This window comes from Lepidochelys olivacea (assembly GCF_965140295.1).
Source record: "Lepidochelys olivacea isolate rLepOli2 genome assembly, chromosome: 2".
Taxonomy (NCBI): domain Eukaryota; kingdom Metazoa; phylum Chordata; order Testudines; family Cheloniidae; genus Lepidochelys; species Lepidochelys olivacea.
Genome location: NC_140412.1, coordinates 244,768,055 through 244,840,143, shown reverse-complemented (window position 1 = coordinate 244,840,143; position 72,089 = coordinate 244,768,055).

The following is a 72,089-nucleotide window of genomic DNA, read 5'->3' as shown; positions in this document are numbered from 1 at the left end:
TTCTTATTTGTTTTTGCTATTTGGTATGCAAAACCATTTTGTGGTAACCTTATCCATGCTCTGCCTTTCCTATTCATGCAAATCTTTGCAGACATCCTGGGTTCTGATGCCATCTGCATCTGCTTACATTCCTTGCCTTAAACAAAGAATCAGGAGTTAGATAGACAGATGGTGAAGCAAAACTATTATTGGAGATTATCAGAAAAATATGCTATTTTAAAGATTTAAAAAAACAATCATCCTTATTCAGAATGCCCTTAATACAGTAGCATATTGTGCTAGCAGTGTTACAGTTCAATCAGTTCAATGTATATAGATTTACAGCAACGGAGCGAGAGGGGGTTAGACAGTGATACACTTTATCAAAAGCAGACCAGTGGCACTGTATTATAGCAGTGCCCTTGTTGGGCTGAAATCGTTCTCATTTTGCTGAATGTATCTCTCCTGAGACTTGAAAAATGTGCTGGGCCAGTTCCTCAGCTGATGGACTGCAGTCAATGGAGTTTATGCCCTTTAACATCAGCGGAGGGTAACTCCATGGCCTATAGTTTCTACTACAGCCATGACCAATGTTCCCCTCCCAGCAGATATGCGGAAGTACAGTGGTCACCCTTGAAAATGTTCTCAGCAACATTTAGTTAAATACATAAAGTTTCTTCTCTAGGCAGGCAAGTTCAGCCTGCCTGAGTGGTTGCAAATCACACAAAACAAACCCTGGAAAGCAAGCCCTATGCAGTTTCACTACAGGAAGGGTTGAAGGTGGGGGAATCTGATCAGGTGTGCATTCTGTTTGTATTTAAGAGGAAGTTTAAGGGTTTGCTGGGAAAGGGATGAGGGCTGGATTGGTCCATCTACCATTGCACAGATTTTCAGGTGGCCTCGGAGATCCTGCCCCTCTTCTCCCTCACTCCCAAATGCATTTGCCTAGTTTTTGACTTGGTTACTTGGGCCAGCCACTGAGCTGTGGATTTGCCACTATTTGCAGAATTCCCTTGTAGTTTCCTGTACTTACTATAACAATTACCTTGAATACTGCAAATAATGGGTCATACTTATTTATTTGCTGTGGCTTCATTTTTAATACAGAAGTCCACTCTGATTTCAATGGAGAGTTCTGCTGAAAAGACAATGGAATATCATGCCCCACTGAGGTAAAATTGTTTTGTTGTGTGAGGCAATTGACACTCTTTTAAGGGTGAAAGCTGTATTTGAAATTTCACAGTAAGAACAGCTCTCCTGACATTTCCAGCACCCTTTAAGAACAAAAAAAAAGGCAGTTTTAGGATTTTTCTCCAAATGGAACTTTCAGAATGCTAACTGCTCTCACCTCTTTATTCGCAAGGCAAAAACCAAGCTGAGTCAGGTTATAAAATACCAAGAGGACCTGACTGCAAACATTTCATCTGAGCTCAATTACATTTCCCCTACCTTGATATAGGAACTGGCAGGAGAAAGTAGAGCAACTGGCAATTGTACTGGAATTGATGGAAGACAAGTGAGGTGGTCCCAGAGCCAAACTGGAAAAGAACAGAAAGAGTATCTAATTTTAAGAAAATATGGCTCTATGAGACCCAAACAATTACAGGCAAGTGGGCCAGACCCTCAGCTGGTATACATCAGTATATCTTTACTGAAGTCAATGAAATTATGCTAATTTACACCAGATGAGAATTTAGCCCAGTTAAGTTTATTTCCAGTACTGTTTTCATAGTCTTCTTCCTAACTCTCCAAATCACATTTCTTCATTTTTTTCCTGTTAAGGACAGATGGTGGGGGCGGATTTCCATATCTCCTGCCATTTTAGAGTTATTCTTAATTTTATTCTCCTCATGTATTACTGGACTTGCTTTCTCTCTAGTACTTCTTTTCCCTTGATATGTTTCAAAAGCTCTTCTCATTCCCTTTAGCACCTTTGGCTAGCATTAACACATCATGCTTCTTTCCTGTTCTTATCCTTTCCCCTTCAAGTCGTATCTTTTTGCTTGGTTTCCTCCCCCCATTCCTTTTCTTGGTTCTTTATCTTCTGTTGCAGAATAACTCCATCTTCTGTATGTTGGAAGTACATCCCAGATTATCTGAGTTAAGTGAAAACATCCCCTCTCCCTTTTCTTACTTAGTTTAAAGAAAAACTAACAAGTTGTGCATCTTTTGAATCCAGGGAGTTGTTTCTACATCTACCTAAATGGAGACCCTCTAATCTAAACACTAGTTTTCATCTCAGGGCTTGTCTATACCAGAAGAGTTGCAGTAGTTCAACTAAATCAATCTAGTTAAACTGGTGCAAACCCCTAATGTAGATGCAAATAAACCAGTTTAAGTTTTGCTTAAATCAGTTTATCTTAATCTGATAAATCAGCAATAGAAGATAAACTAATTTAAGCAAGTTAAATGGGTTTAGGGTTTAACGTCTACATTAAGGGTTTGTAGGGATTAAACTAGATCAATTTAAAATCAGCTTAATTAAATCAGTGCAACTTTTCTAGTTTAGTTAAGGCCACTTAGGGCATTACACCACTCTATGATTCACAAGACCTCCTCTTTGCATAACGGATGTGATAATTTGTTGATTTCCAGTAATTAATTTTCTCCCTTCTTTGCTTTTACTTAATACCAGAAGAATCTCCAAGAACTTCCAAATTCTCTAAAGTTATCCATTATTTTATCAAATTATCATTCACACATGAATTTCCACAATTAGTGGAAAATCTACCTTATTCTTAAATATAGCCTGTAACATTTATTGTCACATATGTTATCCCTGTACCTGGAAGGCAACCTTATCTGTTTTCTTTTTCTGGGACCCACATCTTTTGAGCCATAGCTCTCACTATGCCATCAGCAATCTGGATCTCTTGCCCCTTCTTTATTTCTCATCACTCCCATGCATGGTTCTTGGTCACTGGAAGGTACTGAATGTCTTTTGCCTGTTCTCGTGTTGTTTCTAAATATGGGGTTGGCAGAACACTCATAATGTTCTTCAAAATTAATTTGGCTTTGGTACGGTGGTATTAATGTGTCCCAAATTAAAATCACTGCTCTTGTTATTTATTTTAATTACAATCTTTAAAATTTCTGTAATTGCTGTTCCATTGTGTTCATCATTCAAATGGTACCTGTAGTTAATGAAAACCCAAGCACTAATTGAGTGCTCTTGGGTTATATGTGATTTAAAATCATATAGCGCAGGAAAACACAATGATTCAAGCTTATATAACTGTACATATATATGTATATATACAGTATATATATATATATAAATATATATATATATAGTCTGTTTAAAATTTCTGAGTCAGAAAATTAATTATAAAAACATAGAGGTGAGAACTGGAAAGTCCTATTAAAACATATTACTTCTTTCTGTCAGTGCAGGATTATTTTCTATAGTATATTTTCTTCTATTCTACCCAGTCTAACTTTAAATCTCTTAAAACTTCCTCCTCAGTTTTCCTTGGGAAACTATTTCTGTCAAACTCCTTAGGAAATTTCCCCTGATGTTCAGCCTATATTTATATTAAGTACAATGACACATAGACGGTACATTTGGTAAGCAAGTTCCACATGTTCCTTTCTTATTTTTTTTCCAATTACTTCTGGATAAAATTGGTTGAATTATGGAAAAATGTCTTCATGAGCATGTTTGCAAACTCTGATTTGTGACTAGATTTGACCATATCTGTGTTCCTCTGTGTTTGGGTTTCCATTAACATTTGGATGATGTTGTGTGCTTGGAAGCGAAAGTGTAAGCTGATAGAACACAGGGAGCTTGCAAATCAGTGATCTAAACTCTAGCAAAAATGATTGTCAGTCACTGTCTAGATAGTGGCATCGAGGAAGGGGTAGGGAAATAGGAGAGGGGGATGAGCTAGTGGGAGGAAGATCCATGTATGTAGCCAAATATAATTCTCTTTCTTCTGCACAGTGGCCAGGGAAAAGACCTTAAATCAATTAGAGCTGGTCAAAAAATGGGAACATTTTTCATTGATAGTAAAAATGTTGTCTTCTTTTCTGGTCAGAAAATTTCAAAATTAAAAATGTTTTAAGTTTTTTATATCTCTGGCTCCCTGCCCTCCAAGCTCCTGAGTGAAAGTCACAATGGCCTGCCTCCTGTTTACAAAGCTTGTGTGATTTAATCAGAGATCAGGGGGTAAAATATCATGTGACTTAGATAACTAGTCAAACACAAAGCGTGATCATAACACTTTGTCATAGGTGATCCATGGGTGCAAATTGATTGCACAAATGAGCTTATGAACAAATACTTATGAATTCAGGAAAATCATGACGAATTAGTAGATAGTTTATGAATGGACAAAGGGGTGACATTCATTGAATACATTGTTTCCCATGGATAATTTGCCCAGCTCTGCTCCTAGTTATATTAGTGTACATTTCCAAAGTGACACCTGGTCAATGGTAAATGGACAAATCTCAGGAATATAATATATAATGGGATTCACATGCATATAACATCTCCCATGTAGATTGACTTTCATACTGCATGCCATTACTTCAGTTCAATATGACGTGACTGTTACAACCAGGTGTGCTGTGCAGCATGACTGTTAAAGCTGAGGCAGAGCCTTCTACAGAAACCAAGATTTAAAGAAAAAAAGGCTAAACTATGCTTTCAGCTTTGTATTTTATTTTTAGATCTGGTTTAGTTTGAAAGCAAAGCGGACACCTGTTTAGGAAAAGGCCTTGTGTAATTCTAGAGAGGACGAATGGAACAGCTGTGTTGACTGTGTTGAAAAAAAGTAGGCCATGCAAGAAAATTGCACATAACTCCCTACTTCACATTTGATTCATTTTCTGAAATTCAAGTGCAGGTATTTTAAAGTCCACATCACTTTATTTCTAATTAAAGCTGCCATTTAGTGCAGTTATACTAGCTGCTGTAAACATTCAGTAATGATAGAGCCCTTTGCATCTAACAGAAAGTTGAGGAATGCATGGCAATGATGTCAAGACGCTTGTAAACTAGATTAAAGATATTTAATTTCAAGCCAGGGTCAAGGTCTGCAGAGTAGAATTGGCAGATGTAGGATAATAAATCAAGAGGTCACATAGCTTCATGCACAATTGCCCCTGTTGATTTGCCATCAGTAGGCGACGCATAGCTGATATAAACAGAGCAATAAAAAATAACTTTGTGAACAGTGCTTATTCATTAGGATTGGGTAAATTTGTAGTCTTATGTCCAGGTAACTTCCTGTGAATATGATGGAAATGATAGAATAAGGACTTATACAACTGCAAGGAATATATGAATGTTCATGTAGGTGCTTGTGTCTATAATGATATAGCAAAATGAAAGAATTTTGTTTGGATTAGGAGTGAAGTAATTGCCCTCTCTTACATCAAACCTTAACATACTGTGACTAGACTCAAATTACTAACTCTCTCTTGTGTTTTCTTGAATTTGATCATTTGGGATTACAAAGATCCTGAACGTCAGTTCACTCAGCTCTCTGTTCCATTCAAACAATAACAATGTCTAAGGCTGAGAATATGGCCCAGAGCTGGGGGAGGGCAGAGATAGCTCTCCTTATTCTGTGGGAAGTGAGAGACCAGACCAATTCTGAATGTAAACTGGAACAGTCTCCTCACAGACAGGGTTTGCTTGGATGTACAGGGGTGAAGGAACCACTATTAGGTAGGAGGAATACTCAAGAACTTGGTTAAGCTGGCTATAGGGCTACTTTGCAAAGGAGTCATGAATAATTCAAGTTCCGGATTCATATCAGCATCAAGAACACTATTGTCACTTAAGGATATATCATGACAGGACTGGTGGTATGGCGTCTTGAAAGAGTAAGAGCCTCCACACACAAACATTCCTCTGTGTGGCCTATCCACAACTCCAGTTGCCGTGGAGGGAGCAGGGTCTACATGCCCAGTACATTTCCCCTCGACAGGTAAGCAGAGTGAAGCAGGAAATGGGCAGAACTTTGGGTCCAGCCCCTCAATGCAGCCGCCAGAACAGCAGGACCCAGTCAGGGATGGTAGCTGGCTCTTTTTTTCAAGAGTAAGAGACTAGGAAAGGAATTATGGCTCTCTGAGGCAGAGTTGTTTCCATGTGCTCCTTTTGAGGTAGCATTGCTGTGTGTGCCCCATATTCATGGTTTCATGGAAAGGGACAATCTAGCTCTGGGTATGTAACTGTTGTGATAGAAATAATACCAGAGGGTGGTGTTAATGTGTATTGTCAGACAATCATCTCGTTGGAAGCACATTACCCATGTAAGTGATTATCATGAAAATTTTAACAGACGATAGTTTCCACACATATGTCCAAAACGTGTGAGCCCAATTTCATTCTCAGTTACATCAGTATAAATGAGAACAGAATAGTCCCCTCTGCATTTCTTCTTGTAGGATCAGTGTTTGTCCTTTCAGAACAGATGGTTCTCTTTTCCCCTCATATCACTCTTTGAATGTTCTTTATCATCTCATTTATAAAAGAAACATCTCATTGTATAGGATGGAGGGTGATGGGTTAGTTTGGCAAATACCACAAGATGACAGAACAATTCTATACTGTGCTTAAATCTTGTCAGATTAGCAGCTTGCTCATTCTCCAACTTTATATCTAAAAATGAATAATGACACAAAGCAGCAAATGAATCATCTGTTGAAGAAAAACCATAGCTGTGCTCTTATAGTATTTTCTACTGCTTCTGAACTCCACCAAGCAGCAGCATGTCTTCTGTTTTTGTGCCCTATCTTTCATAATCCCCCTTAGATCAAGTTTTTAAAGGATATTGTGTATTTAGAAGGAAGGCTTCTAAAATTTAATAAATGTCGCTGGGCTTTTGTGACTCCAGTATTATCCGTTCTCTCTGCTTCAAAGGGCCGAAAAGCTGCTATTAGCAGCTGGAATCCCTGACATTTTCAAACCAAAAAGTAACATTCCTTATATAGGTCAGGGAAACTGCATACTGTTATCACTTTGCCAGAAAACATCAGAGTCAAAAGTGAAGAGACACCAAGTGAATGAGTTCTCATTTTTTCTAACATTTTCATTTGCTACAATTCAGACAATGCCAGCATTCCCTCTGTTAAATCCAACTGTGAATTCAGTTAAATCCAACTGTTTTTACCATCTTCTTTATTGTTTACATCACTGGTCAGTGTTTTTTATGACACATGTGCTCCACTGAGGCTGCCATAGAAAGGCAAACATACCAAATGACAGAGCAGTGCTTGAAATAGCAACCTCATGTCCATGTTCTCTTGGCCTCCTGGGTTGGCCCTTGGCACATATAATAGAATCTAGAGATGAAGAGATCTATTGGGTAACCTGGGAATGGATCCAAACTCTACTGAAGTCAATGGATAGATTCCTATTGATCCCAATGAGGTTTGGATCAGGCCCCATTTGCATCTCCCTGCAAGTTCAGGATTGTTCTCTCTATGGAGCGTATATGGCCCCCATCAGCATAGAATCACCATAGTATCCTCATTTTACAGATGGAGAACTAAGGACAAGAGAGACTTACCTAGCATTACATGGGAAGTCTGTGGCAAAGCAGGGAATTGCATCTGAACCTCCAGCAATTCAATCTAGTACCCAGTCCACTGGACCATTCTTCCTTTCTGTCCCTTTTGTCCATTTTCTAGTTTATTTAAGAGTGATTTGCACAGTTTGAGTTTAAATTGAGGGATCCTATCCATTCCCTTGAGAGACTGTTCTATTATCCAGCAGCTGTCATTGTCAGGAAATGTTTCCTGCTATTCAGCCAATTTCATCCTTTTATTCCATTATTCTTCATTTAGAACCCCTTTTACTATGATAAGAAGTTGTTTTCCCTTACGCCACAGGAATCCCCAGCAGGGGACTTTACATACAGCTTTTGCTCCCTTTTCTTTGCTCGAGCTGAGTAAAGGAAAATCACAGGGCAGAGAATCTGCCTCAAAATATTGTTTCCCCTTGACATTTTTGAATTAATGTATTTGGCCCTCTGGCTGAAAAGTTTGGAAGTCGCTGAGATAGATGCTTTTTAGAGAGTTTATATCCCACTGCTGACCTGGAATAACCTTGGTTAGCTTATGAATTGACAGGATTGCAACACATGGTTGTATGGTTATTCTTAATGATTTTGCCATTGCGTTCCAAGATCTTTAGAGAGGGAAAGAGAGATAGAGATTTTAGTCCGTATTCATTTTCTAATATCTGTCCCTTGGCTGCAGTCCTGTAGTTAATGCTCACTAATAGTGTGTTCTTTGTCTGCCTAGTTACCAGGGTCATCCTTTTTCAAAGGAGTTCTACAGAATGGAGAAATGATTCTCCAGTAACTGTTTTTCTTTTTAACAGAGACCTTTTCTATGTCCCTTTTTCCTTTTCAGCCTACAGCTGAGATGTTTTGCTCTGCCAATTTTTTTTCTGCACAATCCAATTTCTCAGTCATCAGAGACTGAACTTTGCATTTGAGTGTTTTATTGGAGAAAGTCAAAGAGGTGAAAATACCATAAGCTTTCTGTTCTTATATTGTGTGAAGAGCCACCAAAATGCTTCTTTTAAGCCCCTTCAAAATAGCTGTACCAGTGCATGGAAATAGATGTAGTTGGAATTTTTTATAATTAAAAATAAATAAATAAATAAATAAATAAATGTATTTGTTGAAAAATGGCCTTTTTTCAAAAATGAAAAATGTGACAAAAATTGTTGAGTTTTTTTACTTTTGTGATTTTTTCACTGTACCGTTTTATTGAAAACATTGTAAAAATGTTTATCTGAAATGAGGTTTTGGTGAACAAAACATTTTGATAAACTTTCATGAATGGTTTCAATAACATAATTTGTAAATAGCTTGATAAAAATGTTTACACCAAAATAGGAACAAAACTAAAATTTGTGTCAGTTTGGAACCCTGCAAGATGGAAAGAATTTGAAATTTTGAAGAAGAAAAAAAAAGAGAGAGAGAAGAAAGGGGAAAACAAACTGTTTTTCCCCACTTTTCTTCTCCTTTCTGATTTTTTCTCTCTCTTTTCCACTTAAAAAAAGGGGGGGAAGCAAATCCAAAACTTTTTTTTTTAATCAAAATGTAATGAAAAATTCAATACGAAGTTAAATAAAAGTATTTATTTTGCTTTGCTTCAAAATGTTCTGCCAAAAATCATAATTTTCCATGAAAAACTGAATTAAATTTGAAATTTTCCACAAAATAATATTGCATTTTTCTCCCAGCTGTAATAGCAGCAATTGGAGTAGCAAAACTGAAAATCGAGAGGAAGTGTTGACTACGTAGTGCCTTAAAGCTGAGGACGAGGAACTAGAACTCAGTGTGGTAAAAGACAGAAGGCTAATGGAGGGCTTTAAAGAGGTGGATAAAGCAGCATGAAAGGAAGGTGACTTTACCAGGAGTACTTAAGCCAGACTGTATGTCTATCCAGGTACTTATATGGCCTCCATCACTACAGAGTATGATCATTACAGTTTCTGAGACTGGAGCAAAAGAGAAAAAATGTAAGAAGTTGAGAGAGGAGAAGGATACAGTAGTTAAGATGAAAGATTATTAGGATGGCATGGTTTCAAGTGTTTTTGAAGTGTAGAATGCTTGTGAATAAGAATAAGAATAAGGAATGATGTCTCCAGTCTTCTTAAACAGCAACATTCCTTTTTTAAAAAAAAATTGATGGAGAAAGAGGCTGTGAAAAGTGATTTTTTTTTTTAATTATAGAATTTAGTGGGTGAAGTATGCAAAATCATGATATCAAGTCCTCAGCCGTATGTCATTATGAAGTTCTGTTGACTGGCAGCCTAACAGAGCTTGCATCTTCAGACGCTTAGAAAGCAGAAAAGATTTGGTGCTAGCTAAGTAGACGAGAGTTCAGAACAATCAGTTCATAAAGAAGAGGCATTTTCAAATGGCAGGGAACTTCAGTCCTTCACACATGGATTTTTGGCTGAGGTGCATTCAAAGATCTTCAAAGTGCTCCATGAACTTTGTATTTCAACTAACCTACATATTTGCATTATTTCACACTGTCCTTGATCCTTTAAAATCTTTCAAACACCCTTTTTACCCCTTTAGATGTTCCTTTCAAGCCTACATGACTTAAAATCTGCCCCAGGAGTCTGGTAAGTTCAAGGAAATTCAAACCTACACAGGAAATAATTTAAGTCATTTTCTGTAAATAAATGGAAGAAGCCTGAGATAAACAAACATGAAATTAATCATGCTCAGTAGAATAGCTTGAGGTATTTAGGTAGTTGGCAAGCTGGTAAAAGAATGTAAAGAATTAATACTGGTGCATCACTGACATGTTCTACAGTCAATTCTTTTAAATAAATGGCGGGTGGGGAAAGAAAGAAAGAGCAGCTAATCAGCTGTCCATATCTTGATCATCTGTTATTTCAAGTTCAATATGATTTATCTACTTTTCTAAAAGTACTAATGAGGCCTATTTCTCCACATTCTGCATTTTTAGGACAGTTTAGTGTTTATACATGCTGACCTCAGTTGGGTATAATATATCTGTGTGTCAGAATTTGGACCAGGCAGTAGACATTATGGATGAATTGCTAGGAAATTATCCCAGTTGTGCTGACTTCCCAAATTCCTTCAAATGACTTAACAGGCTTGACATGGTTGCTCAGTGTTCTACTTGCTTAGGGGACTTTATGAGGATCAGGGCTTGCAATCCATTATTAAGGTTTCGGGTTTTCATATTTACATAGCAATAGGAAGCTCATGGAACTTACAACTGGAAAATAAAAGAGCTGAACTCATTATTATTATCAATGTCAAAGTTAATTCCATTTATATAGTTCAGATTAAAATATCTAAGAAAAAATAGCCAGGGAGACTATATTATTATTACTATACAGCTGATGATAGTCTCATCTTTGAACTAAAAGAGTTTCTATTCAAGTCAGCACTAGCAATAGGAAACACACTCACTCCTAATGAAACAGTGTTTAAGGGTGACAGAGTGTATGAAAAATGGCATCATGAGATGATGTTTTGAACAAATGACTAAGTTGCCTCTCATTGGAGGGTGTAGATCTATAACCCATGAAAGTTAAAAATGGAAACCTTAACATTCCTTTCATCAGCTGTGCCAGGGAGTGAATGTCAGTTTTCCATAGTTACATCAAGTTAAGTAAATTTGTCTGTGTATCATCATTCTGCTGAAGTTTGGGAATTCCCTTCTCCTTTGTGGACTGGAATATGAAATCCTACCTCTCCCTATATATAAGATGTTAGGCTCAGACCCAAAAAGGTACTTAGGTGACTAAGTCCCAATTTCATGTTCCACTAAGATTCACAATCTCACTGGGCCTCCCTCAATCTCTCCTGTTGAAGCTGTTCCACTATGTATCAATACTTGAAATGATAGGGACATAGAGAGAGTGGATGGCTCTGTTGTCCAGTCATTAGGGCACCCACCTAGGAGTTGGGAGACCAATGGTCCAGTCCTCCTGCTCTAATGATTCTTTCATTATTTATCCACAGTGAAACAGCTCCAGCTGAGGGAGCCCCTCATTAGAATATCCTGTAGCTCAGTGATTAGAGCATTCTTCTGAGAGGTGGGAGGACACCCCAAACACCCATTCAAAACCTTTCTCCCCTTCAGGCAAAGGAGGAAATTTAACCTGCTTCTCCCATGTCCCAGGTGAGCGCTCTAAACACTGAGCTAAAATGTATAAGGTGAGCTCCTCCTCCTCCAACTGTTTTGTGTGGTGTGACGCAGGAACCTAACTCATTCTCATAAGAAATGACTTTGGAGCCTAAGCCACCTGACTCCCGGAGAGAGGTTCCCAGTTGTGGATCACTAACAGAGATAGGCACCTCCCTGTAGCCCATACTTAGGCACCTATCGCCAAGCAAGGGGAGGGGCTTGGGACACACCCCTGTCATCAGCATCTCCCACTGGCTAGCTTAGGCCATTGCCTGCCTAGAGTGCTGTCTTTTGTGTATTATATTCTTAGGTGCTTATCTCATCCCATTAACTAACTAGCCTGGTATATCATAGAGTTGTTCCTGTGACTTCCTATGCATCTAAAATATAGACTTTGCAATGCTCGGCCTTGCAATGCTTAAGTCTCTTTGTGGATCCAAGCCTTAGCATTCAGACCCAGAGTGCAAGAGAAAAATGGTTCCCAAATAAATTTTTCTAATTTGGCACTATTCAAATCTAAGGTGAATCAAGCTATATGCTAGTGTAATAACAAGAATATTATTCATATGCCTGGCATGTTTCCAGGCAAATAAGAGTACAAGAAAGATGGTTGAGTTGAGGATTCCTGAAAAGTTGTACCAAGTTAGGTAGGATACTTAAGATGCAGAGATGGTAATTAGTTTGACTACATCTGTGTCCTCCTTTTACTATGATATAATTATAGAGCAATTAGGTTATTCTTGTAAATGGTACAGTAAATACAGCTATAACAAGGCATCACTGCCATCTTCTGGTAAGCCCATTTGGCTTGCTAGTGTGTTGATTTTTATTTATTTGTTTGTTTGTTGTTAGAAAGCTACATAGCAATCAGTTTTTGTTTGCAAGGCCTCTGTTAATGTAAACATATGTTTGATCATTCAGAATTTGTTTTGATCAATAATTCTACTCCATGCCAGGACTTTTGAAATATTGTTCTAATTCCACTGTCACAATGCACATTCTTGAGACTGATTTTTGGCTCGTATTATGAGTGCTATATATGTGAAATGAGAACCTATAGCTGGGGTCTCAAATTGTTCTTCCATTCCAGAACGCTGGCTGTGCTTCAGCTGTAGATATGGAAACCAAAGGTGGGTCTTAAGTCTTACAAAATAAAATCAAGCTGGATATTGCCTATTTGCCACTTTGAGAGAAACAAGTCGATATTCAGGCCAGATTCTCAACTTGTGTAAATTGGCACGGGTCCATTGAAGCCAATACTGCTATTTTGGCTTAAACCAGCTGAGGATCTAGCCCTCTGTCTTTAACAAGATGTTTCTGTGCTAACTTTTTTGAGTAAATTACTGCTTTTCATGCTTTAGCAGAAACAACCCAATTCCCAGCAGGGCTGCCCCTAGAACACTTGCCTTTGTGGGATCAGACTCATTTAAATAAAAAAAAAATCAACACTAACAATGAAACATTTAGAAACAAAATCAGGGGCACTCAGTCCATCCCTCTTTGGTATGGGTTGATTTTCGTGAAAACTCCTGGTAAGGCTAGTAGGACCCATTGCATGACCTTTACCAGTCTCTCCAGGTCTAACTGCCAGCGCTGCTAGTGCCTGCATATTACAGCTTCACTGGCACAGATTATACAGAGCACCACATCCCATGGTGATGATCAGTAGAAAATTACTTTTCCTTTTAGTAAAAAGAGACATTATAGAACGTATTAAAGACTTGTAGAGGCTATGGAAATCACATTAGCCGTTTTCCAAAATAGTTACTTGGAAATTTACTTAGAAATCAATTTAAAAAACCCATTCTTTCCGACTCAAGAAATTAAGGTGTATTTTGACTTAAAAGACTTAAAATATATAATAACAATGACCTCTTTAGTTGAGGGCATATGTGTTGGATAAGTAACTACTGACCAGACTTTGTATATGTGAATTTAAAACACCTGTGCACATAAGTAATGGAATCTGTCAGATGATGTACATAACGTGGACTAAATTGTGGCAGAGAGCTACAGTACATAAGAACGTAAAAACGGCCATATGGGGTGAGACCAAAGGTCCATCTAGCCCAGTATCCTGTCTTCCAACAGTGGCCAATGCCAGGTGCCCCAGAGTGAATGAACAGAGCAGGTAATCATCAAGTGATCCATCCTCTGTCACCCATTCCCAGCTTCTGGCAAACAGAGGCTAGGGACACCAGCCCTGCCCATCCTGGCTAAAGTTCTTGAGCCCCAGAGAGAGCTCCTCAGAAGACACTGGAGTTCCTAGCTGTACTTTCAATCTTTCAAAATCATGCACTCCCCTCTGGAACTGCCAGCTTGCTAACACAGGGCCCAATCCAACACCCAGTCACGTCAATGGGAGACTTTCGATTCATTTCAATAGGTGCTCGATCAGAACCCTGGTTTGTGTTTGGGGGTGGGAGGTAGTTGTATTACTGTAGAGGCTAGTAGAGTCCTTGCTGTCCCTGAGTGCAAGGAGTCTGGTTGTCTGCCTCTTTGTGGTCGTGCATGTAAGAAGAGTAGGGGAGGAGTGACACTTTGTGTTGTCTCCTTCCACCACGCTGTCATTCTGCGGTTTGGCCCAACTTGGCCCACAGGCAGCCGTGTGGGTACATAAAGTTATGCATGTGTCTTTGGAGGCTGAGATCTCAGCCCCATGAAAATCAGGCACTAAGTTCCAGATTCTGCCACCCATATTCCCACGGACTAGTGCCTTTCTCATCAATGCGAAAGTAGTCAGACTCGTCACTCTGAGCAAGGGTGGAACATTCTGGCCCCATATGTCGAGGTGAGTGTGTACCTGGTCTGCCTTTCTTTTCCACTGCCTGTGATTTGAGTTCCAGCATTTCTTCCTGGCTGGCTTGTCAGAGGGAAAAATTATTCCTACCATACATTTTCTGTTCTGTGAGCCTGGCCTCAATTTGTGGCCCAAATTATTTAAAGATAAATCCTGCCTTTTAGCCTTTACAGCCACTGTGATGTTCATATCATTCTTTGAGACATTTCCCTTTTGAAAGCAGTGAGTCTGTCACCACACGGAGAGATTTGGGGTCATAAATCCTTCAGAGACATTTCTTACCAAGGTAGAGCAGTTCTCCATAAATACAGAGCCAGCCTTTTTAAACCCCAAAGCTGGATAGTACATTTTCACTGTCCATTCATGCCAGTGACAGATGCCTGGCAATCATGAGCTACTTGTCAGCTTTCAGATGGGTGGCACAGAATGCACATTGCTGTTGAGAAGAGCAGAAAGACGGCTCTTTAAAAAAAGGCTTTTAAAATGAGGTTGGAATACATGCATTTTTAAACAACCTCACTTAAAACCTTTTACACAGAAGCACTTCCACAGCTGTGAGCCAGCTGGCAATTATGAGGGAGGAAGAACTGATCTTCAAAATGGTTTTATAGTTAAGTGATTTCGCAAAACATACCATGGCATCTCTAAAAAAAGGCTTCTTGAAAAACATATCCTTTTCCCTTGCTTGTCCTTTTCTTCAATATTATCAACCTACTGCTTATTTAGCATCATGTGACTTTTCAGTATATGGCAGCTTCTCATAAACAAACTAGAAAAATACAGCCTAGATGGAGCTACTATAAGGTGGGAGCATAACTGGTTGGACACCCATCCCCAGACAGTAGTTTTCAGTGGTTTATACTCAAGCTGGAAGCGCATATCAAGCGCTGTCCTGCAAGGATCAGTTCTGGGTCCAGTTCTGTTCAATATCATCATCAATGATTTAGATAATGGCATAGAGAGTATACTTATAAAGCTTGCGGACCGCACCAAGTTGATAGGGGTTGCAAGTCCTTTGGAGGATAGGATTAAAACTCGAAATGATCTGGACAAACTGGTGAAATGGTCTGAAGAAAATAGGATGAAAGTCAATAAGGACAAATGCAAAATACTCCACTTAGGAAGGAACAATCAGTTGCACACATACAAAATGGGAAATGACTGCCTAGGAAGGAGTACTGCAGAAAGGGATCTGGGTGTCATAGTGGATCACAAGCTAAATATGAGTCAACAGTGTAACACTGCTGCAAAAAAACAAAAAAAAAAAAAAAACCCACCACATCATTCTGAGATGTATTAGCAGGAGTGTTGTAAGCAAGACACAATAAGTAATTTTTCTAATCTACTTCACGCTAATTAGGTCTCAAGTGGAGTATTGTGTCCAGTTCTTGGTGCCACATTTCCATAAAGATGTGGACAAATTGGAGAAAATCCAGAGAAGAGCAACAAACCTGATTAAAGGTCTAGAAAACATGACCTATGAGGGAAGATTGAAAAAATTGGGATTGTTTAGTCTGGAGAAGAGAAGACTTGAGGGGGGACATGATAACAGTTTTCAAGTACATAAAAGGCTGTTACAAGGAGGAGGGATAAAAATTATTCTCCTTAACCCCTGAGGATAGGACAAGAAGCAATGGGCTTAAATTAAAAAAAGGGAGGTTTAGATTGGACATTAGGAAAAGCTTCCTAACTGTCAGGATGGTTAAGCACTGGAATAAATTGCGTGGGGAGGTTGTGGAATCTCCATCATTGGAGATTTTTAAGAGCAGGTTAGACAAACATCTGTCAGGAATGGTCTAGATAAAACTCAGAACTGCCATGAGTGCAGGCGACTAGACTAGATGACCTCTCAAGGTCCTTTCCAGTCCTGCGATTAACTTTCCTGATGCTGATCAAAAAATGTGTGCTGAACAGATAAATCCAATGAATGGATTAGATTGCAGACTTCTTTTTGTTGTGGAATCAACCAAGCTAGTTGTACGTGTATTAATTAATTTGTTCAGAGAAAAGCTTTCCATGGCTTCCAGGCAATTGTGCTGAAAACCTGAAAAGTGATTTTACAACTTAAGCAGGAAGGGTATGTTTTTCAAAAGCACTGAGCTTTGACCTAACTATGCTCCCACTGAAGTAAATGTTAAAATTCTCATTTACTTCAAAGGGAACACTGTAGTTAGGTCAGTGCTGAATGCTTTTGAAAATCCTTCCCTAAATCCTTAATTAAAACAAACCTAAAAGCTAATTTTAGACTTAAATCTAGTGCTAAAGCTTTAGAGAAATAATCCCTCCCTTACAAAATGGAGCAGAATACTATCAGTGGCAGATTTATAGGGGGATAAGCTCATAGTAGAGAAAATATATGTGGGAATAATCAGTGGCTGGGGAACGCCCCTTCTACTCAGACTTTCTTTCACCTCCAGATACAAACCAATAAAACTAAAAGGAGAATTATATGATTCTTCTACACAGGGGGTCTCAACTTTTTTCCTTCTGGACACCCCTCCCCACAACATGGTATAAAAACTCCACGGCCCACCTGTGCCACAACAACTGGTTTTTATACATATAAAACCCTGGGCCAGCATTAGGGGGTAGCAAGCAGGGCAATTGCTCAGTGCCCCACACCACAGGGGGCCCTGTGAAGCTAAATTGCTCAGGCTTTGGCTTCAGCCTCGGGTGGCGGGATTTGGAACCCCGGGCTTTCTGCCCTGGGCTCCAATAGGTCTAATGCCAGCCCTGCTTGGCGGACCACCTGAAGCGTGCTCACAGCTCCCCTCTCCCGCCCAGTGGGCCCCGGACCCCTGGTTGAGAACCACTGCTCTAGAACACACAAGGAACCATTACGTTTATTATATACTGTCCTCCCACCTTCCAAGTTCCCCTTCATGGTGAAGGGTAGGTCTCCTAGGTTGCCATCTACGAGACATAGAAAAACTGGCCAACCTCCTCCCACACCTAAGCCCTCAAGGGAACCCTTCCTACTGTTGTCTCCCAGGAGCCCTGTCTCTTCCAACTCGTTTCTTGCCCCTCCCTGCTGACAAGTCTTGGGTCCATTCCACTTCCCGGTCCCTGGTGCAGAGACCAGCCACCATCATTTCAGCAGGTTATGGGGAAGGTTGAAGTTTTCGGCTCACAGAGCAGGACCCAGGTGTCGGCTGTGCCCCCACCCGTATAATGTTCAGTAGTTACACAATCGGTGCCTGACCATGCACACATGCAGCTTACAGGGAGTATCAGTCCCCCATGAAAAATAAACCTGGTACATTAAATCTTTTCACCATCAAACAGGCAAGACAGTATCAAAAACAGCCAGGCTGCTTAACAACCGGCAAGATGACAACCCTAGGCTCAGTGATGTCCTGCTTCAGTTTCCCCTTCTGTTCAGGGCCCCTTAAAAAGTCTACCCAAGTTCAGATGTTCAGAACATTCCCCTTCTGTGGTCCAATTTACTTAATGCTGCACAAAGTCTTTCAAAATTGAATTCAAACCTACAAAGTCTTCACCCCAGTTTCAGTTCTGCCCAGTTCCTCCTCCCTGAGGGTCTGTCCTTTCTTTAACATTCCTTTCTTTTACGCTAGTCCCAAACTGGGCAAGTCTGTGCTCTTTTTGCTTGGCGTTTGGCCTTCTCTGCTTTCTTCACAGGCCTCCTTTCCTACTGGTGTCTTTCCCGCTGCAGACTCAGGGCCCTCCAGAAGTCTTCTTATTTCCTGCAATGTCTTTCAGGCATCTGTCAACATCCACCTCTACATTTTCTCTCTCCTTGTCTCTACCTTATATACCAAAGGCCCGACTGGGTCACTTTACTCTAGTGGTCACATGACTTTCATTCTCCCCACCTGGAGAGGAAAGTTGGCTAGGTCACAGGTAGGGCTGGGCCCATCTCCCCTTAAAGGGGCCAGTGACACTGTGACATATACCTAACCCATGTAACCTCATGATCTTATTGTCATTAACTTTGCCCTTCCCCCATACTTCCATCTTATTCTGTATTGCACTCATTTCTGTAAGTTTTCAAATTAGAAATTATAACTGTTTGTGATATCTTCCTTGTGTTTAGACAGCACCCAGCACAATGGGGCCTGAAACCTGGCTGAACCCTGGAAATACTATCACATTACAAATAATATTTTATTAATTATTACTGTTGTCATTACTATTATTAGCTTTTATGTGTTTATTCGCCCAGGTCATTATGCAATTTTTTACTCTTTTATTAACAGATTTCTCATTAGCAACATGAGCTCCTCTGGTGGTGGTAGTTTTATTTGCAATTGACTCTCAGTCAAAAATGCACAGGACAACTGACATTTATCTTTTCTCAAATCTTTCTTCTGCAAAAGCTGTCCCTGTGCCAAGACAGTTATGAAATCTTAAGGCCATCAGAGGTTTAGTCTGAAGTCTTTTGCTGGCAGAAGATAGATGTTCTGACTTACACAGATGGGTAGTAGTTAAATTAATGTGGTTCTGTAGATGCCAGTGGTCAAAGTTTATTCATAAGCTATTTGTTTAGTGTATGAGTTTTATTTCAAAAAACAGACAAGAATTGCTGTTTTGCATCCTGTTTCATACACATGCTCTGAATGCAGTCTTTGATTTTCTATGTTTTTATCCATAATTTTCAGGAGAATTTTTTATCTGTCAATGTTGGCACAATAATTAACCCATTTGAACACCTACATATTAGTCTTTCACATTAAAATACCAGGAATCATAGAATCATAGAATATCAGGGTTGGAAGGGACCTCAGGAAGTCATCTAGTCCAACCCCCTGCTCAAAGCAGGACCAATCCCCAATTAAATCATCCCAGCCAGGGCTTTGTCAAGCCTGACCTTAAAAACCTCTAAGGAAGGAGATTCTACCACCTCCCTAGGTAACGCATTCCAGTGTTTCACCACCCTCCTAGTGAAAAAGGTTTTCCTAATATCCAACCTAAACCTCCCCCACTGCAACTTGAGACCATTACTCCTTGTCCTGTCCTCTTCTACCACTGAGAATAGTCTAGAACCATCCTCTTTGGAACCACCTCTCAGGTAGTTGAAAGCAGCTATCAAATCCCCCCTCATTCTTCTCTTCTGCAGACTAAACAATCCCAGTTCCCTCAGCCTCTCCTCAGAAGTCATGTGTTCCAGACCCCTAATCATTTTTGTTGAGACAATGATTAGTGAATTTCAGAAGGTTTTGATGAATATTCCAACTAACTGTATCTTCTGGGCCTGATTTTACACTGACATAACCAAAGAATAACTCTTTAAATCATAAATGACTATGGACTTTCTTTCTGAGGCTGATCCTCTGCTCATGTGAATCATCCTAGCTCCATTGTGGAGCTACTTGGATTTACCGCAGCTGAGGATCTAGCCTTCTTTCTTTTTTGTTAGTCATTACACTAATCTGACCATTGCCCTGATACAAGAGCCCAGATTTTGTGACCTTCAGGAGTAGTGGTTTCCCTGAGCTCTGATCCTGAAAAGCACTTAAGCAAATGCTTGACTTTCAGTACATGAGTCGTTCTACTGACATCAGTAAAACTACTCAGATGCTTAAAGTTAAAACATATGCTTAAGTGCTGAAGTAGGGAACCGACGCTTTCTGACCCAGTGGAAAGGAATGTACTGAAGATGAGGGCCTTTCTATGATGGTAGCCATTCTCTTCACCTGTGCTTATACGATTTGTTGGCGACATTCTGTATTCTGAAAAAGTTTGTGGGTTAGCTTTTCTTCAGCAACTGAGATGTGCTGAATAAGGAGAGTGCAAAGGGAATTTTCAGGGAACTGATTGTGGTTTCTTGATTCTCTGGATGAGCCTATACCAGCATTGGCCTGAACTAGAGAAGTCTAATATTAAATATCCCCAGTGGTAGGGCTTCCGCTCCTTCCCATGAAAGACATTTCCAACAATCATTAGATTTTTTTTTTGCCCCCTCAAGGCCATTTTAGCACTTTTCTACATTCCATGTAAAAGAGGCTTCTGTTATATTTGAAATATATGCTGCTGTACATGCATGTCTGTAAGAGAAATTATGTCAGCATTAGCAATACCTTCCACCCACATTATCTTCTTGTTACACTTTGCTTCCAAAGACTTTAAGAGTTCTGCATATGCTGCCAAATCTCCCATCTGTAAAGACAATGATCATTCATATTTCTTGGCTGGCCAGAAATCCTCACCACCACCACCACCACCCTAACTGTCAAACCAATTATGTGCTGGTGCTGTTCAACCTGCCAAGAAATTATGAATAGTGTAAAAGTCAAAGATACTGTTCAAATCTATTTTAAGTCTGTCTGATTCTTTCACCTGTGTAAATCAGGAGGAACTCCACTGAAGCTAATATAGTCACACCACTCTGACAATGCCACCTATTGATTAAATGGATGGGGAAAATTGATTGGGTCTGCAACTTGCCAGATGATTTTAGTAAAAAATGGGGAGTGTATACAGGGTTAGGCCCCTCAACTCCCTGAGTGCTCTGCTCCCCATTGGCCAGCTAGGGAGATGTGAGCTAGAATGGCTTTTGCTTCACACAATCACTTATTTAAACCCTGCTTTGAGGTAGGCATGCAATATCAAGCAGTGTGTGTGTGTGTGTATCTGCCTCCAATGGGCTCACCTAAAATGCCTGGTATGAGGAGATATTGCCTGTCTCCAATATACAGTTTTTTAATAAAGTTGTGTCCTTCCATTTAAAAGCCATCCCTGTTTCTGTCCTCATTCACTTTCATGTCCTGATCCATGGTGTTAGAGGAGATTCAAACCCGTGGAATACAGGTAGCTGGAGAAGTGTTTCCCATATTATTTCTAGAACAGACCACAAAATTATTTGGTTTTAGAACATCTTCGAAATTCAAGGTCAGAAAAGTTACTTTCCCAATAGAATATTTAGGTGCATCTGTCTCATAGTTATAAGCCTTCTGAACTTTGTCCAAATAAAGCATCTGTTTTTTTGTTACTGGTCTTTTCTCTTACAATGTATGTCAACAATTCTGACATTTACTTAAAGGACACAAAGATTTCAAACCCCACAGAAACCAAGAGTATGCACGTTTGCATTGTTTTTAAACCTCTTCTACAAACATTGAGCAGAGTTAGGAAGTGGGAAGTCACTATTGTTTGTTATGAACTGCATGCGTAACTCTCCCTTAAACTGACTTTTAGTTGATATGAGTAGATGACTAATGGACTTGAATTATTGAACTGTTGCTTCCAGTTCATAAATAACATACTTATCTTTAAAGCTACCCATATTTTGTCCTGCTAGCATAGCTACTGCATCAAAATGATGTCTGGACTAAGCCAGTTTTTCAGCTACTGCCAAAAAAGAGGTGTAGTATATTAAAATCAAGTAGCACTTCTGTGTCCCAAAGCATGATAATTTATTATAAAGCATCCCTGTTACAGGTTTATCATAAAAATATGGATGTTACTGGCATTTGCCAAGGCTTTTTAGAATCTGTTGCACAAACTGGATGGATTAGGCAAACAGTTTGCTTCCAAATATCGTATGTTGATAAGTCCAAAAATGAATGTTTAAAGTGTGTGCTCCATTTAGTATAACACTATTTCTCGGGAATTTCAAGGCATTGTGTAAATACTAATTACACTTCACAACACTCTTTTAAGTTGGGTAAGGTATAGGGATCTTTTGGCCCACAACTGAAATGCAACTACCTCCAAACTGTAGACAGTATTTGTTTTGCAGCATGCAACAAAAAGAAATATATTTGTAATACATTTCTATTGTGTTCAATAATTCTGGTAATGCACACATATCCATTGTTAATTAAAAACAAATGTCAGCACAAGAATTGTAACAACATGAAGTTTAATATTTGTAAAATAGTTAGAAGAAAGAGGAATCATTTGCATTTTCAGATTTGCGTAATTCTTTTACCTTTTAAAAGGCCTAGTACAACTCTCTGGTGTAGAAGATGACAATAGCAAATTGTCTTCCTGACACACATTTGGTTCCAAAGCCATTCTCTGAGTTTAAGGAAACCTCAGTTCTTCATACCCCATAAAAGCAATTATTCTGCATTTAGCCAAGAGCAGCTGAGGGAGCAGTATTTGGACTCCAATAAAGTTTGTTATAAAACTGGGGAACATTTTCACAAAAAAGCATTGACAGTTTTTTCTGTTTAGTTTTGAATTTCAAAATTTCTTCCAAAATTTTAAAAGTGACCAACAGCTGTACCATGTAATTTGTCTGAATGCAGTAAACAAAGTTGTGCACAAAATATGATGGGCTCCCAAATGTATTCTCTTAATGAGCAGTTTTCAGGGTGCAACCTTCCAAGGAACAATTGTGTCCGTCTCAAATCAACAACAAAACATTTACAGATGCCTATCCTGCAATCAGATCTATGCAGACAATATAGAGCCCCAGTGATCTGAATCTACATAGAGCCCCAGTGATTCTTAAAGAAGATATACACTTGGCGCACCTTCTATGTCTGTAGCACCTCACTGGACCTCACATATACACAGACATCTGTCCGCAACTGATTAATTTCCATTTATCATTAACCCTATTTGAAAACACCCCTACAATACAAGAGGTTTCCATTCATGTGATCCTGTTCACATCCAGTCTATTTGAATTACATTTTCAAACAAGATTTTGTGAGGCACTGTATGAAATGCTTTAATAATAACACATAGCTCTAATGTAGTGCTTTTCATCAGTAGCTCTCACAGAGGTCAAAGGAGGTCAGTATTACTTTCCCCAATTTACAGATGGGGAGAATTTACTAAAGTCCATTCACATCTGCTGCATGCTCTGCATCCATTACATTGTGTCGTATAAAGCAGTCAGGTTTGTGTGGCACGACTAGTCCTTTACGAACTGATATCATTTATTGCTCATAGTTCTATTAGCCTCCAAAGCTTGCATTCATTTCTCTTAATAAATAACAAAATGCTTCCCATTTGATTCAAAAACCCTTGGATGCTAATGAGCAGAGATTAGTAACTGTATTTTGAGGCTTGGTTTCAATGTGTTTCTAAAACAAATGTTACTACTGTAATATCTCCTTAGTGTTTTGTCTTAACTAAAGCACTTTTATGCCATCTGCTGGTGGATCTGATGCCAGCTAACCAGCGTGTGAAATATTCCACATCACAAGTGTTTTGATATATACAGAGCCATTGTAGAGTAAAATTCAAGCCTCTGTAGAGGGTCAGTTCAAAGCCTATGTACCACTTGAGCACTATTTGATCACTTAAATGGTAAGTGGGTATTGAACTGGCCCCTCCGCACAATACTGAAATTCAATCTATATTTTTACTCAGTACCACAGAAGATTTTCTGAAAAAATTATGACCTCACTACAGGCACTACATAATGCTGGTCAGTAAACTTCAAGGGAACTATTTTTCAAAATACAATGAGTTCTGTAAAAACCCAGACACTGCAATTGTGTTGATTTCATCAAAATTTTGTTTCAAAGGAAAAAAGGGAAAAATATTCTTACAACATCGAAACATGCCATCTTGACATTTTGGATTGAAACATTTTTATTTTTTCCTTTTGAAATGACTTTTAATTTAGAAACGTGTTTTCTCTTCTCTTTTCTTATAAAAATGTCAGAATGGAAATGAAACATTTTGATTGCCAAAACAAAATAGGGAGAGGGGGAATCTTTCACAAAGAATTTTGAAATGTTGGGGTTTTATTCTGAATCAGAACAAAAAAAATTTGAAAATTTCAAAATCTTACATAAAACAGAATTTCCATTCTCTGTCTAGCTCTATAGCTAGAAAATAAATAGATACAAATACTAGGCAGTGTTTAAATTTGAAATAAAAATGCCTCCATACTGTAACAACTAGACTGTTTCTGATCTCATTTTCAGTGATTTTACATGGGTATAACTCCATTGGCTTGGTTTGTTTCTTTGTTGGTTATTGAAACCTCAGAACATTCTTAAGAAGCTTTCTAGTGTCAACTTTTCATTCAGTTCCCTAAATGGAATATTATTCATATCTAAATAAGAGGGGCCATTTGCAGTTTCCAATTACATTGAGATTAACTCCTTTAATTTCAAGGACATTACTCCAGATTTATACTAGTGAACTGAGAAAATGTAACTTTTTGGTCATCAGTGGAAGTCCTTTCTCCTTTATATCCTAGTCACTTTCCTTGTGTGAGTGAGGCTGGTTGGAATATCATTTAGAAATCCTCACTGCCATTCCCAATTTGGTCAGAGAGGCCACTTTAAATTGAGGCTAGTCTATCTATATTCCAAGGAAGCTAATACTCAACCTTTTCTCCCACATAGATCAAAGTGCTCTGCAAAGTCAAATGAGCATTGTCATCCCCATGTTACAGAAGAGGAAACAGGAGCACAGAGAAGTTAACTGATTTTCCTGATGTCACAGAACAAGTTAATAGCAGAGCCAGGAGCAGAATGCGGGTATCCTGAAGCCCATTCTGGTGCCTTAACATAGGATCATGCTGCCTCCCAGAAAGAAGAAACTGCTTCCCTGCCTACTGCTCCCCAACAATGCTGATATATGGGGCCTGGGAATCAAACCTAGATCTCATATATCACAGGTTGCTAAGCCACGCAGTTGATCACAAAAATGTAAAATACATTGTATGTCGCGTACTATTAATATTGCAATTAAGTTAAATGAGTAAAATAAATGTTTGAGGCCCAAAATGAGTAAAATATATGTTTGAGACCCAATATGGTACATTTTATAATGAAATTAATTCTCTGTATATTTTATTAAGTATAATATAGTGTGGTAAGGCTTCTGATATGAATCAGTCTGCAGTGGTTCAGAAGGATGATGAAAATGTCCAGCAGTCTTTTCATTCCCCCCATATTTATAAAGGAAATGCTATTATTAAATAAAACAGCAAATGCATCAGTGTATCCAGGAAAGATCAAATCAAATGAGTCAGAACAGGCAGGGTACTGCAATTCAGAGCTTAAAGAGGTAACTAACCATAGCCCATATCCTCAGCACAGCACTGAGGCCCAGTGACTCAGCTGGCAGCTAGGAAAATCCAGGGAGATGGCAGAAGAACAAAGATGAAATAAACCTCCTTACGCTGTAAAAAATAAAAGGGGCTATTCTGTGCCCACTGCTCCAGTGGAATGGCAGAAAAGGTGGCCCTTTGCCGTCCCCTCCATGGATGCATGGTGCTAAGGACAGGAGAATCTCTTCATATGGCTCCAAGCCACTTAGCCTCTGCCCAGCCTCCTTATAAGACACAGATAAGAGCACAGGTAGCTTGTGTGTAACTGAGTTCCTTATCTCACAGGGACTCACATGCATTCCCTAGCTGTGTGGAGGAGCAGCGCACATACAATTCCCTTCTTCCCCAGTATGCATCTTCCCTAGGGGTGCCTCAGGGAACTTTCTGCAGGCAGGGCAGGGTGGGAGGTAGGAGGAGGAGGTAAAATACCATGGAAGCTCCTGATTCCTCTCCACTTTGGGTTCCAGAGTTGAGATCTGTGCACAGATGGCTCCTTTCACATGCAAATTCCAAGGACACAAGCTGGCCCTAAGTAAGGATCCCTAAGTAAAGGATTTGTACCTAATCATAGGGACTGGAACTAGGGATGCTGGGGGTGCACCCCCAGCTTAAAATGGTTTCCATCATATGCAGTGTTTATAGTTCGGTTCATTGACTCACAGCACCTCCTCTATACAAATTGTCCCAGCACTCCTGGCTCTAATAGGAATTTTACCTGGAGTAAAGGTAAAAGGTAAAAGGACAGAGTAAATCTGGCTAAGCCCCAGGAGTGGCCTTGTGTTTCATCAGGAGAGTGACAGTGCTTTAAAATGTCCAGCTTGCTTGCCTTGCTAATCTAAAAAATATAATAATTCTCTCCCTTTTTAATAGGCTAAATTCACCTCTCGGGGAGACCGGAGCAGCTCCCTTTGACCCAGGTGTGAGCTTAGACCAGGACAGAGTTTGGTCTTCACCATCTAATTATCCAGAGACAACATGAAAAGACACACAATTTTCCTTTGACACGTCTCCATATTATTTTCTTCCTTTATCCAGTATTTAATCACTGTCCTGATTCTGAAGTGAATAATACAAGAGACTCAGTGGGAAGACAAACAAATTTGTTAGAGCTTTTTCTGTTTCTTTTTGTAAGCTTCCTGTTAGCTTAAGCACATTGTGTTCCTCTGTATCACATCCCTTTAGAGCCATATGTGGAAGTAATAAAGTGTATCCCTGCTTCCAAAGAAATGGAGTATTTGTTTAGCTAACCGACTAAGGAAATATTATGAACTCATTAACAAATATGGTTATATGTGGTCACTTAGTCACACAGAGCAAGAGCTATGGAACCAGAGCACAGAACATATTAGTCAGCATGGGCAATGGAACTATAAATTACAGATCTCAGGGGTTTTTTTCCAAGAGAAGGGAGACAGCAGGTTAGCAGGAAAAGAGTAAATCCACCAGCAGTTTCCATTACAATCAGATTTCCAGCTTTAGAAATGTACGTAGATAATGTGATGATTGCAGACTTAATTCAAAGAATGAGATTTTTTTTTCTTAACCACAAGCTACTGCATATTATACTGTGGCTCATGTACAAATGAATAAAAATTACAGGACCAGACAATGTGTTTTCATAATTATCTTTTCCACCAATTTTGAGATACATAAATATATACATAAAAAGAAAAGGAGGACTTGTGGCACCTTAGGGACTAACAAATTTATTTGAGCATAAGCTTTCATGAGCTACAGCTCACTTCATCGGATGCATTCAGTGGAAAATACAGTGGGGAGATTTATATATACAGAGAACATGAAACAATGGGTGTTACCATACACACTGTAAGGAGAGTGATCAGGTAAGGTGAGCTATTACCAGCAGGAGAGAGGGGGAAGGGGGAACCTTTTGTAGTGATAATCAAGGTGGGCCATTTCCAGCAGTTGACAAGAACGTCTGAGGAACAGCTGGGGGGTGGGGGGAAGCAGCAAATAAACATGGGGAGCTAGTTTTACTTTGTGTAATGACCCATCCACTCCCAGTCTTTATTCAAGCCTAAGTTAATTCCATCCAGTTTGCAAATTAATTCCAATTCAGCAATCTCTCATTGGAGTCTGTTTTGGAAGTTTTTTTGTAGAAGAATTGCCACTTTTAGGTCTGTAATCGAATGACCAAAGAGATTGAAGTGTTCTCCGACTGGTTTTTGAGTGTTATAATTCTTGATGTCTGATTGGTGTCCATTTATTCTTTTACGTAGAGACTGTCCAAATTGTTGAAATCATGGTGGAATTCCTCAAGGGCTTCTTTTCCGTGGGTCCAGATGATGAAGATGTCATCAATGCCCCTACTCTACTTGCACTATATTGATGACATCTTCATCATCTGGACCCACGGAAAAGAAGCCCTTGAGGAATTCCACCATGATTTCAACAATTTCCATCCCACCATCAACCTCAGCCTGGACCAGTCCACACAAGAGATCCACTTCCTGGACACTACGGTTTCTAATAAGCGATGGTTACATAAACACCACCCTATACTGGAAACCTACTGACCGCTATACTTACCTACATGCCTCCAGCTTTCATCCAGGCCACACCACACGACCCATTGTCTACAGCCAAGCTCTACGATACAACCGCATTTGCTCCAACCCCTCAGACAGAGACAAACACCTACATGATCTCTATCAAGCATTCTTACAGCTACAATACCCACCTGCTGAAGTGAAGAAACAGATTGACAGAGCCAGAAGAGTACCCAGAAGCTACCTACTACAGGACAGGCCCAACAAAGAACATAACAGAACGCCGCTAGCCGTCACCTTCAGCCCCCAACTAAAACCTCTCCAACGCATCATCAAGGATCTACAACCTATCCTGAAGGACGACCCATCACTCTCACAGATCTTGGGAGACAGGCCAGTTCTTGCTTACAGACAGCCCCCCAACCTGAAGCAAATACTCACCAGAACCACATACCACACAACAAAACCATTAACATAGGAACCTATCCTTGCAACAAAGCCCTATGCCAACTGTGTCCACATATCTATTCAGGGGACAACATCATAGGGCCTAATCACATCAGCCACACTATCAGAGGCTCGTTCACCTGCACATCTACCAATGTGATATATGCCCCTCTGCCATGTACATTGGCCAAACTGGACAGTCTCTACGTAAAAGAATAAATGGACACAAATCAAACTTCAAGAATTAACTTAGGCTTGAATAAAGACTGGGAGTGGATGGGTCATTTCACAAAGTAAAACTATTTCCCCATGTTTATTTCACCCCCCACCCCCCGCTGTTCCTCAGACATTCTAGTCACCTGTCATTAACAGGTGGAAATGGTCCACCTTGATTATCACTACAAAAGGTTCCCCCCTCCCCCTCTCTTCTGCTGGTAATAGCTCACCTTACCTGATCACTCTCCTTACAGTGTGTATGGTAACACCCATTGTTTCATGTTCTCTGTGTATATAAATCTCCCCACTGTATTTTCTACTGAATGCATCCGATAAAGTGAGCTGGAGCTCATGAAAGCTTATGCTCAAATAAATTTGTTAGTCTCTACGGTGCCACAAGTCCTCCTTTTCTTTTTACAGATACAGACTAACACGGCTGCTACTCTGAACCCTATAAATATATACAGTACTTTAAGGGTTTAGCTCCATCTAAAGGAAGAAGGAAATAATAATAATACTAAATAATTAATAATAAATAAATCCTGTTTCCCTTTTGCATTGTTTCATTATATGTCAGTCAAGATAAAAATGTTAACGTTTTCTGTTTAGGGTGAGATTGAACCATGAAGGAAGAGACTTGTTTATTGCAGGAGATGCAAGGTGCACATGCCTTGAAACATTTCACAATTGAAACATTAGATGTCTCAATATCTTTCCTCTTCTTGATAGAAAACAAAGAAGGGATTTATTTTTTTCTGCATAAATAAAGTCTGAGAATGAACCGGGCATCAGACAAACAGGTTTGTCTATCTACTGGATAGAGACAAGGTTTAAGAAGGAAGTAGGGTAAAACATTGTTCAATTAATGTTACTGAAGAAAAAAAAATAAAGGAAAAACTACAGAGTAGGCCCACATACGAATCACACTAGCAACACTTGAGTCTGACTTTTTAAAAACAAATTGTAGCATTTTTTGTATTAAATTATAAAGAATCTCATATATTACCCTGAATTTTATAAAGCCTTCTATTTATGGAAATTAAAGTGAATTATATCACACTGCTGAAACTTGGATGGCGGCTTGCAAATATTTATGACTACAGTAGAACTTTGGAGTTACGAACACCGAGGTTGTTCATAACTCTGAAATGTTTGTAACTCTGAACAAAATGTTATGGTTGTTCTTTCAAAAGTTTACAGCTCAACATTAACTTAATACAGCTTTGAAACTTTACTGTGCAGAAGGAAAATGCTGCTCTCAACCATCTTAATTTAAATGAAACAAGCAAAGAAACAGTTTCCTTACCTTGTCAAATCTTTTTTAAAAAACTTACCCTTTTTTTAGTAGTTTACATTTAACGCAGCATTGTACTGTTTGCTTCTTTTTTTTTTTTTTTTTTTTTTTTGTCTCTGCTACTGCCAGATTGTGTACTTCTGGTTCCAAATGGGGTGTGTGGTTGACTACTCAGATTATAACTCTGGTGTTCATAACTCTGAGGTTCTACTATACTGGCTCTGCACTGCAAATTTCACAAATTGGTAGTTTGGCATAGCTGTATTTTTTCCTGAAGCAACATTAAAACTTGCAACAAAACACATGAGAATCTGATTATTTCCAACCCTCCTACTTTAGATAAAGATTGCCAAGATATTGATTAATGCTATTGTCCATGCAACCTTTGTTTGTGTCCCTCCCACACACCAAGCCTATGCATTATGATAATACAGCCTTTATGTGATCAAATACTTTTGTTCCCTCACGGCCTTTGTCTCATTTAGCTCACAGGATCAGTTGTGCTCTAGAAATGAGTGAATGAAGCAGTTGTCTGTAGGACCCCTCCCTCATTTGCTGCAGACCATAGAAGGTGTGTGGTGAATGAGCCAGAGAAATTCAGGAAGACAAAAAAATGATCTTGTGATCAAAGCATTTAAATGACACCCTGGAGAATGGGATTCTCTAACACTGAGTGCCTGTGTGATGCTGGGCAAATCACATAAACCAAACTTCACAGATGGCTACAGTGTGTTCCACTTCAGGGGATGGGTCCATAAATTCACAAGTGATGGGTTGTTCAGTCCCCCACACTATAGGATTATCTGGGGTGACTCTCCAGATAACTCCTCCCTCTGAAGACCCCTCCCCCTCCCCCCAAATTTTCTCTGCCTCCAAAGGAGAAGCAAGCTAAGAGTCAGGTCCTCTATAGACAGTCCACAATCAAATTATTTTTTTCTTCTTTTTTCTAGGTCTTCTTTTCCTCAGCTCTCCACTTTTTAGTGCAGGTTGTTTTTTATAAGGTCCATTAAAATTTACCTCATGAAATTTAGACAATTGTGGGGACTTTTACCAAGCTCTCCCTGTGAATTAGTCCAGGTAATGCCTGAAAAGTGAAAAAGAGAAAGGGCAGGGTCTCTACCCTGTGCTCAGCACACCTGGCTGACTGCATCAAATGGCAAAAGCATTCCTTTTGCTCCCCCAACCTTGCTGCTACTGTGGTCAAAAATCTGGCCATCAGCCTGCCCCAACAGGACGGTGTGCCAGTTGCTGCAGACAAGCAAGAAGCCCAGAAAGGCAAGGACCTAACAGTGGGGTCTAAATCTGTGGCAACTGACACAGAGAAGGCCTTTATTGCCAGGGGTCCTAACCCAGGAGCTGAACAAAGCATTCAGGACATCAGGAGCTCAATCCTTGGCCACTGACATAGACTGGGCACCATTGACTGGTATCCTACCTAGGAGGGTGAACCTTGGATGCCTCAGGAGCTCCAGCTAGCAAATTCAGCTCAGGCGAAACCCCCAGGGTCCCAGTCACCTTCCCCCTTCCCCTGCACCAGTTAAAGCATCACAACAGAGCTACATGTGTTGCCAGGGACTTCTCCTCCCTGCCAGCGAGCAGGACACTCCTTCCATTTCTCAGGGATCCCAAGAACCTCTGGCAGCACAGAGAAACTAATTGCTTGCCAATTCCCCCTTTTGCCTTCATAGCAGGGTCATGGTGGCCATTTGGAATTAGGAGCTCACATGCTACAAGCATCCATTTTAGAACAAGCTCCTGGCCTTCCTTCTCAGCAGTCATCTTAGAATCCTCTCAGTGGAAAAACATAGGTATAAGCTTTCCTCCTTGAATCCTTGGCCCTTTCTCCTGTTAGTTCCCCTCTAAGCAGAGTAGGAGTAACAAACACAGTCGTAAAAAAGTCTATTTCTGAGTAAGTCTGAGTAAGTGCTTGAGTATCTCCCCAAGGGGATGAAGATGAAGAAAAGTTCAAAGAGAGAAAATACCCCCAAATATTTTCCAACAGGCTCTAAACTTGACTCTTTCATACCCATCCTGGCTGTCTTACTTAAGACCACAAACATGGAATGGAAAAAGTCCATAATGTCCACCTCTCAAAGCATTCTTTGTTGTTTTACCCAACATGAACACCATCTTTTCAATCCTCATAGAATCATAGAATCATAGAATATCAGGGTTGGAAGGGACCTCAGGAGGTCATCTAGTCCAACCCCCTGCTCAAAAGCAGGACCCATCCCCAATTAAATCATCCCAGCCAGGGCTTTGTCAAGCCTGACCTTAAAAACTTCTAAGGAAGGAGATTCTACCACCTCCCTAGGCAACACATTCCAGTGTTTCACCACCCTCCTAGTGAAAAAGGTTTTCCTAATATCCAACCTAAACCTCCCCCACTGCAACTTGAGACCATTACTCCTTGTCCTGTCCTCTTCCACCACTGAGAATAGTCTAGAACTATCCTCTCTGGAATCACCTCTCAGGTAGTTGAAAGCAGCTATCAAATCTCTCCTCATTCTTCTCTTCCGCAGACTAAACAATCCCAGTTCACTCAGCCTCTCCTCATAAGTCATGTGTTCCAGACCCCTAATCATTTTTGTTGCCCTTCGCTGGACTCTTTCCAATTTATCCACATCCTTCTTGTAGTGTGGGGCGCAAAACTGGACACAGTACTCCAGATGAGGCCTCTCCAATGTCGAATAGAGGGGGATGATCACGTCCCTCGATCTGCTCGCTATGCCCCTACTTATACATCCCAAAATGCCATTGGCCTTCTTGGCAACAAGGGCACACTGCTGGCTCATATCCAGCTTCTCGTCCACTGTCACTCCTAGGTCCTTTTCCGCAGAACTGCTGCCTAGCCATTCGGTCCCTAGTCTATAGCTGTGCATTGGGTTCTTCCGTCCTAAGTGCAGGACCCTGCACTTATCCTTATTGAACCTCATCAGATTTCTTTTGGCCCAATCCTCCAATTTGTCTAGGTCCCTCTGTATCCTATCCCTGCCCTCCAGCGTATCTACCACTCCTCCCAGTTGAGTATCATCCGCAAATTTGCTGAGAGTGCAATCTACACCATCCTCCAGATCATTTATGAAGATATTGAACAAAACCGGCCCCAGGACCGACCCCTGGGGCACTCCACTTGACACTGGCTGCCAACTAGACATGGAGCCATTGATCACTACCCGTTGAGCCCGACAATCTAGCCAACTTTCTACCCACCTTATAGTGCATTCATCCAGCCTGTACTTCTTTAACTTGCTGACAAGAATACTGTGGGAGACCGTGTCAAAAGCTTTGCTAAAGTCAAGAAACAATACATCCACTGCTTTCCCTTCATCCACAGAACCAGTAATCTCATCATAGAAGGCGATTAGATTAGTCAGGCATGACCTTCCCTTGGTGAATCCATGCTGACTGTTCCTGATCACTTTCCTCTCATGTAAGTGCTTCAGGATTGATTCTTTGAGGACCTGCTCCATGATTTTTCCGGGGACTGAAGTGAGGCTGACTGGCCTGTAGTTCCCAGGATCCTCCTTCTTCCTTTTTTTAAAGATTGGCACTACATTAGCCTTTTTCCAGTCATCCGGGACTTCCCCCATTCACCACGAGTTTTCAAAGATAATGGCCAATGGCTCTGCAATCACAGCCACCAGTTCCTTTAGCACTCTTGGATGCAACTCGTCCGGCCCCATGGACTTGTGCACGTCCAGCTTTTCTAAATAGTCCCTAATCACCTCTTTCTCCACAGAGGGCTGGCCATCTATTCCCCATGTTGTGATGCCCAGCTCAGCAGTCTGGGAGCTGACCTTGTTCGTGACCCCTCATCTAGGACCCTGCCATCACTGCAGAAGGAGATTTCCTCCCCAAAGTTTTCACTGACAGAAGAGTGGAATCAGCTCTCCGCAAAGTATATGAAGTGGACTCAGTTGGCCTTAGAGGCTCAGCATTCTTTTCGGACAGAGCAGAACTTGTTTACACTGAGTCACTGCTCTCAAACATTCCTCAAAAGGTGAAAAGGGCTGAGATCCTCCTTAAAAAGAATTTCCCTATCATCTGCGTAGTTTCAGATGCCTTGCTTGATCCCTTTACATTCTCCACCAGACTGATGGTGTCCAACTCAATGGCAAGAATGCATCTATGGCTACAGGCATGGAAGGCAGATATTGCCACAGTTTTTTTGGTACCAAATCTGTACTTGGAGATAATTTGGGGAGCGGGCGAGGAACCAATAGAAAAAAGCTGCCTCCTAAGCACAGCTCAAAACCAAAAAATCTCTCATCTCTGTTAATGATTAACGCTCAGAAGAGAGATTTTAAGACATTTTTTCTGTTCCAGGCAGCCCTTTCAGGGGTACAGAGCTTCATATGGATATGACAGGAGAGACAACAGAGTCTAAGAATAGATGAGAAAAAATCTGGCCCCATAACCCTAGACATCCCTCATTTCCCAGGAGTGCCCCTAAGTGCAATAAATGACTACTTCCCTCCTTCCAACATTTCCTTGCAATGGGGGTGTCTGTCTCTTTTTGTTCCCATTTTGTTTACCACCACCATGGACAAATGTTTGAGAGACATCAGTTCCAAGGGTTCTGACATAGAATTCAAAAGGACTTCCTGCCTCGTCTCCATCAACCCGTCCAAGAGGAAGTCTATGCTCAGGCATATTGACCATCTTCTCCAAATTAGAGTGATAAAGCCTGTCCTAGACCAGGATTGGATTGGGGCTTATACTTCATACTGTTCCTGGTTCCAGAGAAATCAAGGGAAGACAGGGCTGTCCTGGATATAAAGACAGTAAACAAGTCAATCCACTTTCACAAGTTAAAAATAGATACCACTCATTTTCATCATAATGGCTAACACTTGGGAGGATTTACTACCCCAGGTGGACCTGAAGGTGGAATATCTCCAAATTCCCATCCTTCTAGCCACAGATGATACCTGAGGTTTAGCTTATAAGCACTCTGCACATGCAGTACAAAGCCTTTTTTTTTGGCAATGTCAGTGCCCCCACATTAGTCACAGGTCCTCCCCAGCTCAATCCTTTGTTTTCCAAACGTCTTTCCAGGTGTTGAGTTGTGGGGGGAGTGAGGCCAAGTGATGAATTCACTTCCCCATTTTATATCTTATTTCATGTGGAGGGAACTTCATTGTTCCAAGCAAAGTCCCCAGCACAGTTTGTGGAAAAGTACAGGAACAAGATGGAGTCCAGTACTACACAAACTAGTCACATGCCCTTGCATGCTTCAATGCAGCTATTATTCATATACTGGCTGAAATGTCCACAGGAAAGCCCATCAGGTGAGCATAAGCTTATTCTATGGCCTATTGTGTTTCTTAATGGGCCATTACTTTGAGTGGTTCATCTACAATATGCTGGCTAGACTGGATGCAAACTACCTTGTTGGTGTCACTCCAGGAGCAAACACATTTGAAATACTGGTACAGAGTCACTATTTATAACTTCAGATACAATGACAGCACATACAATCCAACAGGATATTAATGTTTAGCAGATTGAGACTTTTAGAATGATACCTTAAAAGGCATACTTTCCATAAAACACATCATAACTATATCAACGTGGGAAATATGGGGGTGTCAGAGTGTTGCTTTGGGGTACAGAATGTCACACCAGCCCAGGCCTGGGGAATCTCACAGCACCCAGTCTCTTCCTGGAGCTTTCAGACACCTCAGCAGGGGAGGCACGGTATGTGGGCAATGTCCCTACCTCCGGCTGAGCACAGGCCAGGGAACCTGCTCCCAGCATCTTCCCCAGTGACCAGTGATCAGCCCCGTGTCCCCACAATCTCCCTGTCCCATCAGAGTTACCTGAGGGGGGGCTTTGTCCTTCTCCCATCGTGCCTCCCCACAGCATATTCGGCCACTCTCCCTGGCATCCAGGCCTGGGCGGACAGCGGGACGGAGCCACTTTTTACACCAGCTGAAGGTGGCTGCTGCCTCCTTGCACAACAACGTCTGCCTGCGAGAACTCGGCTGGGGAGGTGGCAGCCCATCCCTTCTACTCCCCGCTTGGGGCCAGCAGTTGGGGACAAGGGCCGAGTGAGATGGAAACATGCCATGCAGGAGAGGGGACTCTCGCTCACTCAGCGCCTTTCCCCAGCAGCTGGGCCCAGGCTGGGAACAGAGGAGACGGGCTGCCGCCTCCCCAGACGGGTTCTCTCAGGCAGCCATTGTGCTGCACAGAACAGTGGTCCAGAACTGCCACCCTCAGCCAGCGTGACAAGTGGCTGGTCCTCCCTCTTCAGCTCCCCACCTGGGCCTGGCTGCCAGGGAAAGTGGCCGAATGTGCTGCAGAGGGCAGATGCATTGGGAGAAGGACAGAACCCCTTTTTTTCCTTGCATCCAGCAGGCAGAGCAAAAATCTGGGGAGGGGGCACATGACCTCCCATGCCCCCCCCCCCACGCATCACCTGTCTTTGATTAAGGTCTTTCAACAGTTTTGCACTCATCTTATAATAATTTCATTTAGCCCACATTTCCCTACTTTGCTTATGAGATTGTCATGTGGGAGTGTGTTAAAAGTAGGGCTGTCAAGCGATTAAAAAAATTAATCACGATTAATCGTGCTGTTAAACAATAGAATACCATTTATTTTCAATATTTTTGGATGCTTACTACATTTTCAAATATATTAATTTCAATTACAACACAGAATACAAAGTGTACAGTGATCACTTTATATTTATTTTTATTACAAATATTTGCACTGTAAAAAGCAAAAAAAAATGTATTTTTCTATTGACCTCATACAAGTACTGTAGTGCAATCTCTTTATCATGAAAGTTGAACTTACAAATGTAGAATTATAAAAAAAACTGCATTCAAAAATAAAACAATGTAAAACTTTAGAGCCTACTCATCAACTCAGTCCTACTTCTTGGTCAGCCAATCACTCAGACAAACATAGAATGGTTCATAGAATATCAGAGTTGGAAGGGACCTCAGGAGGTCATCTAGTCCAACTCCCTGCTCAAAGCAGGACCGATCCTCAATTTTTGCCCCAGATCCCTAAATGGCCCCCTCAAGGATTGAACTCACAACCCTGGGTTCAGCAGGCCAATGCTCAAACCACTGTGCTATCCCTCCCCAAAATTGGTTACCATTTGCAAGAGATAATGCTGCCCACGTCTTGTTTACAACGTCACCTGAAAGTGAGAACAGGCATTCATATGGCACTGCTGTAGCTGGCATTGCAAGATATTTACGTGCCAGATGTGCTAAACATTCATATGTCCTTCCATACTTCAACCACCATTCCGGAGGACATGCTTCCATGCTGATGATGGGTTCTGTTGGATAATGATCCAAAGCAGAGCGGACTGACGTATGTTTATTTTCATCATCTGAGTCAGACGCCACCAGAAGCAGATTGATTTTCAGCATTAGAGTGTTGCTCTTTTATGACTTCTGAAAGCATGCTCCACACCCCGTCCCGATCAGATTTTGGATGGAACTTCAGATTCTTAAACCTTGGGTTGAGTGTTTTGGCTATTTTTAGAAATCTCACATCTGTACCTTCTTTGTGTTTTGTCAAATCTGCTGTGAAAGTGTTCTTAAAAAGAACATGTGCTGGGTCACCATCCGAGACTGCTATAACATGAACTATATGCAGAATGCAGGTAAAACAGAGCAGGAGACATACAATTCTCCCCCCAAGGAGTACACTCACAAATTTAATTGACACATTATTTTTTTAATGAACATCATCAGCATGGAATCATGTCCTCTGGAATGGTGGCCGAAGCATGAAGGGGCATACGAATGGTTAGCGTATCTGGCATGTAAATACCTTGCAACGCCGGCTACAAAAGTGCTATGTGAACGTCTGTTCTCACTTTCAGGTGACATTGTAAATAAGAAGCAGGCAGCAGTATCTCCCGTCAATGTAAACAAACTTGTTTGTCTTAGCGATTGGCAGAATAAGAAGTAGGACTGAGTGGACTTGTTGGCGCTAAAGTTTTATACTGTTTTGTGTAACCGAAAAAATTCTGCATTTATAAATTAGACTTTCATGATAAAGAGATTGCACTCCAGTATTTGTGTGAGGCGAATTGAAAAATACTATTTCTCTTGTTTATCATTTTTACAGTGCATATATTTGTAATAAAAATAATAATATAAAGGGAGCACTGTGCACTTTGTATTCTGTGTTGTAATTGAAATCAATATTGAAAATGTAGAAAAACATTCAAAAATATTTAATAAATTTTAATTGGTATTCTATTGTTATAAGTGTGATTAATCACAATTATTTTTTTAAATCACGATTAATTTTTTTGAGTTAATCGCGTGAGTTAACAGCGATTAATTGACAGCCCTAGTTAAAAGCCTTACTAAAATCAAGATATATCACATCTATAGATTTCCCCCTATCCACTAGGCCAATAACCCTGTCAAAGTAGGAAATTAGATCGGTTTGGTGTGATTTGTTCTTGACAAATTCATATTGGCTATTACTTATGTAAACCTTCTCACAGTTGGAGTCAGCAGCAAAAAGGACCAGGTTCAATATCTAGGGGTTCCCTTTCAACAATAAAACACAAAACTTGCTCAATTCTCTGCAGTAACCTGGGACAATTACACACCATCCTGGGCATCTCTAGAGGCAATACTTCCCCTCTTGCAAGCACTGAGTCTGAGTGTGGAAAAGAAATTTGTAATAAAATAGGGGGAAAGTAACACAGCATTACCTTGGGAAAACACCACAAGCAGGATTCATAAGCATAAAACTATGAGCAAAACACTCACCCCAGAGTATGTTGGGCAGTGTCCTTTTGCCTCAGGTGCTTACATCCAGCAACCAAAAGTTTCTTTAACACGCCCCTTCCTTCTCCCTCCACCACACCCCACTCATGGTTGTTGTGCTTGGTCAGTGAAGACACAGAGTTCAGAGGTGCATCTGCAGAGTTCACCTCCCACCCTGCTGGGGGCGGGGGGGAGAGACCCTTTGCTCGTGCTGCTGTCCAAGAGCTCACTCTGGCATCAGGCCACCCAGCCAGCTTCCCTGCTGGCCACTTGCCGTTCCGCTCTGCACCCTCTGGGAAGTCTTGAGTTTCCACCACTTAACATAGCAATCCGTCATTTTAGCTCAATGATTTCAGCTCTTAGTGGGGGAGTCTCACTGCTAGCACAGATTGAGCAGTCTCTTGCAACAGACACACTGTCCCAAAGTAGGTCTAATGCTTAGGCCTGGTTATCAGTGATTTCAGCTCTACTGGTGTGCAACAAGGCTCTCAATTAAGTCTTAATCAGCTCTGTTATTATACAGTGGAGAGAGGAACGGTCAAATGGTGTCTGGCACCCTTAGGCAGGACCCACACAACCAGGTACAAGTATCTGTTCCCACCCTCTCTCAACTCCCCTAGGCTTTGGCAAACATGTCCCCTGCTTAGTAAGTGCAGTTTAGTTGATGGTGGGTCCCTCAGTCAGGGTATGCTAAGAACTATTCTGCTGCCCTTGATTTTCACAACAAGGATAACAACACTTTAGTAACATAACAACATAAGAATGGCCCTACTGGGTCACACCAAAGGTCCATCCAGTCCAGTATCCTGTCTTCCAATAGTGGCCAGTGCCAGGTGCCCCAGAGGGAATGAACAGAACAGGTAATCATCAAGTGATCCATCCCCTGTTGCTCATTCCCAGCTTCTGGCAAACAGAGGATAGGGATACCATTCCTGCCCATCCTGGCTAATAGCCATTGATGGACCTATCCTCCATGAATTTATCTAGTTCTTTTTTGAACCCTGTTATGGTCTTGACCTTCACAACATTCTCTGGCAAGGAGTTCCACAGGTTGACTGCGCTGTGTGAAGAAATATTTCTTTTTATTTGTTTTAAACCTGCTGTCTATTAATTGCATTTGATGACCCCTAGTTCTTGTGTTACGAGAAGGAGTAAACAATACCTCCTTATCTACTTTCTCTACATCAGTCGTGATTTTATAGACCTCAATCATACAAGAGAGGATCCTCAGTGGAGGGGAACCGGTAGCATATAGGGCCCTTGAATGGAGTCCTTACAAAAGTTTAGGAGCCCTTTTCCACACTAACTTCTTTCACTTTAATTCTACTACCCAACCAGTTCTGCGTTTGTGTGCAGTTATGTGTCACTGGAGGAATTCTGGGAAGAAAGCATATGCAAATGAAGCTCTGTCACCAGCATTCTGGATAAACAGCTTATTATGCAAATGAAGCAGCTCTGTGGCCATTCTTCCCCCCTGCTTATCAGCAGATAGGAGCAGAGAGCTCTTGTCCTTTAGAGCTTCAGGTCACTAGGCATATATATTTATCTACATGGGGAAGGGTGTGTGTGTGTATGTTCACACACCCCTACCTATATTTTTATCTACACACACCCTTCCCCATGTAGATAAAAATATAGGTAGGGGTGTGTGAACATACAGCTGTTTCCTCATACCTGATTGTTGTAGCATTGCCAGCTGACTTATGCCAGCCACATAAGCATCACAGACTTTTGGTGTGATAAATATATCATAAATAGGTGGCATTTCTAACATGATAAGAGTTCATAAAACTTACATATTAACCATGTTATTGAGGCTGGCTAGAAAAATCCTGTACTGCAAAGAGCTAGCTATTTGCCACAATTTCATATTGTTGTAATTCTCATTTATTTTAGCAAAAGATTATTATTACTTCTGTGTTATAGATCATTTTAAAGACTATTGCAGTAGATGAGAACTCAGTGCTGCGTACGAACAATGCTGGCATATTCCCTGACATTTCATTTTCCTTTGGTTGCCCTTGTCGGCTCAGCTGATCTGCTACACTGCTTTCATTGAAAGGGACTGCCACAGAATGCCATTAGAAAGCTCACATGCAATATTAGAAGTCTATAACTCTTCTGCAAAGGTGTTAAAAAGTTTCATCCAGGTAGTTATTTTATACTAAAGTCAATTTTTGCAGGTCATTTGTCCATAACGTGAGCCACTCGTTTGAAAAAATGAATTAAAATGTCCAAGTTATTTGAATTAGAAAAATAAATAGAATTGTCTTATTTAATCTTCATAGGTTTTAATTAGAAATGCATATGAATTATTTTGTATGCACTGTATAATTAAAGACTCCATATATGTCATTCTATTGCATTAATGTTATACAGTAAAGCTCTAAGTGAGCTATTGCAACATGTTGTATCTAGGAACAGATGAAGAAGTTCTGAAGAAAATAAGAAGAGGCCCAAACCTCTGCAGTTGTCTCCTATAGAACCTCTTGTCAAGTTTGAAAAGTTCAGGTAACTCCCTTACCGCCTCTTTACCATTAGGAGCCAACAACATTTTTTTTTTTTTCCAATCCACTCTCCCGGCGGACTGTTAATCTACTATGTTCACATTGTATGGGGTTTCCCAGGGGCTAGATGAGGGGCAATGCATTTTGGAGAGTCTCTGTCCAGAGCAAGCCCTGGAGGAACCATATATGAACGGATATCCCTAACTTTGAAACTCCTGAATAGAATTTCTTCAAATGTGGTTTGTTTTGTAGCTCTTAGTGAGACTTACATATCAAACAACATCTGAATACTTTACTAGCTTCAATTACTAGAACTAAATGTTTAAGAAATTCCAGCTCTATTATATTACATATTGTATTAGCTCCTGAATCATAGAATCATAGAATAATAGAATATCAGGGTTGGAAGAGACCTCAGGAAGTCATCTAGTCCAACCCCCTGCTCAAAGCAAGACCAATCCCCAACTAAATCATCCCAGCCAGGGCTTTGGAAAGTCTGACCTTAAAAACTTCTAAGGAAGGAGATTCCACACCTCCCTAGGTAACACATTCCAGTGTTTCACCACCCTCCTAGTGAAAAAGGTTTTCCTAATATCCAACCTAAACATCCCCCACTGCAATTTGAGACTATTACTCCTCGTTCTGTCAGCTGCTACCACTGAGAACAGCCTAGATACATCCTCTTTGGAACCCCCTTTCAGGTAGTTGAAAGCAGCTATCAAATCCCCCCTCATTCTTCTCTTCTGCAGACTAAACAATCCTAGTTCTCTCAGCTTCTCCTCATAAGTTATGTGTTCCAGTCCCCTAATCACTTTTGTTGCCCTCCGCTGGACACTTTCAATTTCTTCACATCCTTCTTGTAGTGTGGGGCCCAAAATTGGACACAGTACTCCAGATGAGGCCTCACCAATGTCGAATAGAGGGGAACGATCATGTTCCTCGATCTGCTGGCAATGCCCCTACTTATACACCCCAAAATGCCATTGGCCTTCTTGGGAACAACAGCACATGAAAGCATCCCTACTGAGGAAGGGTGCTTAAGCACATGCTTTACTGAATAAGAATAGACTTAAGCACACGATTAAATGTTGTCCTGAATTAGGGCCTTAGTGGGGAAATAATCTTTACTGATATGAAAACAGACCATATTTTAAGATACAAGAAGGCAGGGTTAAGGCTGAGCTTTCATCCTTAACTTTACATTTCATGGCTTTAATTTTACAACCTCAGTGTCACCTTAATGCTTTTTTTTTGGGGGGGGGGCATATAATGTCTTGCATATCTTTTTCTAATGTTATGTGCTATATTTAGTTATCTGGGGCCAGATCTTCAGCTGATGTAAATCAGTACAGGTCGTTGAAGTCAATGGAGCTACACCAATTTTTACCAATTGAAGTTCTGACCCATTCTGTTTAGTTATGTCATATCTCCATATCAAGTGAAACATTTTGCTATTTCTCACTCTCCCTTTCCACAGTGTGCAGCACTGACATAAACTAATTAGTCTGGAATGATTATAAGTATTCTACCTCTTTGCTAATGATGGAACATGTGTCCCTTTTGTGTTCAAAGGCTTTTGAAGAGTATTTTAGCTCAGGATGAGGATAGCAACTTCCCTACTTTAAAAAAAAATGAGATATTTTGAAAAGATTTTACAGGGACAATTTATTTGTAAGAAGGTTGATCTTCATTATATTAAGTAATAGCTAAAGTTTTGCAGATTTTTTTTAAACTGGGACCATCTCTTTGAGACTTATTGTATAAATTGGACTGAAACATTAAAACAGAACCAGAAATATTTGTCTTTAAGGTTGCAAAGTCCAATATAGCATTGACTTGAAGAACTAACATAATTATTTGGGGGTTTTGGAAACAAACAAACAAAAAACAACCACCAAAGGATATGCATTCTAACCATGATTTCCAAGACTGAAGACTATGTGTATGTGTGTGTTTTCAGAATTGAACACTTATTAAGATTTTAATTTGCTGTCAAGGACAATTTAACATATCAAGATAAAAATATTTTATGATTAATTTGCCAAGTCTGACTGAGGCAGCTGAGATTAATTTAATCTGTGGTTGTGGGCATTAGTATTCATAAGGAATTGGAAGCACAAATAGAAGCACTCAGTCTTTCTTGTTTCTGAAAGAAATGTTTTCATGTCTTCTGTGTTCTGAAGATCACTCTGAGTTTGTAGTCTTTATGTTAAAACAAAAATACTGAACCGAAAGAATAGCACTTTCAAAGATTGCTGCTGTTCTTTAGAGATAGACTTGAGTAATATATTGTCAGAAATAAATACATGAATAACATTTACACTTCAACAGTTGTGTTTGCCACAAGCAGCCACTGGCATTTGCAATTTGTCCCCAAAATGCTGGCTTTCTCTACATGTTGACCGCATGTACTGTAGATGCAATACAGGGTGGGAAATAGTTAATTTTCATTTTTGAGGTGTCATCTATTGAGTGTAATCCAGGATCGGCATGATTTTATTTTTCACAGCATATTTTAATTGTAGCATTTTAAAAGAGTCAGTTGTTGGGTTATCAGAGTAGCAGCCGTATTAGTCTGTATTCGCAAAAAGAAAAGGAGTACTTGTGGCATCTTAGAGACTAACACATTTATTTGAGCATAAGCTTTTGTGAGCTACAGCTCACTTCATCGGATGCATGCCATGGAAAATACAGTGGGGAGATTTATATACATAGAGAACATGAAACAATGGGTGTTACCATACACACTGTAATGAGAGTGATCACTTAAGGTGAGCTATTACCAGCAGGGGAGCCGGGGGGGTGGGGACTTTTTGTAGTGATAATCAAGGTGGGCCATTTCCAGCAGTTGACAAGAATGTCTGAGGAATGGGGGAGGAAGGGGGAATAAACAAGGGGAAATAGTTTTACTTTGTGTAATGACCCATCCACTCCCAGTCTCTATTCAAGCCTCAGTTAATTGTATCCAGTTTGCAAATTAATTCCAGTTCAGAAGTCTCTCATTGGAGTCCGTTTTTGAAGTTTTTTTGTTGAAGAATTGCAACTTTTAGGTCTGTAATCGAGTGATCAAAAGAGATTGAAGTGTTCTCCGACTGTTTTTTGAGCGTTATAATTCTTGACGTCTCATTTGTGTCCATTTATTCTTTTACTTAGAGACTGTCCAGTTTGGCCAATGTACATGGCAGAGGGACATTGCTGGCACATAATGGCATATATCACATTGGTAGATGTGCAGGTGAACAAGCCTCTCATAGTGTGGCTGATGTGATTAGGCCCTATGATGGTGTCCCCTGAATAGATATGTGGACACAGTTGGCAACAGGCTTTGTTGCAAGGTTATGTGCTTTGTGGCATATGTAATTGGAACAGTAGATGCTTTGACAGCAAGTCAGCATCATTGCACAATAGAAGTAAAATTTGAGTAGAATGTTTTAGAATTAATTGAGTATACTGGATCAGACCATATAGAAACAAATATTCCTATTATTTACATGAGTTTTATACTGGTGTAAATGTGTTGACTTCTGATTTATGCCAGGGTAAGTGAGAGAGGAATCAGTCCTATTTTCTAAAGTAGAGCTGGTTGAAAAAACAGTAACATGTATGGGATTTTTTAAAAAAAAAATTACTACTTTCTCAAAACATAAAAAAATATTAAAATTATAATGAAATTTCTCAATCATCAAAACATTTTTACAGCTATGTAACTAGTTAAAACCCACACATTTGGAGCATGAGAATTATTGTCAAACATATTTTCTGGTGGTGGAATCTCCTTCCTTAGAAGTTTTTAAGGTCAGGCTTGACAAAGCCCTGGCTGGGATGATTTAATTGGGGATTGGTCCTGCTTTTGAGCAGGGGGTTGGACTAGATGACCTCCTGAGGCCCCTTCCAACCCTGATATTCTATGATTCTATGATATTCATATTTTTAGCCCATATATCTGATTTTTGACAAATAATATAATTGAACACTCAGACTTCAGAAGATGTTGATCCATTCTGTTAAAAAATGATGCTCCAATCTCAGCTTCTCAAATTACCTGATATCATTGGGCCAGCAACACTACTTGTCTCAGAAATCAGTAAATCTCAGAAGTTTTGTGGCAATGGAATGGTGTCTGTCAGTCTTTCAACTAGCTGAAGGTCAGCTGAGGACTCTTTTACGTTTTCCAGATGTCCTTTTGACAAACTAAACTCAAAAACACAAGTGCTTATGTCAAGGTTCTTTCCCCACTCTGAACTCTAGGGTACAGATGTGGGGACCTGCATGAAAACCTCCTAAGCTTACTTTTACCAGCTTAGGTTAAAACTTCCCCAAGGTACAAACTATTTTACCTATTGCCCTTGGACTTTTGCTGCCACCACCAAATGTCTAACCAAGTTTATTATTGGGAAAGAGCTATTTGGAAACGTCTTTCCCCCAAAAATCCTCCCCAAAACCTTGCACCCCACTTCCTGTGGAAGGTTGGATAAAAATCCTCACCAATTTGCAAAGGTGACCACAGACGCAAACCCTTGGATCTTAAGAACAATGAAAAAACATTCAGGTTCTTAAAAGAAGAATTTTAATAGTAAAAAGAATCACCTCTGTAAAATCAGGATGGTAAATGCCTTACAGGGTAATTAGATTCAAAACATAGAGAATCCCCCTAGGCAAAACCTTAAGTTACAAAAAGATACAAAGACAGGAATATCCATTGTATTCAGCACAGCTTATTTTCTCAGCCATTTAAACAAACAGAATCTAACCCATATCTAGCTAGATTACTTACTAAATTCTAAGACTCCATTCCTGTTCTGTCCCCGGCAAAAGCATCACACAGACAGAGAGGCTTTGTTTTTCCCTCCCTTCAGCTTTTGAAAGTATCTTGACTCCTCATTGGTCATTTTGGTCAGGTGCCAGAGAGGTTATCCTAGCTTCTTAACCCTTTACAGGTGAAAGGGTTTTTCCTTTGGCCAGGAGGGATTTTAAAGGTGTTTACCCTTTACTCTGGTGTAAATTAAACTGTGATCAAAACTGAGTACAATTCCTTGACAGGTGGTAAACACAAGGGAAAACTAAAGTCCAAAGTGACTTGGGACCTGATTCAAAGCTCTTGATGCCAATGGGAATCTTTCCATTGACTTCAGTATGCTTTGTATTGAACTCCTAGAGAGGATAGAACAATAGAGGGAGAAGCAAGTTTGGAATATGCAGCACCAATAAAATTCACCATCCTACTGAATATGCAGGGAGAAGAAATAACACATACACTAAATGGGGCATGAAACCAGACAAACAGAATGCTTGTTATTGGGAAGAAAACTAAAGTGGGAAGTCTTAATCTCCTGGTATTTGAAATATTTTGTTAGAATTACATCCTGGATGGATGAGGAGAGTGTAGTAAATAGAATATATCTGACTTTAATCAAGCAGTTGAGATTGTCTCCTAAAATCTGACTTGAAAAATTATATGAAGGTGGCTTGAACCTAAATATGTGGATTTCAAATTTCCTGAAAGAAGATAAAGTGGGTAATGTTAAATGGCACTGCACCATGTCAGATGGAATGTCTAACATAGAGGATTCTCCCAAGATTGGTGGTGAATTATTCTTTGTTATGACCTCACGTAAAAAGTGGCGTGTTAACTACACTGTCTGATGACAACCGATTGGGACATGTTACAAACGACATTATGGAAGGAGAAATAATACAAAGTAGGAACCTACAGATGTGGACAGGAAATATATTCAGAGGTACAACATCCCCATCACTTCTTATTTTATCTAAGATTATTTTTCCACCCTAATACCAATTTTGCACTTGAATCTAGACTACACTCAGTAGCTGCATTTATGTTTTAGAGCTCTGGCATACAGAATAACAGATTGCTTTGGAAACAGAGCTTGTAGAGATGACACATATTGTGGGTTGCTGGATAGGTAAAGTGATCTGATTAAGTAAAATACCTGTCCTTTAACATTCACAGACATCTACATATGACAATAATGATAGCATGGAGCCAAAAGATAGTGAAGGAGACAGTGAAGGAGATTCAAGGCTGAAAAGTAAAATAAATGCACTCAATTAAAAGAAATTAAATTAAATGTCAGTGGGTATTAAAGTAACAAACAATATAATTATTCTATTTATACTTCAAGTAAAATAATGCAATGAAAGTTACATAGTAGTGAATAAGCAAATAAATCCCATAAACACAATATTTCATAGTTAAACTTAATGTAACTAGCTTTATCTAAATTACAGTTGTTAATCCTATGATGCTGTGGAAGATCTTCCTTGGTAATTTGTTGGTTCAGATTATGTGGGTACGGTCTCTTTTTCCATCCCCACCCCTAATATAATAAATCCATTAATGGTGCTTCAGTACAGCACTTAAGTGAAAAAGAAACACGAGAATTCAAGAAGTAGGGGGGGGAAACTGTCTTTAAAGTATATGGACCTGGTGTTCTATTGTGTTGCTCCAGTTTGAATGATAGATTCACAGATTATAAAGCCAGAAGGGACCATTGTGATCATTTACTCTGACCTCCACACCGGCTGCAGGATTTCCCTGAATTTATTCCTGTTTGAACTAGAACATAGCTTTTAGAAAACACATCCAATTGTGAATTAAAAATTGCCAGCAATGGAGAATCAACCACAGCCTTTGTAAATTGTTCCAATTTTAATTACTCTTCCTGTTAAAAAATAGTACCTTCTTGACTTTGTCTAGTTACAACATCCAACCGGTGGATCTTGTTATAACTTTGTGTGCTAGACAGAAGAACCCTCTTATTAAATTTCTATTTCCCATGTGGGTATTTATAGACTGTGTTCAAGTCATGCCTTAACCTTCTTTGTTAAGTTAAATAGATTGAGCTCTTTGAGTCTTCCACTGCAATGCATGTTTTCCAACTCTTTAATAATTCTCATGGCTCTTCTCTGAACCCTCTCCAATTTATCAAGATCCTTCTTGAATTGTGAACAACATAACTGCACTCAGTATTCCAGTAATGGTAAGATCAGCACCAAATTTAGTGGTAATATATCCTACCTACTCCTATTCAGTATTCCCCTGTTTGTATATCCAAAAAGTGAGTTAGTCCTTTTGGCCACAGAATCCTGCTGGGAGCTCACATTCAGATGATTATCCACCATGACTCCCAAGTCTTTGCAGAGTCACTGCTTCCCAGGATAGAATCCCCCATCCTGTAAGTATGGCCTACATGCTTTGTTCCTACATGTAAACATTTACATGTGGCCATACTGAAACACACATTGTTTGCTTGTGCCCAGCTTCCCAAGCCATCCATATCACTCTGTATCAGTGATCTGTCCTCTTCATTATTTTCTACTTCACCAGCTCCTTTCACTCAGACACACCACACAAGTTCTCCCAACCCCTTTTTGACCCCCTATGGGGATCTACTGCATGAAAGTCCCCTCAACAATGTCCTCCTTCTCTCCCTCTCCAGCAATGGACTTAGGGTCTCCAACAAGCTGTTGATAGTATTCTCTAACAGGGTATGTTCCTGGGTGTTTCATGTACCCAGGAGGTTCAGTAATAGCGTGAGACGATTCCATGTTTCTCGTAGTTACTGGTTGTGCTCCTCCCTCCATGTTCAAGGCAGATTGCTGCACTTGGGAAGCCAGCATGTATCATTTGGATGAATAAATGCTTCTCACCATTACCTGCCAAGTGATATGAGTGCCTTCCGGGAGACTCTGGCACGTGAGGTGCTAAAGATGTGTTTTGAGTACACATTCGTTGGTGGGCAGGGTGGTGGGTGACAGCCAGTTGATGCAATGATGGCTACAAATCCCTATTGAGCTGTTAATAACGAAGAGGGTCTGAGTTAGTGGGCACCTGTGATGTTACACCCCATATTCTTCATAGAAATATTGTTATGATATGAATATAGCATATCTAAGATATGTTTTTGTTACACCCCATATTCTTCATAGAAATATTGTTATGATATGAATATAGCATATCTAAGATATGTTTTATGCAAGATGGGTCACGTGAGGTATCACTGAAAGGTTATGATCCACTAAATGACTTTATCCAATTTGTACGCATGTATCATTTCTGTATCTGAAACTAGGAATATTGACTATGTAACAATTACAACTGTTTTCAGAGTAGCAGCCGTGTTAGTCTGTATCCGCAAAAATAAAAGGAGGACTTGTGGCACCTTAGAGACTAACAAATGTATTTGAGCATAAGCTTTTGTGAGCTACAGCTCACTTCATCGGATGCATTCAGTGGAAAATACAGTGGGGAGATTTATATACACAGAGAACATGAAACAATGGGTGTTACCATACAAACTGTAGCGAGAGTGATCAGGTAAGGTGAGCTATTACCAGCAGGAGAGCGGGGGCCGGGGGGGGGACCTTTGGTAGTGATAATCAAGTTGGGCCATTTCCAGCAGTTTACAAGAACATCTGAGGAACAGTGGGGGCTGGGGGGATGGGGTGGGGAATAAACATGGGGAGCTAGTTTTACTTTGTGTAATGACCCATCCACTCCCAGTCTTTATTCAAGCCTAAGTTAATTGTATCCAGTTTGCAAATGAATTCCAATTCAGCAGTCTCTTGTTGGAGTCTATTTTTGAAGTTTTTTTGTTGAAGAATTTGCCACTTTTAGGTCTGTAATCGAGTGACCAAAGGAGATTGAAGTGTTCTCCGACTGGTTTTTGAGTGTTACAATTCTTGACGTCTGATTTGTGTCCATTTATTCTTTTAGTTAGAGACTGACCAGTTTGGCCAATGTACATGGCAGAGGGGTATTGCTGGCACATGATGGAATATATCACATTGGTAGATGTGCAGGTGAACGAGCCTCTGACAGGGTGGCTAATGTGATTAGATCCTATGATGGTGTCACTTGAATAAATATGTGGACAGAGTTGGCATAGGGCTTTGTTGCAAGGATAGGTTCCTAGGTTAGTGGTTTTGTTGTGTGCTGTGCGATTGCTGGTGAGTATTTGCTTCAGGTTGGGGGGCTGTCTGTAAGCAAGGACTGGCCTGTCTCCCAAGATCTTTGAGAGTGATGGGTCGTCCTTCAGGATAGGTTGTAGATCCTTGATAATGCATTGGAGAGGTTTTAGTTGGGGGCTGAAGGTGATGGCTAGTGCGTTCTGTTATTTTCTTTGTTGGGCCTGTCCTGTAGTAGGTAACTTCTGGGTACTCTTCTGGCTCTGTCAATCTGTTTCTTCACTTCTGCAGGTGGGTATTGTAGTTGTAAGAATGCTTGATAGAGATCTTGTAGGTGTCTGTCTGAGGGGTTGGAGCAAATGCGGTTGTATCGTAGAGCTTGGCTGTAGACAATGGATCATGTGGTGTGGTCTGGATGAAAGCTGGAGGCATGTAGGTAAGTATAGGGGTCAGTAGATTTCCGGTATAGGGTGATGTTTATGTGACCATCGCTTATTAGCACAGTAGTGTCCAGGAAGTAGATCTCTTGTGTGGACTGGTCCAGGCTGAGGTTGATGGTGGGATGGAAATTGTTGAAATCATGGTGGAATTCCTCAAAGGCTTCTTTTCCATGGGTCCAGATGATGAAGATGCATTCCATCTTTGTGTGGAATGTTCATGTAGAGGGCTTCTGCATCCATAGTGGCCAGGATGGTGTTTTCAGGAAGCTCACCAATGGATTGTAGTTTCCTCAGGAAGTCAGTGGTGTCTCGAAGATAGCTGGGAGTGCCGGTAGCATAGGGCCTGAGGAGGGAGTCTACATAGCCAGACAATCCTGCTGTCAGGGTGCCAATGCCTGAGATGATAGGGCATCCAAGATTTCCAGGTTTATGGATCTTGGGTAGCAGATAGAATACCCCAGGTTGGGGTTCCAGGGGTGTGTCTGTGCGGATTTGTTCTTGTGCTTTTTCAGGGAGTTTCTTGAGCAAATACTATAGTTTCTTTTGGTAACCCTCAGTAGGATCAGAGGGTAATGGCTTGTAGAAAGTGGTGTTGGAGAGCTGCCTAGCAGCCTCTTGTTCATATTCATATTTACAACTGTGTGTGTCCTTGGGGGAACGCCCACCAGAAAGGCAATCAGCCTGAATGAGTCATTTAAGAAGGACAATAGATCTTTGAAGATAGTAATTGCCTACCTTCCTGAGGAGCTTCCTGGGTTGCTGCTTTGACACTCCAGGATCAGGTGATCATGTCACCTGGTACTAGACCCCCATCTTGGGCTTTCAGTGTTTTTCCATTAAGAGGGAGTGAAGGGTCCGACTGGGAAACAAAAGATTCCCGCCTTATGTAAATTCTATTTAAAGTTGGGAAGTAAGGCAATCAGGACTCTTCTCCATTGCCTCCCCTCCAAGAAGGAAGATTGCTAAAAACACCTGAAGGGAAAGGCAGGGGCTGAGTCCAGGCTGAGACAGGGCTTCAGTCTGTAAAGAGAAATAACTGGAACTCTAAGCTACAGAAACTATGCAACCTGCCTAAAACAACATTTAGGGTGAGGAATTACATTTTGTAACCTGTTTCTTCAATGTATTAAGCTTAGTTTGCATATTTTGTTTTATTGGCTCAGTAATCTGCTTTGTTCTGTTTGCTACCCCTTATAATCACTTAAAATTTACCTTTTGTAGTTAATACATTTATTTCTTGTTTATACCCAAACCCAGTTTGTGCAATTCATATGGGGGTTGGGTGGGTGATAAAAAGCTGTGCATATCTCTCTCCACATTGATCAGGAACAGTCAGCATGGATTCACCAAGGGAAGGTCATGCCTGACTAATCTAATCACCTTCTATGATGAGATTACTGGTTCTGTGGATGAAGGGAAAGCAGTGGATCTATTGTATCTTGACTTTAGCAAAGCTTTTGACACGGTCTGCCACAGTATTCTTGTCAGCAAGTTAAGGAAGTATGGGCTGGATGAATGCACCATAAGGTGGGTAGAAAGTTGGCTAGATTGTCGGGCTCAACGGGTAGTGATCAATGGCTCCATGTCTAGTTGGCAGCCGGTGTCAAGTGGAGTGCCCCAGGGGTCGGTCCTGGGGCCGGTTTTGTTCAATATCTTCATAAATGATCTGGAGGATGGTGTGGATTGCACTCTCAGCAAATTTGCGGATGATACTAAACTGGGAGGAGTGGTAGATACGCTGGAGGGCAGGGATAGGATACAGAGGGACCTAGACAAATTGGAGGATTGGGCCAAAAGAAATCTGATGAGGTTCAATAAGGATAAGTGCAGGGTCCTGCACTTAGGACGGAAGAACCCAACGCACAGCTACAGACTAGGGACCGAATGGCTAGGCAGCAGTTCTGCGGAAAAGGACCTAGGGGTGACAGTGGACGAGAAGCTGGATATGAGCCAGCAGTGTGCCCTTGTTGCCAAGAAGGCCAATGGCATTTTGGGATGTATAAGTAGGGGCATAGCGAGCAGATCGAGGGACGTGATCGTCCCCCTCTATTCGACATTGGTGAGGCCTCATCTGGAGTACTGTGTCCAGTTTTGGGCCCCACACTACAAGAAGGATGTGGATAAATTGGAGAGAGTCCAGCGAAGGTCAACAAAAATGATTAGGGGTCTGGAACACATGAGTTATGAGGAGAGGCTGAGTGAACTGGGATTGTTTAGTCTGCAGAAGAGAAGAATGAGGGGGGATTTGATAGCTGCTTTCAACTACCTGAGAGGTGGTTCCAGAGAGGATGGTTCTAGACTATTCTCAGTGGTGGAAGAGGACAGGACAAGGAGTAATGGTCTCAAGTTGCAGTGGGGGAGGTTTAGGTTGGATATTAGGAAAAACTTTTTCACTAGGAGGGTGGTAAAACATTGGAATGCGTTGCCTAGGAAGGTGGTGGAATCTCCTTCCTTAGAAGTTTTTAAGGTAAGGCTTGACAAAGCCCTGGCTGGGATGATTTAATTGGGTATGGGTCCTGCTTTTGAGCAGGGGGTTGGACTAGATGACCTCCTGAGGTCCCTTCCAACCCTGACATTCTATGATTCTATAATTCTATGAGAGGGAAATTTTTATGAGCTTGCGCTGTGCAGATCTTTCTATACAGCACAAGACAATCTTATTTTGCGGTTACACTCCAGATGGTGTGTGCACCGGTGTGCTGGCCCATCCCCTAGCTGATTTTAGTCTGTGTCTGCAGCTGAGTGTGGCCTTGCCTATATGTGTGCTGGAAAGGTGCTTGAGAGCCTGGCCCAGCAAGCTAGTGCAAGGGAAACCCAGGCTGGTCAGACCGGCGACCTCGGTGAGACCCCAGCACATCAGCTGACACCCCAGAAGGGGGAGTCTAACCCGTCATAGCACCATCGCCACATCTTATACATATCCGCCCACCTTCCTCTCCAGTACTACAGCAGCGTACTCTTTCTCAAGGTGGAAGAGGTGAAATGGACTAATCCAAAGTCCTCAAGGATGTCCCAAAAGGAGATATTGCTTGCTCTCTCTGCATCCATGGTGGTATGCCCCTCCTGCTGCAGCATCTGCTGTAGTGTTGCCTCCTGGTGGTGAGGAGGCTGCTGCCTATGTCTTGGAGGGCCACAGGCAAGGACTTCAGCCACCATGTCACTCACTCTTTATTTCAAACATGATATGCCTGACTCAGCCTCCCTGTTCCCTGAGAGGAAGGAAGCGATGGTACTTTTGAATTGGGGATCTTGAATCTGGTGGTATGGCAAAGAGAATATATCCTGCAGCTGTCTAAATGTGCCGTGTGCTGCACAGGACTGGCTGAAGTGGGCATAGATCGTCCCGGCTGTCAAAGGCAGCGCCTGCACCTGGGCATTCCCTTCCAGAAATCCCCTCACAGCCAGACTGAGCCTGTGAGTGATGGCAAGAGACACAATGAAAGAAAACATTGCGTTCTGGGACCCATTGTCCATTGCCACAAACTCAGTAGAGAGGACAAGGGGCCTTAGCCTCTTTGCTGTGTCAGCACACATTGTCTCTTTAAGATGTTTCTGGAGGAGTGCTGTTTTTCAAATCCACACATGGACAGTGTTATATATTGTCAACGGAGGGCATGGCAATTGCATGTTGCCATGCACATTGCACATTGCCACTGCTGCTGCTAGTCTTTGTGCTGCTGTTGTGCGGGCACAGCCTTTTTAGCAAAGCAGGAGCCCCTAAGGATCTGCCACCGAGGAGCAGCTGTAGCCATAAGCCATCTGAAGCACTCACGCCTCCAACAGGGAGAAAGGAAGCATGTCCATGTCCAGCATCCTGGCAAATGCTGTAGTCAGCAACATGGCCCCAGGATGCATGTTATCATATTTTTGTCCCCTTTGAACACACTTTTCTATGTCTGTTGAGTGATGCTGATGGACTTAGTTGATGTCACGGAAAGCACTGTTGGTGTCAGCCTCTGTTCTTCAGTAGACCTAGTGCCTGTCTGGTTTTCTTCTGAGCCACTTTGTTGTAACATGTGCCATGTGTGATTGTGTTCTATGTCTTTCAGCATGCCTAGTGTCCCCAGCTCTTTGGGGTCAGGGCCCAGTCTACATCTGCATAGCTGGCAAATGGTGCTGTTACTATCCCGAAGATCAGTTTTGAAATGTTACCAAACCCAGGAGCCTGGCTGTTTCATCATTTTTTTAAGGAAGGTATTGAGAGATTCAAGCTGGTGACAGCTGAGAAAAATGCAGTGTGGGAGTACTGCCTGCCCCCTCCCCTCAGTGTTCCCACCAAAACAGCATCCAACAGAGAGAAAGACCGTGACCTTTCCCCTCACAAGGGAGCTGTGACTAGAACTGGTAAGAGAAACTTGGACGGTACCATATTCCATTGGAATATACAGTTCCACTGCAATTGAAACACTTTGTGAAATCAGGTCAGTTTTGCCAGAATATACTTTCAGAAGAAAGACAGGGCTAAAAAGTTATAACAATATCACAATGTCCTGTTCTGAACCTTTTGGAGCAAAACAATTTGATTTTTTTGTTTTGAAACAACTTTTTATTTTAACTCTTTTAAAATTTGTGCTATTTTATATATTATAATCCAATACAAAGTCACAAACAAACAGTCTTGATCAGCCCAAAATGAACAAAAATTCAGAATTTTCCTGTGTGGAGAATTTTGAAATTTTCAGTCTTTGCTCTCATTTGGAATGAAGCCTAATTTTGACAGCTCAAAATCCTTCATGAAACAGAACTTTCATTCTCTGCCCAGCTGTAGCTGTGACTAACCACCACCCTTTCAGAACTGAAGTAATGGAGCACAGTCTTGGAGGGAGCTAATGGTCTATGACCATTGGCCTGATAGGGAGCAGCCTCTTCAAGAGAAGGAACTACTTGTGGTTCTGAGCTAAACTCCTCCTTTGCATCATCACCACCTCCTTCATCCTTTGCCCCAGGAAATATTCCTTTCCAGAGGATCTGTATGCCTCAGCCAAAGTGGATTCTGCTAACTCCTCCAGTGCTGCATGGGAATCTGGTTTTGTTTCCTGAGTTCCTGGTGCACAACAGGTTTTGCACTGAATAAGTCCAAGGTGCAAGAACTCGTCTTTCTTTTTCCCATCTTAAAATTTCCTGTGGAAGAGCTGCTTCTGAGTAGATTTATACTGGAATCTGCCAGTTCCACTAACACAGCTCTAAGACGGGGAATCCGTGAGGGACTGTGCCATGTTGTTTATAGTGGGAGCAGCATCAGAAAAAGGCCTTTTGTTTATCTGGGAGTCAGGCAATTGCTGAGTGTGCCTGAACTCTTCCCATTTCCTCTTTCAGAACAGGAGGTCAGGCTTTGTTTCATAGATTCATAGATATTAAGGTCAGAAGGGACCATTATGATAATCTATTCTGACTTCCTGCACAATTCAGGCCACAGAATCTCACCCATCCACTCCTACAATAAACTTCTCACCTATGTCTGAACTACTGAAGTCCTCAAATCATGGTTTAAAGACTTCAAGGAGCAGAGAATCCTCCAGCAAGTGACCCTCCAGCAAGTGACCCAGAGGAAGGTGAAAAACCTCCAGGGCCTCTTCCAGTCTGCCCTGGAGGAAAATTCCTTCCCAACCCCAAATATGGCGATCAGCTGAACCCTGAGCATATGGACAAAATTCACCAGCCACATACCCAGGAAAGAATTCTGTGTAGTAACTCAGATCCCACCCCATCTAACATCCCATCACAGGCCATTGGGCCTATTTACCATGAATAGTTAAAGATCAATTAATTGCCAAAATCATGTTATCCCATCATACCATCTTCTCCATAAATTTATCGAGTTTAATCTTGAAGCTAGATGGGTCTTTTGCGCCCACTGCTTCCCTTGGAAGGCTATTCCAAAACTTCGCTCCTCTGATGGTTAGAAACCTTCATCTAATTTTATGTCTAAACGTCTCGATGGCCAGTTTATACACATTTGTTCTTGTGTCCACACTGGTACTGAGCTTAAATAATTCCTCTCCCTCCCTGGTATTTATCCCTCTGATATATTTATAGAGAGCAATCATATCTCCCCTCAGCCTTCTTTTGGTTAGGCTAAACAAGCCAAGCTCCTTGCGTCTCCTTTCATAAGACAGGTTTTCCATTCCTCAGATCATCCTAGTAGCCTTCTCTGTACATGTTCCAGTTTGAATTCATCCTTCTTAAACATGGGAGACCAGAACTACACACAGTATTCCAGGTGAGGTCTCACCAGTGCCTTGTATAACGGTACTAACACCTCCTTATCTCTACTGGAAATACCTCGTCTGATGCATCCCAAGACCACATTAGCTTCTTTCATGGCCATATCACATTGGCGGCTCATAGTCATCCTGTGGTCAACAAATACTCCAAGGTCCTTCTCCTCCTCCATTACTTCTAATTAATGCGTCCCCAGCTTACAACTAAAATTCTTGTTATTAATCCTAAATGCATGACCTTACACTTCTCACTATTAAATTTCATCCTATTACTATTACTCCAGTTTACAAGGTCATCCAGATCCTCCTGTATGATATCTCGGTCCTTCTCTAAATTGGCAATACCTCCCAGCTTTGTATCATCCACAGACTTTATTAGTACACTCCCACTTTTTGTGCCAAGGTCAGTAATAAAAAGATTAAATAAGATTGGTCCCAAAACCGATCCCTGAGGAACTCCACTGGTAACCTCCCTCCAGCCTGACAGTTCACCTTTCAGCATGACTCACTGTAGTCTCCCCTACAACCAATTCCTTATCCACATTTCAATTTTCATATTGATCCCCATCTTTTCCAATTTAACTAATAATTCCCCATGTGGCACCGTATCAAACACGTTACTGAAATCTAGGTAAATTAGGTCCACGGCGTTTCCTTTGTCTAAAAACTCTGTTACTTTCTCAAAGAAGGAGATCAGGTTGGTTTGGCACGATCTACCTTTTGTAAAACCATGTTGTATTTTGTCCCATTTACCATTGTTAGGTGAAGTCAATTAATAAACTTTGCTTCACAGCACCCACCAGCTGTGGGTGGTCAGATACAGGCACAACATCTGATGTTTGGAATCCCTGCTCACTGTCACCAAAGATGCAGCTTCAAACTAGTCACACAATCCTAATAACTGGAGTCTGCCTAGGAGCAGAGAGCTGCCACTCATGCTGTGACTTCGTATGGGTACCCTGAACCAAATTGAAACAATGCACACTCATCCAGTAAAAGAACACACCCAGCAACGTGGGAGAAGAATGACACACTATGCTGAAGTGGAATTTTTTCCCATCAAGTCAAAATGAAATGATAGAGTCATAATGAAATTAAAATATACTCCGTTTTGATTTGAAGTCATTCCAAAATATTTTTCCAAAAAATTATCAAAATTGCTTTGTTTCAGGAATACATTTTGGTTTAGACAAAACTGCATTTTCTGATGGAAAACTGTTCCATGGAAAAGTTTCCCCCCAGCTCTATTATTTATGTATTCTGGCCAGGGAGCCCTACTGCTAGGGGAGCATGAGAACTTGAAGTACTTGGACTATAGCTCCCCTGAGGCACCACAGAAACATTTTCCAAGCAATTGTTGTTTTTCCCATTTTCAGCTAATGGTTTTCAGCCTAATATTTTTCACTCCAAAATTGAAATTTTTGACCGAGAAAATCCCCATATTCTGACAATCTCTACTATACATTACTTAATACATTTTAGTTTGTAGTTCATGTACGCACACTAAATTGTCACATGAAACACTCCAGGTTACTGAAGATTTTCCTGCTGGATTTAATCAATTATTCGGTAATTGCAACACTTGTAAAATTATTTCTACAAATGTACAGAAAGGATGACTCCCTTTGTATTTTGTCATGGACTGGTAGTAATAGAGCCCAGTAAAAGACTTCAACTCGCTGTTTCTTCTCGCTTCAATCAGAGAGCAAATCTTCCATGATTAGGCAATAAAGCATGACAGAGCAATGGTCATAGTGGACATTTTGAGATGTTGCATATTTGGGTTAAATCCTGACCAGATTGAAGTAAAGGGTATTTTAGTCATTCATATCAATGTGTCTTCTATTTGTATCCAAAGCACATTGAAATCAATGGAAAGACTCACATTGTTTACAATACATTTTTGGATCAAACCTTTATCTGGAGTCCTCACTGAAGTTAGTGATTTTGACATTGAATTCAGTGGGAGAACATTTGTGACCGGTGAAAAGAATGCATATGGAATACTGTAGTTCAATACAAAGATGCTATTATTGTTTTACATAATCATACATAATTTACATATTTTTTTTATAGTTGGCATCTCTTATTTTGGCAGGATACTCACAGTGGGAAGAAGTTACAGCAGCAGCAGAATTGATATCCACTTGGTGCTTGTATAGGACCCAGGGAGAAAGAAGTAATATACTGTCAGAGAGAAACTGTGTTGAGCAGGAAAAGAGCAGGCAGTCTGGTAGCTAACCATAAACCTCACAGATATGTTATTTGAATCCAATAACTGAGGTGGGCAGGGATACAAAACAGACAGTAATGAAAAATTAGAATGGAGATAAAAGTAAAGTTAGAAATTAAAAAGAGTGAAAAGGCAGGTGCAAACAAAACTGGAGAGAAGTGTCAGCTTTTTCCATACAAAAACGGCAAGGAGCATATGACAGAGTATTGCAAGTATATGGGTATAATAAGCAATGTGAGATAACTGGGATAAGTGAGTTGCCTATATTAGGAAATTGACTAAGTTATATAAATACTCTTCCAAAGCTGCCCAATTTATAGAAAGGGTAGTTTATACTGTAATAAATATTTATAGACATAGAGCTCTTATTTATGTAGAAAGAACGAGGCAAGCACTCTTACAAATGTTAAGTTTCACCTAGTTCTTACTCATGTCAATGGGACTTTTGCCTCAGTAAGGACTTCCGGATTTGTTTCTTAATGCATTGTATAGTAAGGCTTTTGATACTCATGACCTTCTCATAAACAAACTAGACAAATATAGTCGAGATGAACCTACTATAATGTGGGTGCACAACTGACTGGAAAACTGTACTCAAAGAGTGGTTATCGATGGTTCACAATTGAGCTGGAAGGGAACATCAAGGGATTTATCCTGGGTCCGGTTCTCTTTAATATCATCATAAATTATTTGGATAATGGCATAGAGAGTCCACTTATAAACTCAGTGGATGATACCAAGCTAAGAGGCGTTTCAAGTGCTTTGGAGGACAGGATTAGAATTCAAAGTGATCTTGATATGCTGGAGAAATGGTCTGAATTAAACAGGATGCAATTCAGTAAGGACAAATGCAAAGTACTCCACTTAGGAAGGAATAATCAACTGCACAAATACAAAATAGAAAATGCCTGCCTAGGAAGGCATGCTAGTGGAGGTTATAGTGTATCACAAACTAAATATGTCAACAACGTACTACTGTTGCAAAAAAAGCAAACATCATTCTCGGATGTACAAGCAGGTGTGTTGTAAGCATGACACAGTAGTAATTCTTCCACTCTTCTGAGCACTGATAAGGACTCAGCTGGAATATTGTGTCCAGTTCTGGGTACCACACTTTGGGAAAGATGTGGAAAAAATGGAGAAAGTCCAGAGGACAGCAACAAAAATGATTAAAGGTCTGGAAAACATGACTTATGAGGAAAGAATGAAAAAAATAGGTTTCTTTAGTTTGAAGAAGAGAAGATTGAGTGGGGACATGATAACAGTCTTCTACAACATAAAGGGCTTTTATAAAGAGGGGATAAATTGTTCTCCTTAACAACTGAGGACAGGACAAGAAGTAACGGGTTTGAATTTCAACAAGGGAGATTTAGGTTAGACATTAGAAAAATCTTCCAAAGAGTAAGGGTAATTAAGCACTGGAACAAAGTGCATGTGTGAGTTCATTCACCTTCACCAAAACACTTAGGCCTCCACTCAGGACAACATCCCTATTCAGCAAAATACTGAAGCACATGCTTTACTTTAACCAAGTGCTTATGTCCAATTGAAGTTAATTGACTACCAGCCTTGCTGTTGAGACTTCTAGAAAGGGTGCAGTCGAAGAGACTTAAATATTTTCTTAAATGCTTTGCTGAACTGAGGCATTAATGCTTACACTGAGGTAATACTTTAAAACAAGTGAGCTCAAAGCCATTGGAACAAGACATGGAACCTCCTATTACTGGTATAAATCCAAGCAAGTTATGATCAAATCTTACTGTTGCCATTTGATGGCTGTTCAGTGACCTATGAGAACTGAAGAGTCAGTCTCAGTCCATCCCTAGTGGACTGACGTTAATCAGAAAAAGTGATAATTGACACCCTTGTTAGTAGTCTCCACAGAAAGGGCCTGGGTTGAAATCAGCATAAAGAATTAGCTACCTTCTCAATATTACAGCTCATTCCTCCAGCCCAGAGTTGAGTAACATTAGTAGGGAAACTTGAAATGCAGCTGCTCACATCATACCTGTTTGGGGGCTAACCTGAAAGTTTCTAGCATCAGTCCAGCACATTTAACTGTCATTGATTTCCCCCTTTGTTTTTTTTTTTTTTTTTTTTTTAGTTAAAAACAAACAAAACAAAAACCAGGTGAAATAAGGAAAGAAGAATTAACCTTCTTGCTGTAATTCCCTTCTTGACTCACCATTGCCCCACCATCACCATCATCCGTCCCTTCCCCTGTCATCACTTCAAGACTGTATCTTTTGAAGTTGCTCAAGATTTAAACCATGTTCTATATTATGAGAGGAAAAATACCAACCTCATGTAATTTGAAAGAGAAACCCAAGAATCAATTTGATTTAGTTGCTGATTGGTCCTGCTTTGAGCAGGGGGTTGGATTAGTTGACCTCCTGAGGTCCCTTCCAACCCTGATAGTCTATGATTCTATGACTCATAGAATGAGTGAACCAGCTCTTTGGCAACTGAACAGCTGTTGTAGCATTTACCAACTTACAAAATCCTAGGTTTGCCAAATGACAACTATGTATTTTAAAATATCCTGTTGTTAAACTAACAAAATGCTGAGCTTAAGTCTCATAACAGGCTTTATTTGTTAATAATAGCCTTTTCTCAGCAGCAGTCTAGCTGACAGTTCTCTGTAGTAGAATTATAGTTACCAGAGGCATGAAAGAGACTCACACTAAAGAAATATGCATCAAGGTGGTTTAGATTCCTGTAAAGGATCATGGTTACATGAGAGGTTCACCTTCTTCCTTATCCTAGCATATCAGCTGCCAATAAAATTGTTTTCCCCCAAAGAACACTGGTGATATAAATATGGTACAGACATTTGTGTGCTACCAACCGAGCCATTCAAATGAAGCTATTCCACTCTCATTTAAATCAATGGCAACATTCTTACCGACATCAGTAGTAGCAGGTGCAGGGCCTAATACTTTAGAAAAGCATAGAATAAAATAGCAAGATTGTTCGAGAATGAGGGTCATTAGCAGATGTGTGGAGATTTTGCACAGCACCTGTTTTCAATAAGTTGGGTTTCAACCACTATTAGTCCCTTCTGAATATTCATGAGGATTGCACCCAGAAAATATACTAAGGGGACATACTTATAGAAAGTGATGATGTTTATTACCAACTACTGTGAAGTATTATTGGATTATTTATTCTATGGGTTAAAATTTGCCAGGAATATGCCTGAATAATATGGATTTTTTAAATACCTGGAAATAGAGACAGACTCACTTTACGATAAAGGGGAAGAACAATAACTCTCCATTTTTTTCCTGAAAAGAATATTTGAAACAAAGACAGCATATATAAAATATGAATGAATATTTTCTTATGAATAATGATGGGTTTTGTCATATTTTAAGACTTCTCGATGTTTGATGCTTGAACTAAAGTTCTGAGTTGTTTCAGCAGAGAGGAAAGTCCTCAAATGGGGAATTCCACAACCATCCTATTATGTTCTATACAGGTTCTTATACCACCCCCATCACTATTGTATCTGAGCATGTTCCAGCAGTGCATTAAGTGACACGACTATCATTTGTCCGCACTAACCATCAATCCATAAAATCCTCCAATAATTCATATCTTGTCCCATCAACATCTACAAGCTTCAGAGACCCTATTTATGGTTTGCATGGCATTTTCTAACTGTACCATACTTTTAAAAATATTTTTGCATTAAACTATCTGAACGTCATGGAAAAGAGGGCAGCACATGGAAAACACAGACGTAAGTTTTATAAACTTAATGCCCTCTTCTCAATGTTGGCAAAAGAAAATAGATAAGCAATAATGTTTTGTTAAAAGCAGAAGGGGGGACATTGATAGATAATTTGCTTTGCTCAAAAATTTAGAACATCTGACTAAACTTTCCACCAATTTATACAAAAATCTAGAAAATCCATAATCACTTTAAGATTTGAATTTTTGTTTTGATTTGTTTTTTGTCCCAATGTCTTATTTTCTTGATCTGATCTGGAGGTTTAGCAGGATGTTCTGTCCTGTCTATTGTACTGGACTTGGTACTTGCAGTGTCCAATACATTTCTATGATTCTATCAGTGAGTATTACAACTGGTGGAAATGGCTTCAAAATGGCAAAAGCACATGCAGACAAGTTTGGAATCTGCGAGTACTTGACAGACTTCGAGCTGTTGGCTCTGTGAATGAGTACGCTGATGAGAAAACAGCACAGTAGTGTTTTTGGATGGTGATTCCAAAGCATTTTACCAGCAGTGTAGATCATAGTTCTTATAGACCAGTGGTTCTCAACTCTGGTTCACCACTTGTTCAGGGAAAGTCTCTGGTGCACCGGGCCGGTTTGTTTACCTGCCGCATCCACAGGTTCAGCCAATTGCGGCTCCCACTGTCCGCGGTTCGCCGCTCCAGGCCACTGGGGGCTGCGGGAAGGGCGGTGAGCACATCCCTCGACCCATGCCGCTCCCCGCAGCCCCCATTGGCCTGGAGCAGCAAACCGTGGCCAGTGGGAGCCGCGATCAGCCGAACCTGAGGACACGGCAGGTAAACAAACCAGTCCGGCATGCCAGGAGCTTTCCCTGAACAAGTGGTGGACCAGAGTTGAGAACCACTGTTATAGAGAGTTACACAAACATTTATATGACTGCTATGAGGTGTGATTGGCCTTTTTGAAATTCCAGAAGAAATAGCAAGCCAGGCTGGAAGGGGAACTATTGTATAGTTAGATGTGTGCATCAAGGAGACTGTTCAATAGGGCTTTCCCTGTATTACCCTGTACAGGTGATGGTTTGAGTGAAGCAGAAGTTGCTGCAACATATCTGGAAATAGCAATGCAGAGATGGGCATATATCCCTTGGCAGGCCATGAGAGAATCCTATGTGAAAAGTCAGATTATAAATGGTTTAACAAGGGAACGTTATAGTGATGCTAGTGATGAAAGAAAACATAGTGAACAAACCTGTGAACCAGATTATACACAGTTCAAAATGTGGAAGAAGAAATTGGTGTTTCCTTAAAGGTATCAGTTATTAATTCCCAGACTCAAGTAGACATCTTTATGTCAGATGCTGCACTTCAAGAAGTGATGTTGGATCATATTAAAGAAGTTCTGTATTAAAATCACAAATGAGTTTGATTCCCCAGAGTTTAAATTCCAGGGTATTACTAATGAAGAGGTCTCTTGGTTTTTGGTACTGTTTCTCTCCCTCTATGTGTGAAACTTGCAAGCTGCTAACTGTGTTAGTACATTCTAAGACAGAGTCTGTTCTCAAAGCAGTTCACAGAGAGAGAGACTCAAAGCAATACTCTAACAACAGAAACAGCACCCAGAGACTCCCCACCCTTTTGTTGTATTAACAATTGTGATTAAAATAGAGATAGAGGACGTATGTGGATGGATGCTTGGTGTGGATAATAACTGAATGATCAGGGAGGTGCCAGCCTAAGAATCCAGTGTCCATCGGCTGAAGAAGGCGTCAAGTGGAAATCACCAGACGACCCCCCCCCCCCGGAGGGCAGACTGGAATCCACCCAACAGCCTCAAGGATGGGAGAACCAAAGAACAAGATAACATCTTGGAGCCGTCAGGAATGTGCTATCTGCTGATTGATTCAGCAACAGCATGATGAAGCAATTCCCATAGACTGGCATAGGAAGAAATTCCTATAAAAATAGACTCTAAAAAGTGAGAACTTTGGGGTCTGATTCTGCAAACCAACTTCCAGGAGCATCAGATGAGCATCTGACAAGGCCCTGCTCCCTCCTCATGTCCAGGCCACCTGGCCAGTGGCTTGGCATGAGCAACTCTAAGGCTGGTAACTATGATAACAACCTTGCAGAACCTGTGTGTGTGTGTTTGTATGAATGAATGTGTGAATAAATATGAGATTGAATGGAATGTTATAGCTATAACTAACTGCTTACTATGATTCTTTCTGTATTCACAATAAATGTGGTATTTTGCCTTTTTCCCTTTAATAAGATCCTGCTGGTTTTTATTTTATTGGTATAACAGTGATTGCAAGTGAAGTGGCTAAAAAAACCTGGAGGAGGTCCAAGTTCAAACTATTCACAGGTGCACTGGGGGTCAGAAGAAAGAGGCTGTTTCCTGAGTGGGTCCAGGACAGAAGTCATTTGCAGGCAATGCAGAGGCAAAGGCCACTGGAGATGGAATTGCCCAAGCAGAGGGAAGCAACACTAAGTTGTTGATGCATTAGGGCCATCAGCAGCAACTATCAGAACTGCCCATGTGAAGAACTGCCTAGATACCTGCTACTATGTGTCTGGAGACATTGGCGGCTGGAAAACAACAATGTTGTTGGAATCAGGATCTGAAATAAGTCTGATCCATGGTGAACACACAATGTTGAAAAGGAAGAAATCTTGTATTACAGGGTTAAATTGGTGACAATTAATCATCAGCCACTGCAGAGAAGAGGAGAGATCCAGCTCCCACTGAACTTGGGGTCTCTGCATATTAAGTGGACTTTTGTTATGATGAGCAATATTTCTAGTGCTGTTTTTAGGAGTGGATTTCATCTGAGAACATCACAAGAACTCCTGAGGTGTTCACAGAGCACCTTTGTCACGGACAATATTCAGACAGGACGGAGGAAGTATGGACAGGGGAGCAACTCTTGGGGCCTTACAGGTGCCTCTACCATGCCTATAGGATGACAGATAGGAACTGCTCCCTGGGGTAGCTCAGAATAAAGTTGTGGTGAAGCCAGGCAACAATAGCCTGAAGGATAAAGGACTGCTGCAGTGAAGCTGTAGGAGTGTTTGATGCTACTAGTATCCACTCAGGATTGCTTAGCAGAACTCTGTTTCAAGGTGGACCAAAGAGGGAATCCTGCGTAAAAGCAATGAATGTGACTGACCAGGCAGCGCAGCTTGTGAAAGATCAGACCATGGGAACAGTGTCCAGTGTAACTGGTGTCTCAGAGCCTCTCATAGGGGGATAGAGATCAAGAACTGAGAAGCATCTGTCAAGGTTCCTTCCCCACTCTGAACTCTAGGGTTGTGGGGACCCACATGAAAGACCCCCTAAGCTTATTCTTACCAGCTTAGGTTAAAAACTTCCCCAAGGTACAAACTTTGCCTTGTCCTTGAACGGTATACTGCCACTACCAAGCGTTTTAAACAAAGAACAGGGAAAGAGACCACTTGGAGATGTCTTTCACCAAAATATCCCCCCAAGCCCTGCACCCCCTTTCCTGGGGAAGGCTTGATAATAATCCTCACCAATTTGTACAGGTGAACACAGACCCAAACCCTTGGATCTTAAGAACAATGAAAAATCAATCAGGTTCTTAAAAGAAGAATTTTAATTACAGAAAAGGTAAAAGAATCACCTCTGTAAAATCAGGATGGAAAATACTTTACAGGGTATTCAGATTCAAAACACAGAGGATCCCCCTCTGGGCAAAACCTTAAAGTTACAGAAAACAGGAATAAACCTCCCTCTTAATACAGGGAAAATTCACATAAAACAAAAGATAAACTAATCAACCTTGCCTGGCTTACCTATACTGGTTGCAATATTGGAGACTTGGATTAGGATGGATTGGAGAAGATGGATTTCTGTCTGGCCTCTCCCAGTCCCAAGACAGAACAAACACATAAACAAAGAGCACAAACAAAAGCCTTCCCCTCCCCAAGATTTTAAAGTATCTTGTCCCCTTATTGGTCCTTTGGGTCAGGTGCCAGCCAGGTTAGCTGAGCTTCTTAACCCTTTACAGGTAACAGGATGTTGCCTCTGGCCAGGAGGGATTTTATAGCACTCTATACAGAAAGGTGGTTACCGTTCCCTTTATATTTATGACAGCATCCCACTCAGTAAAGGAGACAGGGATTGATTTGACAGAAGCAGCCATAAAAGGCAATGAAAGGAAGCAATTAGAGCAGCTGCTCTTACAATATGCTAGTGTGTTCTCCAGGAATAATGAAGAGCCTGGGGGATATGATCGGGTGCCGTGCAACATCAGGTTGTGTTTAAACCAGGGAGTGTTCTACTCCCCCCCACCCCAAATTTCCCTGAGGTATCAGATCATTGTGAAACGAGAAGCTAAATTGCATGCTGGCGGATGGTCTGATTGAGCAATCTACATCACCTAGGGCATCCCCAACTGTAACTGTGAAAAATCCCCATGGAGACTGGATGATATGCATTGACTACAGGAGACCTAATTCACAGACAGTCCAAGACAGCTACCTGGTTCCCCACATAGATAAAAAGCCAGGAGCAAAATATTTTAGTAGCTTTGATTTGGGATCTTATTACCATCAGATTAAAGTGGCACCTCAGGATCAAGAAAAAAACTGCTTTTGTGGCATCCTATGGACTGTTTCAATTCCACAGAATGCCTTTCCAACTCATGAATGCACCAGGAACATGGCTGCAGATGTTAAGGACTGGGTACTTTCCTGTCTTACCTGTCAAGAAAGGAAAGCACTGAAGGATAAAAGAATGGAGAAAGGATGCATCGTTGAAATGTAGTGTTGCAGTTCAGCCCACCAAGTGGCATCTGCAGTGATCAGGGGAAGGAATCTGAATCACAGTTATTACACAAAGTTTGCTGAAAACTCCAGATAACCCTGAGACTAATGGGGTCACGGAGAGAGTAAACCACACCATTGGTTCTATGCTTACTGACTTAATCAATGAAGATGAGCAAGACTGGGATACAAAGTCATCTTTTGTCATCTTTTGTGATTTTTTGCCATCTTTACATATAACACCAGCTACCCATTACTCTCCTTCTAAGGTTATTTCTTGACTCCACAAACCCCTGCTTCACAGTGACCTGATGTTCAGGCAGCAAGAATTGGTAAGGGGCCTTGCTAGGGTGACCAGATGTCCTGATTTTATAGGGACAGTCCCAATATTCGGGGCTTTTTCTTACATAGGCTCCTATTGCCCCCCATCCCCTGTCCCAATTTTTCACACTTGCTGTCTGGTCACCCTAGGCCTTGCACCTACACAGATGGGTGACACAGGTGGGCAGAGTCTTATATCAGTGACCCGAGGACAACAATCGATAAGATGGAGGAACAGATGAGCCAGAAGTTAGCTTGTCAGGCACAGAAGCCGGGAAAGAGGAAAAGTATGTGCCCGCTAAGGAAGGAGATAAGTTGTGGCTACACAACTGGACAAAGTCCCAAACTTACTCCTTTCTGCAGGGGATCTTACACAGTGATTAAGAAACTGAACAACTTATTCTTGCAGATACAAAACGCAGGAGCTCACCCCTTTTGTAATGCATTGAGAACTGGTGCACAGATTCGCTGAAAGAAAGGGGAGGGCAATGCCCCACAGCCATCCTAGAGGGATACAGAATAGGCTTTGAAGGTATCCCAGCAGATACCTGTTATTTGTAATGGGAGACCAGTCGTGGAGGAGAAAGTGCTGGGGTGTTTGCAGGACCTCAACACACTGCTGTCTCCAACAGGATAGGCTTGACCCAGAGAATCTGAATTTTGCATTTGCTCATAATCTAGATCCAACTACAACCAATGAGTCCATGACTGATTATAAGACTTAATAGGCTGATGAACACGGAAGCTTGTGTGGATGGCAGAATACCTGAAATCCCAGGAGTTACTGTTTCAATTCTTATTTAACTAGAGGGGGGAAGTTGTAATTAGTGTACACAGCACTTCCACCAGTATATGGAGCTTTATCTTTAGCTTAGTGTTAAGTTGTTGTCTTCTATGTTATGTTGTTGATCTGACCTGGGAGGTTAGCAGGACGTTCAGTCCTGTCTGTTTGTGTTAGAGTTGGTATTTGCATTCTTCCAATAAATCTCTGTGATTCTATGACAGGTTTCAGAGTAACAGCCGTGTTAGTCTGTATTCGCAAAAAGAAAAGGAGTACTTGTGGCACCTTAGAGACTAACCAATTTATTTGAGCATGAGCTTTCGTGAGCTACAGCTCACTTCATCGGATGCATACCGTGGAAACTGCAGCAGACTTTATTTATACACAGAGAATATGAAAAAATACCTCCTCCCACCCCACTGTTCTGCTGGTAATAGCTTATCTAAAATGATCATCAGGTGAGCCATTTCCAGCACTTGGAGACGTCGAAAATAGGATTCTAGGTCACCACAGAACTGTATCATGTTCGTGGGGGTGGAGGGGCAGAAGGAAAGGCCCCGAGATAGAACAGCTGCTTCTGCTGGGCTGAGATTATAGTTGGATAGGTGCTGGAAATGGCCCACCTGATGATCACTTTAGATAAGCTATTACCAGCAGAACAGTGGGGTGGGAGGAGGTATTGGTTCATATTCTCTGTGTATAAATAAAGTCTGCTGCAGTTTCCACGGCATGCATCCGATGAAATGAGCTGTAGCTCACGAAAGCTTATGCTCAAATAAATTGGTTAGTCTCTAAGGTGCCACAAGTACTCCTTTTCTTTTTGTGATTCTATGAGTATTACAATACCTGTGGTAGCCTTATTTGACTTAGCATGGATAAAGACAGCAGTGAAGCCATGGTCTTCAGTGCAGGCTAAGATCATGAGTAGGCTCCCAAGGTTCTGGGCAGGATTGCACAGTCCATGCTGAAGAACCAGGCCATTTTCATATTGTAGTTGGAGACTCAGAAACATGCTGACATGGAAGTTATCTTCGGCCATACCCAGTAGGCATTCTGTGATACTAGCCATAAGATTATATATCCGAGATGGCTGTGGTAGTGGGAGTTTATAACCAAGGGAAAAGAGAATGGAAAAATCTCAAACTGTGGCTGGAAATGGCAGGTTTGTGAATCCAATGGTATTTGAGAACAAACAACTCAAGCGTCTCAGCAGGGAAGATAATCACAAGCTTGCAGCAAACAGCTGTATTTGGAAAAGGTATGCAAAAGAACTTGGCCATAATGTCAAAATTCTACTTACACCCATTGGTTATCCTGTCACTTAAATTTTTATGGAACTTTTAAATAGTAATGGAATCAACACTAACCCAAAGAAAACATCCTCCACCGTCACTTGTTATCCAGGATGGCAATTTTTTTATGTGTGGTGAATTTATTAATCTCTCTGGCCTAGTGAAGAGAGCCAAACATTCAGTCACATACTCTGCAGTTTAATATTAATTTAAAAGTCAATTGACAAATTTGAGGGATTAGTTTCACTCAGATACTCTGTTGCACAGTTTTGGTGCCAATTAGACATGAAGATAAGATATATGTGATTGTCATATTAAAGAAAATTTAATTGCATGGGAACAAGCTTTTAAAGTAGTCTTTAAGTATAAATTATCAATATGAAATATGAGTGCAGTTATCAGGTTGCTGGAATGTGCTTGTCAAGGCAAGTAAGTCAGACTTATGGGTAGGACTATTCTGTTTAGAATTAGTTTAGTTCAATGTTTTGACAGTTGCACTTGAGCAGAGATTACTAAAATATACCTCTCTGGTTGAATTGCTACTTCACCACAAGTAAGGTTTATAAGTTTAGATCAGTCTGAGAGGGAATTATTCAAAACATGTCAAATTTACTTCCCTTTGAAAAATGCATTCTGTTTAACTCCTTCACTCATGTATTTCCATGGAAAGTGTGTCTCGGTCTGCATTCAGAAACGAAAAAAGATGGACACAAAAAACCCACTTACATAAAATGGACTTATGAAAGACACAATAGACGGAAGATAAAGAACTCAGATGACTGACATATCTTAGTGGGCGGAAAGTTAAGTTTAAGTAAAGAGGAAATGTATTTGACCAGAATAGACTGCACTTTTTGGAGAAAAACATATTTTTATAGTCTGAATAGAAGATGGTTTTCAGCCAAATGTAGCAGTAGTCAAGGGTGCTAGGATTTAAGAATGACATCAGTACAGCCTTCTCTGTGTAGTTAAGCAACTACTTTGTTACACCAAACAAAAGTCAGAAATAGTATTCTTGGATTTTAAAATGGAATGAGTTTGGTTATATAGTGTATATACATTCTATGTAATGTAAACAAAAATGCCTGATCCCAGCATTCTGTTACTTCTGAATCTCTGTCATTCAAGTCCAACACTACAGCTACATTGCAAAAACAAGCCCATTCCTCATTCCATTGAACTCAGTGGCCAGATACACAGGGACAGATCTGCAAACAACCAGTGAGAGAGCAATAACTGCACATGCTGGTCTTTACCATATACAGTAGTTGAAAACTGCATACAAATAACTTTAATTACATAAATACCAATAGACATGCAACACGTGTAGTACTAATGAGCATGGGACATATGGGATTTAAAAAAAAAAAAGAGGAGTACTTGTGGACCTTAGAGACTAACACATTTATTTAAGCATAAGCTTTCGTGGGCGAAAACCCACTTCATCGGATGCATGCAGTGGAAAATACAGTAGGAAGATATATATGTACACGGAGAACATGAAAAAATATGTGTCGCCATACCCACTCTAACGAGAATGGTCAGTTAAGGTGAGCTATTATCAGCAGGAAAAAAAAGAAAACCTTTTGTCATGATAATCAGGATGGCCTATTTCCAACAGTTGTCAAGAAGGTGTGAGTAACAGTAGGGGAAAAAATAAGCATGGGGAAATAGTTTTACTTTGTGTAATGACTCATCCACTCCCAGTCTTTATTCAAGACTAATTTAATAGTGGCTGAACTTTGTGACTTTGTCCTCACCCGCAACTATTTCACATTTGGGGACAATGTGTACCTTCAAGTCAGCAGCACTGCTATGGGTACCCACATGGCCCCACAGTATGCCAACATTTTTATGGCTGACATAGAACATTGCTTCCTCAGCTCTCGTCCCCTAATGCCCCTAAACTACTTGCACTACACTGATGACATTTTCATCATCTGGACCCATGAAAAAGAAGCCCTTGAGGAATTCCACCATGATTTCAACAATTTCCATCCCACCATCAACCTCAGCCTGGACCAGTCCACACAAGAGATCCACTTCCTGGACACTACAGTGCTAATAAGCCATGGTCACATAAACACCACCCTATACCAGAAACCTACTGATCCCTATACTTACCTACATGCCTCCAGCTTTCATCCAGACCACATCACATGATCCATTGTCTACAGCCAAGCTCTAAGATACAACCACATTTGCTCCAACCCCTCAGACAGAGACAAACACC